The following is a 72,089-nucleotide window of genomic DNA, read 5'->3' on the forward strand; positions in this document are numbered from 1 at the left end:
CTAACAGGAATTAGTGAGAACTGGTGGTTTAGGATTAAATTCTGCTTCTAAAAAAATTAAGAGTAAAGGCACTGAAGACCAGCTTTTGGCCTCTACAGTACACATTCACATACAGGTGCATGTACGCCCATCAAAACACAAACACACACACACACACACACACACACACACACACACACACACGTGAATTAGAATTTTATATATATATATATACAAATTAGAATTTTATACACACACACACGTGAATTAGAATTTTATATATATATATATATACACACAAATTAGAATTTTATACACACACACACACATATATATAATTTTAAAAGCTAGACATGGTGATATTACTTTGTTCTTACTGTAATATGTATGAGCAAAATCAGTATGACATGTTTCTCTTGCTTTTACTGTTGTCAATCTTGATGGATTAATATATAGGCAATAGTATACAATTGTAAAGTTTGACTAATAACTCTAGAACTGGGAGTAATTTTGTCCCTCAGGGAATATTTGCTGATATCTGGAGACAAATTTTGGTTATTATAACTTGGAGAGGAGGGTGCAGATTGAGACCAGAAATAAGTATCCAGCATCAAATGCCTAGCACCATCTTAGAAACCTTTACCCAGCGATAAAATGTGTGGATCTATTAGAACCATGCAGCACTCCTCTTGCCTCTGTCTCCTAAGTGCTAAGTTTCTAGGTCTGTGACAGCACACATGACCATATTGCTTATGTTTAAATATTTTTCATCTGGTCTTCTGATCTTTATGACTCAAATATTTATTAAGAGTTTTAGATATTGCTCTAATCAATTTACCAGATAAAATAGTAAGAAACATGTGAATGACTTTGATAGAGTTCTAATTGGAGAATTAGTCTAGGATAAAGAATTGTATAGTCATAACAAGTATTAAAGAAATTAATTAACTATAGGTAAATGTACAGATTCAATGCCTACTAAAATGGAATATAAGAATTCGAGACAGTTTTTTAAAAGAGCTATCTTTTCCTTACTTTGTCTTCATCCACACTTCTCAAAAAAATCTCCTTTTACTTCTCCACTTAACAATTTTCTTCAAACAGTGCCTGTATGATAAAATAATAAAGAAAAGAGTTTATTTAATAATGGGTTTCTCTGCACATTTATTCTCATATTGAAGAATTTTTCAATCATGCAATTTCCAAAATTAATGTGGAATCATTCTAAAGTATAAAGTATCTCTAATAACAGCAAATGCTTTATTCTTCCTTATCATATCATCTTTTAAGAATCAATCAAATCTTTTAGTAGTAAAGTGTAATTTTATTTTGATTATTCAAGTATTCAAAAGGTCTTCTGACAGAGGGAAATTTTTAAGTCTTGATTGCTCTGCGAGAATCAGAGGTTACTAAAAATATTCTTCTGATAATATATAGATATAACCATCAACTATCACCCTTTATTATTTAATAAGAATGAAATCTTAACACAAAGAATAAATATCTATATATTATTAATGATCAAATGTTTATTTTTCTCTTTAAAGTCATGTGAATCTTGCAATCAACTTTTCATCTGGTTTCCTGGATCCATTTCTCATTTTCTAAACATAAACTGAATGATTTTAGGTCACCTATGTCAACCAATCAGACCTACTCCTTTTGCTTGTCTTAGTTTTGTTAATTTTATTTATTTCAGGGGAATACTTTTAAATCACCATGCTATGTGCCTCTGGCAGACATAGACCTTCTTTTGTAGACCAAGATGACCTCAATAGCAACACCTCTCTTACCTCTGACTGCTGAGTGCTAGGTTTCTAGGCCTGTGACACCACATCTGACCATATTGCTTCTGTTTAAACTATTTTTCATCTGGACCTCTATTTGCCTTAGCAAATGAGCTTTATCTCTTCAGTAGCTCTAATCTTTTTCATCAGCTACTTGAATAGTTCTTTGCTAGTACAATTTGCAAATGAAATCTGAAATGGCAGAACAAAACGTTTTTCTATTATGAACTAGAAAGCTTCTCACTTTATACTTCTCTAGCATTTTTAGAACTGAACTTATTTCTCTACAGAGAAACTGGAAAGGCTGTACACCAGTTAAGACAATTTGTTTCTCTTATAAAATGAGTACCTAACATAGAAAAGGCAAGCAACAGAAGAGATCTCACTTGTGATTACTCCTGAACAGCCAACCTGTTGTACATTTTAAAAAAAATGCATTAGAAACCTAGGAGACCAATTTGTTCAAAACTTGCTTAAGCAAATCATCTTTTAAAAGCTTTGGTTGTTGTTCTTGCTATTTTTAATCATTATTTTCTTATTGGTAAAGATGTCAACAATACCTGTCCAGGTTACTACAGAATACGAACTGTCAAATGAAGTAATTATGAGATCCTTTATAAACCGTTAAATTCCATCTAAACTAAAGTATTAATTCAATAAAGAATTTATGATTATACATTTGAATATTCATTTCCACTATGTGACTATAGGTAAAATGTTGACTTTTCGGTTCATCTCCAAATTTATTCTATCATAATTTATAGAAGTTCAGATTATCCACCTGATATAACAACAACAGGAAAATCTGAGAAAAATTATACACTATTCCCATTCTTAGTGCATTCCTATTCTTTCCTGCAATGGGGCTTAGTTGCAATGAACCATTACAATTTCTAGTCACTTCAGTAAATTTTGCTAAAAAGTCTCAAAAACATTGTCACAAAGCAGTCAAATCAAATATTAATATTTTAGTGTTTAGGAAACAAAGATTATTTTATAAATATTTTCATTTAAAATTCTTATTCATGTAACTGATTCAATTATAAAACTGACCATGATTAATGTAGAAAACACCTCAACTTGCATAGGAATTATTATTACAACTTCCCATATTATCTTTGTTTATGCCAAGTTTGCACACATGTAATAGGTACTAAATTATGTTGACATAAATTAACTCATTCTATCTCCATTATTTCAGCAAAAAGTCATAGAAATTACAGTGCCTCCTTTCAAGTACAAGCAGATGAAATTAAACATATTTACTTATCTACATGTAACTTATGATGCTATATGTCATAGTTAGCCTGACACCTAAACAAGCTATGCGTGACCATAGTAAAAGGAAACATTGTACTTTTGATGAGATAGGGTAGTAAGTTTTGCTACCCCAGTAGCAATGCAGAAACATAAGCAAAAACAAACAAACAAAAAAAACAAGATCATTCAAAACAAAATGAAATATGAATACAATAAAAATGAGTAAGTAAATTTTCCTAAGTTTACAAAGTTATTTCTTACATACACCACTGGGCATTTTGAAAGGTACCTTTTATCAAACTATCAAAATATATGTGGAATGAACAATCATGAAATTATATCAACATAGAAACAACCTAAATAGCCATCATCAGGAAGATGGATAAATTAGTATAAATGCATACAGTAAAATACTTAGAGCAGAAAAATAAATCCATCACTACTACATATTAGAACATAATTGAGGAACTTTATGATGGCTTACAAAATAAGACAGGAGCACAAAGCAGTATGATTTAATTTATGTAAGAAATGTCAAAAGCAGGCTACCCTAAGTAATATATTGATTGAGAATGCAAGGGATAAAAACCCCTATAGCAAGGGAAAAGTAGGACTGAACGGAGAGGACAGAGGATGTAAAGTGAATAAAAAATAAATTATTGGAAAAAAGTTAAAAATAAAAAAAAAACAGGGAAATTATACATGAACTCAAACAAGGGAATGCTTTTGAAAAGAGGATTGAAGGATTGGAATTAGAAAAGTGTAGTAATTACACAGTGGTGAACTTATAGAACATGCTGTTTTGGTCCTTGAGTTGGGTGACAGGTAACAAATGAATTATTTTATATATCATACACAGAAAATTGTTGGTGCATGTATTTTACAAATACCTTTTTAATATGTATCAAACACAATACAGTTCAAGCTATAGTCTATTTTCTATATTTTTTCTAATAAGCTTTATGAGCCTAACAACCATTTATTTCAACAGCAGCTGTTCTAAATAAATACTCATAAACTTTAAGCAGTTTAATTTCTGTGGCCAAGTTAAATTTCTTTCTAACACTCACTTTAAAAACAGATATCATGAGGGTAACTTTGGGAATTAAAACATCAAAGACCTCATAAAGTAAAAAAAAAAAAAAAAAAACTATGTGTTTAGTACAGACTATAAGTTTTTTTTTTTTACTCCAGACAGACAGCAACAGCAAATACTCTCTACAAACAAATATTTCTTTTTACAAAATGATCTTATACCAAGAAGATGCTTCTTGAAAAATTCTATAGTTTGAAAAATATTTTTAAAATGTAAGTTTTTTTATAGATTGCATACATATAACTCTAACAATAGCTTTTTAAAACTCATATATGTTTAAGTTTTGGTAGATTGTTCTAGTATTTATGGTTTTGCTGAAGGAATGATATTAAAAATAGTATGCTAAGGGAAAGTCTTTCAAATCTTTATTTTTAACACCCAAAGTTAAGTTTTCCAGCAATGAACTGTTTAAAGCACACAGAGAACTGATGAAATTTCCAAAGCTTTCAGTTTCATAAGTCTTTTCTCCAACTATAAAGAGAGATGCAAACCTAAAAATAACCTTTAAACGGTTCTGCCTATTGAAATGATTTCTAGACTGTACTTTCCCAGAACTTTGTATTGAGACAGGGTTCTCCTTTTTTTTTTTTTTTAAAAAGAAGCACGGACAGTTCGAAAACAATCTAAAGCTTATGACCAACTATCATTAACAAAAAATAGTAAAATATTCACTTTTAGAGCCAGTTTTGTTTAAAAGGAAATAATCCTAAGGATACAAAGTGGATGGCACTGTACATATATTTCAACAGGTTGAATTTAAAAAATGAGGTAAATGACAAAAGTTTTGAGTTTAGCAATTATGATAATTAAACTAACTTTCAGAGTACTATCATGGTACATATATTTTCTAGGACACTGAAATTGACAAGCCACAAATATCCTTAAAATTCCCTCTTTTCCGAAGTCCAGAGAATGCATCTAATAAATTCACCTCTGGACATTACCGAAAGTCGAAGGAACGTAAAACACGCCAAGCACTATCTACTGCCACCCCCACGATCCGCTCCTACCCATTATAGAGATTTTACATTAATTTTATACCATACATCACCTATGCTTAAGGAAAATAAAAATAACCCAACTAATATGAGAAGGAACTTCATAGCAACATTATCTCTCAAGTAAAGCCTGACTTTTCCCCTCTTCCCCTTCAACCCTACAACTCTAAGGCTCAAGATCCTTTCAAAAAACTCAACATTACCACCCACACTCACTCGAGCCGTTCTTTTACACTGTCAGAATTTTTAAAAAGTACTTTAAAAGTCCTATACCTTTGTCTTCATCCTTTAAGACTTAAGCTCTGAGAGAAAGGGATGAGGGACGCCCAGGACAGAGTGAAATCTGAGGGACGAGGTGGGGCGGAAGGCTAAGCGGCGTCCGGGTTGACAAAAGAAAGAACTAGAAGTCTGGTGGGATGCCGGACCAGGTTGAGCGCAGTTATCCTGAGCGCACGTGAAGCATCTGAGGGGGAGGGACCTAAGCTTCAGCTCTCGGACTCCACCGCCCCCAAGCGACCAGAGCCTTCCTAACCAAAGCTACTCACTGCAGCCATGTTAGCGTCGTCCCAGTCCCGCCTCTCAAGCTCGTGGGACTCCACCCACCACGGGGTTCCAAACCGAAACAGGAAGTGGGCTAGGATCCCTTGAAACCGGCATCAACCGCTATCTTCTGCGCGTCCGAGCGACCCACGACCCGCGATTCGCGGGTGCCCGACCCCTGTCCTGAGTGTTACCGGCCCCTCCCCTTCCTCCCACCCGGTGAACTGGAGAGATCATGTCGAACATGGAGAGTATCCTTTCCGTCGGTCAAGGTGCTACCCGGGCCTTGGGGGCCGGGGGAGGGCGAAGGCAGGGGGCCGGGGACACGCCCAGGAGCTTGACCTTTTGGTCCCGCACGTGGGGCGAGGGCGCTGTGGCACCGATGGATAGGCTCCAGCCGCCTGGGGTTGGCTTTTTTTTTTTTTTTTTTTTTTTTTCTCCTCCTCCCCTCCCCCCCCCCCGCCCCCCCCGCCGCCGCCGCCGCCGCCGCCGCCATCCTCGAATGTGGGGAGGGGCAGAGCAGCCTGTGGACAGACGGAGATAATTGAACCCGTACCGCCTCTTGCTGAGAATTTCTGACACCTGCCATATCAGTCAATTTTGGCCTCTTTGAAATTGACAGGGAATGGTGTCAGAACCGAGGGGAGGCGACTGGAGTTTGCCTATGGTTCAGGGAGATGTAGGTTCTCAATGCGTACGTGGCCAAACAGCTTTTGGCAAACTGCCCTTTAATGACTGCAGGTGACTGGTGATGAGGTTGAGCGATTGCGAGGAACCCTCTGAACTAACTGTGCTTTCTATCTGTTCCCGCTGTATGTTAATTTAACACTTGAGGAAACTCAGGTTATTCTTGAAGCCGTGAAGTCCAACCAAACCTGTGTGGCCACTTAGGCAGTTAGTAGGGGCTAAGAATAAAGCTGCCTGGTGACGTCATGAACAGTTTTTTTTTTTCACTACTATAATTCCATCACAGCAGCTCCAAGTTGTTGTAATTTTTACTTCTTCCAGAGGTTGGCTTTAGAGAAAAGAGAATAAATGGATTTTTTTTCTTCCACTCCAAGCTAGCAAAAAGATAAACCGGGGGTAATGGTAATTGTTCTGTTAGAAGCTCGTTTGGCACTATTAGTTTATAAGCCTGAAATTCAGGTAAATTTTTTGATGGGTTAAATGTTATGTCATACAGAAAATCTTGCTAATGTAACTTATATGGCACTAGCCAAGATAAGCTGAAAATTAAAATGCTAGCATCGGGGAAGGGTGCAACTCATGAAAAGATGACCAAGAAAAGACCCAAGTTTCTACTACATGTAAAAGAATAGTCAATAGTTTAGTGAGTGAGAGAGAGAGAGAGAGAGAGAGAGAGAGAGAGAGAGAGAGAGAGAGAGAGTGTGTATAATGGATTATAGTAGCATAAAGTGAAGAGCACTGAACTCTGAGTCAAAAGATCAGTTTTATTTCCCAAGTTCCTTAAAACAACAGTCTTCTGAATTAAGGCATAACATTCATCCCCTGCCATCCACTTGGCTCATTTGGGAGGCATGATTATCTAACCTTTCAACCCTAGAAAAGTATTTTTAACGTAAAAGGAAATGGTAGTGCCTTCCAAACTTTTGAACATACTCTGAAGTATGAGACATTTGAATACCTTAAAACTTAATTAGCTCCTTTCCTAGAAATTTTGAAAGGATTAGAAGCAGTAGCTCTGGAAGTTTTTATTTCTTGTTCTGAAAATATAGAGGCAGGTTACTTTTACTTTGTCTAGCCTGCCTTGTATTCCCAATAGGAAAATATGTGGTTACTATTTTTTCAATAAAAAGTATAAACATGTTCATTTTTTTAACTCACAGAGTCCAATTAATGCTGCTCCTATTTATATGGCTGTGGCCTCAACCACTCAGGCATGGGCAACCTAGCAGTAACAACCATTGGAAGAAAAGTGATTCCCCCAACTCCAATAGCCTCAACTACCAGTACCTCCTAGAGGTGGGGCCTCAGTAGTTCCTCTCCTATCAGTACCTGTTTTTTAATGGGCTTGAACTTGTGTAGATATTGTACAGGCTTCTGGGTGCTCTTGTGTATGTACAACAGTCAAGTCAGGTCTAGAAAACTGTTGTATAATACTTCTAAAAAATCAGTATAAGTAACTTCTGTACCTAATAACAGTGAACTGCTCTTTAGTCTGTTATGTACAGTAGTAAGGTTTAATTTGATCCAAACCATATGAATACTCATCTTGGTTCATTTATGTGTAAACTAGGCCTCCCCTACACACACACAAAATATAGAGGTAGGAAATAATATGAACTCAGACTACCTTCCATAAATAACCTGAAGTAAAATTTGAAGAACACCTTACCCTTTTATAAAATGTAAAATTCTCATTGTACTGTAGGAAGATTGGCTGTGATTAAATAATTTAGTTGCCCTTGTAACTTTTCCGTCTTTGTTAAGTATATTAATCTACTCTTTGTACAATGGTAAAGCTCACTTTAAATTTTTAATTAAAGCCAGATTTAATTACTGTGACATGCATGCATAGGTTTTAGTGTTAGGTTAAAAAGGAATGAAAAAATTAGTAGATAGATAATTAAGGGGGCTACCACTGTGGCTCCATTCTGCTGTGCCTCCCTTTATTGCGGCACGCATAAAGTCCCCATTTTACTAATGGAGATTCAAATTGATTCATTAACAGGAACTTTGTTTTGAATTTAAACTGATAAGCCTTCCTTCTGTAGTCTAGGGAATCTTAGGACTAGTGTTAGTGTTTTCTACCAGTTACTCCTGTTCCTTTCTGCATCCTTTTACCCTTTCTTTAAGTATCTCTGCCCTTGGAAGGACCATTACTTAACTCTTTCCTTAGACTATGAATTCGTGGGGAATGGGACCATTTATCCTCAAATGCTCATTTGCATACACAGCACTGGTCCCATTGTAGACAAAGAATGAACAAATGACTTTCTGTTAGTAGTTAATTATTAGTATACTTGAATTGGCATCTTTATTATAGACCAAATCGTGTAGTAGATACATGAAATTAAACACACTACGTCCATCTTTTAGCAGCTTTTGATCTGGGACCAGAGGTCACACATAATGAGAACCTAAATACCAATGCAAAGTAACTCCTAATTCAGATGAATGCTAATGTGTGGACTTAGTAAAGGCTTTAAGATTGTTGTTTTAAGATTCACAGTTTTGAATTTTACTATGTGTATTTTTCTGGACACATTACCTGTTGCTATAATATTTTTAGGCATTCTGACTTGAGGGAGGTTACAGACCAATGAAGTAGATAATAAGTACTGAACATACTCTTAAGTTCAAAAAGGGAATGAAGGACTGGTATCACCTGGGGCTGTATTGCACACAGAAATAGCTAGCTCCTTAACAATAGCTGTTAGTCATTGCAGATCTTATGAATCACTTTAAATCTTAAAGCAAGACAACTCATATTATCAGGATCAGACTTGCCAGCATTGATATACAATGTTGTATTTTTATCAAGACACCGTCAACATAAACAACTACCCTCACTCCAAAGCAGATGACATAATTTAATTCTGAAGCCAAGTATGATTAACCATGGCTTAGGAACATAGATTCACATTACCCCAAACTGCTAATACTTTAGTGGATTTTTTATAGCAACAGAAGAAAGTTATACATCAGGGCTCTTTTGCTCATTGGAGACATCAGATAGGAGGGTACAGCAGAGTAGAAAAATCTCAGCTATAACCCTCATGTCTATCTGAGAACACCTTTAGCTTTTTGGTTGGTGAAAGCTGCTGGTATGTTAATACATTTCAAAAGGGTTTATCTGTTAGTCACAGGATGTTAGGCCAGACAGAGGTGGGCAAGGAATGGCTGTTAAGGGGACTAAAGATAGCCCAAGACATATTGTAGTTAGGCCCTGGACCTGTAAAATTCCAAGCTCTCCAGTCATGGAAAGTCTAATCAGTTAAGTCAGCCTTGCTGAAGTTCAGTAAATGGTGTAGTCTCTTTACTGCTTTAGTTCCCAGTGTTTACAGTATTTCACATTTGCCCATTACGTTGGTCCCCTGCCAGTGCATATGTAATTTATGGCTTGTAAAATCAACAGAATGCTGTCTTTTACAAGAAGTATGAAATGTAGTTTTGAGGTCATTCTTTCCGTACCATATGAAGACCAATTCTGAGATTCCCTGACCTAAGAGATAAGCTGCATTTGAGTACCTCTTTGTTTCTGTATTCCTTTGTTACTACATACATATCCGGCCCTAGCAGTTCTCAACCTGTGGGTCGTGAACCCTTTCAGTGGTGTTGAAGGAACCTTTCACAGGGGTCACATATCAGATATCCTGCTTGTCGATATAGTTCAAAACAGTAGCACAATTACAGTTCTGAAGTAGCAACAAAAATAATTTTATGGTTGGGAGTCACCACTCCATGAGCTATATATTAAAGGGTCACAGCATTAGGAAGGATGAGAACCAATGATCAATAGGTTTATGTTTTAAATTAGTAAACTTATCTCTAAAGTTGCTTTTAGTTTAGATGATCTTGAGTCTGATTCTTTTGCTCTCAAATTTACCTCCCTACAATACACACAGTATTAACTAAGGTACTGGAAGCTTATAAAGCCAGAAAGTTGGAAGCATAATGCCGCTTATCAAATACATAGACAGTCTCTGATACTGGTACCACTGTTTTATGCTAGAACAGCTATTAGTGGAGCACTTTCTTAAAAAGATTTATTTGTAATGACGTGAATATGTTTGTATGTGTATTTGTGTCTGGGTATGGTCACATCAATGCAGGTACTCACAGAGGCCAAAGGAAAGTCAGGGAGTTAGCGTGGTTGTGAGCTAGCTGACAGAGGTGCTGGGAACTGAACTTTGGTCTGCTGCAGGACAGGCAAAATGCTAATAACCACTGAGCCATCTCTAAAGAGTGCCCAGCCCCTCTGCCTGAAACTCTTGTTTTCTTCCTCTTCTTACCTGTATGTTTTCAACCTCTACTCTTGTTCATCAAGAGAATTATATAATCTGGTTGGTAGCATTTGTAATAGAATAGCTTCTGAACTTCTGTATTTAGAAAACTTACTATAAGTTTTAAATAATAAACTCTCACAAATTTTTCATAGCAAGTCGAATTCTACTTTAAACTAAAGCTTCTTTATTCATATACAGTGAATTCTTTCAATCTTAGTGATTTTTGAAAAGCTATAAAACGGAAATGCAATATAATAGAATATGATTGTTTTATGTAATATTTTCGAGACAAACTTCTGTGTTGATATAGATTTCTCAATTAAAATAGGTGCCTTAGTAAATAATAATTTATAAAATAAATACTCTATGCCAAAAAATCACTAACTTTTAATTCTAAATTTTTTTAAGTCCTATAATGTCCTGTTTAAAGTCTTTCCCTCTTGAGAAAGTTTAGAAAAAGAGTAGAACATTCCTGAGAGCCTTCTATTTGGCTTAAGAAAGACTGTAAAACATTATCAATTAAATTCTTCTTTTCCTTTACTATGGATGCTACTATTTAAAAGTTGACAGTTATGACTTAAGTGCATTCTTTATATATTATACCAGACATGTATACTCTTAAAGCATATTGATATCTTTCATGTTTTCAGTGGTATATATAGTTCTATTACTGTTTTAAAAATATTAGTTATCACTGTATAAATATACATCTTCATTCCCATATAGCTATCCACTATATTAACACACCAACAATTTATTTTTCATTATTTTAGTGATGGCATTAAGATTAGCTCTCATATCATTATTTAAGAAATAGAACTACAATCAGGTTTTGAACATACGTTCTGTGCGTATTGGCAAAAATTGTGTGATACATTACTAGGAATAGGAATGTTGTATTGAAGAATACATGCATTTAAATTTTCTTTGAATACATTTGTATTATCTGAAAATCATGTTGATTTGATTATTTCTTTTGTAACCAGTACGTTTCATTCCTTTCTTGTTGTATACATACAAATACTCCAGAATAGTGTTATAATTTAAGAACAAATAGAACAAGGTCACTTTTTCCCCCTGATTTTAATAATTCTAACTATTCATGATAAGTCTGATGATTGTAATAGATTTTTTGTTAGATGCATTTTATTTTTCTGATTTCATTAGGAGTATTCATCTTAGTGTGATTGGATTGCCAGTTGAATGTTGGGTCTTCATGGTCCTTCTTCGCATATGCAGATTTTTACTCAAGATTTTCTTAATACATGAATGTGAATAAAATGTATATATAATAGATTTAGTGTTTTATAATGTTAAGCCGTCTTTGGATTCTGAAGGTAAACTTACCACGATTATAAAGCATCGATAATAAATTGCCCATCTATAATGATTTTCAGTTTTATTTTTAATATTTTTACATCTTTGCTAATGAGTAAATATGGCCTTTAATTAAAGTTTTGTTTCCAAGTTTAAAAAGTGTTCTTTCTTTTCTTTAATTCTTCAGAAAGTTTGTGTATGGTAAGAACTACCATTTTCTTAAATTCTTGACAAAATTCACCAATAATATGATCAAGTCTGTTCTTGTGACTCTATTAAATGTTAAAATATTTTAATGCTTTGCATCAGAAATTCTGAATTATTTGGGCCTTTTTTAGTTAATTTCTGCCATTAATTTAGTACCCTTTTTATGTAATGCTTAATCCCCTAATGTAATATTTTAAAGTATCGTCATCCATAGTTCTATTTCTCTTTTTATTCTATTCATGGCTCTTTTTGCTCGATCAGTTACTACACAACAATACCATGTCAGATTTAACAGAGTTCAGCTTGGGACATTTTGATCACCTTGCCTATTATATTCTTGGTTTTTGTTATTATTTTCCCCACTTATTTTTTTGCCCTATTTATGGAGTTTAGGAACTTATCTTTTTCCTGATTTTATGTGGTAAATATTTACATCATTTTTAGTCTTTCTCTAAAATGTGAGGCAGGAAGGCTGGAAAGTCCCAATTAGCCAAGTACCACAAGATTCCTTTCAGTTACTCCATTCACACTCAGTGCTAAACAGAGAAGACAGCTTTCCTCATTTTTTTTTCTTTAATTAGACATAGACACCTTTTAAAGATTTCAAACACAAATTCTTAATTTTTTATCTTACCTTTAGTTTCTTTGAGAAAAGTATGAAGAAAGCAAATCTATTAACTACTGAGTTGTGTTCAACTGACAAATTTTTTGAAATGTATTTCAGTTTATGGCCTAATGAATAAGTTTTGTTATGTCTAATTAATATGCTTGCAGATGTATAGTCTCACATTATTGGAGCAAGATTAGCTCTGTTCTCCATGCCTTTTTCTAAAAGTTCTTTTTTTAAAAACAAAGATTAGTGTAAAAAGTAATGTATTTCATTTTACTATATTAATTTATCATTGTATATTACTTTCCCATTAGTCTCTCTTGTCTCCTTCCTCTTCCTCCTCCTGGCTTCCTTTCCTCCCCTTCTGTTTTCATTTATTATTTTTATATGGTTAAAGACAGATTACATATATACAATATTTACCTTTTAAATTCTCCTTTTTAGTTCCTTTTCTCCCCATAAATATTTCCTTTTTACCTTTCATGTAATCTGTTTATGTGTGTACTTGTGTGTGTATTAGATGTATATGTATACATGTGTATATATGTATGTGTATATATATATGTATATGTATGTATATATATATATATATATATATATATACACACACACATTTCACACACATATATCTGGAGTCTACATAGGACAGAAAATATGTCCTAATCTGGTTTATTTTATTTTTAACAAACTCTTAATTGACTTTTTCATTTTATTTTATGCTGCATGTTTTGCCTGGAGTATGTCCATGCATCAGATATATTCGGTACTTGCAGAAGCCAGAATGGGACATCAGATCCCCTAGAAATGATGTTACAAGTGATTTTGAGCTGCCATGAGAATGTTGGGATTGAACCCAGGTTCCCTGGAAGAGCAGCCGGGACTGTTAACCCCACTGAACCATCTCTCCAGGACCTTAACTAAACATTTTTATTGGGATCTTTTATAACTTATATATTTTTACTTTGTCTTGCCAGTTAATTGAGTTCTGTTAATACTTTTCAGTATTTCAGTATTTCAGTATTTGTTAGTTACACACACACACACACACACACACACACACACACACACACACAAAGATAGATCGCTTTTGAAGCTATGGTGTAGGGATATGGAATGCTTTAATATTAGGGCTCAACTGTGAATTTTTGCGAGATGGTCCCTCTTTCTTGAATTCCTAATACTATGTGCTGACTTCTGATACTGTTTTGGTTTGTAGTAAAAACTCATGGCCCTTTTTAAAAACAGTAGCATTTGATTATTTTTTTTTATCTCTTGACATCCTCATCACTCCTCCTACAATTTATTTCATTGTTGTAAATCACAATATTTTAAAATTATATCTTAATTTCCTTTTATGGTACGAATGTTTTGCCTTGTACGATGAACATCTGTTTGTCACGTGGGTGCCTGGTTCCTGTGGAGGTCAGAAGAGGTTATCAGATTCTCTGGAATAGGAGCTGCAGGCAGCTGTGAGGTACTCTATAGGAACTGGGAATCATATCCAGGTCCTGTGCCAAAACAGCCAGTGCTCTTAACCACTGAGCCATCATTTCAACCCTATGCTGATACTTTGAAAATGATTTTTTTTTGTTGAACTTTCTTTTTCTTTTATTATTGCATGTGTACTACAGTACACATGTAGAAGTCAAAAGCCAATGTTTGGGAGTCAATTCTCTCTTTGAGCCAAGGTAGAGGCAAGGTCTGGCTTACTGTTTCTTTTGTACTGTATATTCTAGAATAGCTGTCCCAAGAACTTCTGGGCAGTTCTTTAGTCTTCTCTTCCCACCTTTCAGTGAGATCAGTGAGAATTCTGGGATTATAGATGCAGGCCACCACATGCAGCTTTTTTTAGGTAGGCTCTGAAACTCATTTATTTATTATTTTATTTGTTTGTTTATTTATTTATTTTTGTCAACTTGTCACAAGACTGGTCATCTGGGAAGAAAGTACACCTGTAGGCAAGTCTCTGAGGCATTTTATTGATTGATTGATGTGGGAGGGCCCAGGTGTTATAAGAAAGCAAGCTGAGCAAGCCATGGGGAACAAGCTAGTAAAGGGTGTTCCTCCGTGGTCTCTGCTTCAGTTCTGCTTTGCCTTGGTTTCCTTCAGTAAGGGGTATTGGTAGTTTCTGGGAGCCTTTCAGTAATGATTCACTTAGTCACATTATCTCTGCAGTCTGTTACTTGCTTCAGTTATTCAGTTGTTCCTCAATCTTGGTGAATTTGACACTTGAAAATCTATACTGCTCATTTATAAAAATGAGACTGGTTTTAACAACAGTACTATGATACTAATGATTATATATTATTCTCAAGATATCACTTCAGAAAGTAAATAATATTGGCATAACTTATTACTGATGACATTGAACTTGACTAAGCCTACCTTTTTCAGAGTAGTTATTTTTCTTTTATAATTAATGTTGTATCTTCTACTAACTTGACTTTGGGGTGAAAGCAAGTTTTAAAGAAATAATTTGGGTTGGGGATTTAGCTCAGTGGTAGAGCGCTTGCCTAGGAAGCGCAAGGCCCTGGGTTCGATCCCCAGCTCCGGAAAAAAAAAAAAAAAGAACCAAGAAATAATTTGTTCTCTTTCCTCAGAAATTTTATGATTAGTTGCCTTAAATTATAATATTATCTGATCATTTTAATTATTTTAAAATCAAATGGCAGGTCTTTATGCTGGACAAATGACTTTTTGACTAGATAGCCTTAACCTATATTTTCAGAACACTTATTTAACTTGAAGTTTGCTGCAAAAGAACTGAATAGGAATGCCAAGAAGTGTGATAAAGAAGAAAAAGCTGAAAAGGCCAAGATAAAAAAGGTAGACCACTTTTAATACTTTTAATTTTCTAATTCACAAAAGAAGTGCAAATAGATATAGAAGGGTAAGTTAATTATATAGTGTCTCTTTAGCTAAATCATTATCCTATGTCGTTGATAATGCCTTCTTTGTTATGCTTAAATTTCTTTGCTATTTATATGTGTAAACATAGCTTACAAAACTGTGTACTTTTGAGTTACCGCAAATAAAATCTGTCCTTAGCTAATTTAATTCTTTCTGAGAAGCCCACTTCTGATTCTAACACCCATGCATTCTAAGGTTTTATATCTAAACATTGCAGATAACTGATGTATATTTTGCTTTGGTTATTTACTAGCAAGAGTTACAGAACACAGTAAGTAGTTTTCCTCAGGGATAGAGTAAAAGGTTTCAATGTAAACCCAGCAAAGAAAACCACTGCAAGGGGCAGTCTATGAGATTTCGGCTCACCTTCTTTCTAAGAGTACTTTTTCAATGGAGTCACATTGAGATAAGCTTAAGTTCTCCAACAAATAGCATGTGAAACATTGCCTCACAGAGAAACTCTGAACATAGATTTCTGAAGGTTTTATTGGTATCAATTGTGTTTGGACTTTTTACCTAGAACATGCTAGAATTCCAGATCTCTGGAATGAAATTAGTTGTTGACACAAAGTACTACTGTTTGCACAAACAATTCAGCCATAGTGAAACATTTTTATCTATATAATCATTGTGAATAGTGATGGGTTTCACAGCCATTTTCAAACAGGTATATCGTGATGATATCCATGCCACGCCCTTTGCCTTATTCCCCCTCCAACCAATGTTCATCACCTCATACAGTCTCACTTCTGCTTTCATGCCCTATAGCCATATTTGTGTCTGTATAAGAGCATGGATCTACAAATGAGAGAAAGTAGACTTACACTGAGTTTGAGTTATTTCACACACTCTTATGTTCCTCGCTTGCATACATTTTCAGCAAACAAAATTTCATTCTCCCTCTGGTGGCTACTGAAACTGCGTTAGGTGTGGACATATGTATAAATTACTATTTTTTTCTCTCAGCTATTGGTGGATACCTAACCTGGTTCAATAACATGGTAATTATAAATACTTCTGCAATAAATATGGCTATATAAGTTACTGTGTTACATGTTAGAGTCCTAGGGGTGTCATGGCTAGGTGGTATGGATAATCTATTTTTAGTTTTATGGCAGGCATCAATGTTTATTTCCATAGTGACTCAACTAATTTACATTTCTGCTAGCAGTATATAAAGGTTGCATTTTCTCCACATCCTCATTAGAATTTTTTCTCCATCTTTATTAAATTGGGTATTTCTAATTTACATTTCAAATGTTATTCCCTTTCCCAGTTTCCAGGCCAACATCCCCTAACCCCCCTCCTTCTATATGGTTGTTCCCCTCCCCCATCCTCCCCCCCACCTCCCCCCAACAATCCTGTTCACTGGGGGTTCAGCCCTGGCAGGACCAAGGGCTTCCCCTTCCACTGGTGCTTTTACTAGGCTATTCATTGCTACCTATGAGGTCAGAGTCCAGGGTCAGTCCATGTATAGTCTTTGGGTAGTGGCTTAGTCCCTGGAAGCTCTGGTTGGTTGGCATTGTTGTTCATATAGGGTCTCGAGCCCCTTCAAGCTCTTCCAGTCCTTTCTCTGATTCCTTTAATGGGGATCCCATTCTCAGTTCAGTGGTTTGCTGCTGGCATTCGCCTATGTATTTGCCTTATTCTGGCTGTGTCTCTCAGGAGAGATCTACATCCGGTTCCTGTCAGCCTGCACTTCTTTGCTTCATCCATTTTACCTAGTTTGGTGGCTGTATATGTCCTCATTAGCATTTAATGTTGTTTACTGAATGATAGCAATTCTGAGCAGCTAAAGTGAAATCTTCATTTTGTTTTAATTGTCATTTCTGTACTGGCTAAGGATAGTAAACATTTTTCTTAAGCTCCTTTTAAAAATGTATCTTTGAAACCTTTTTGCTGATTTTATTATGCCATTTACAGCTTAGATTATAAGCCGTTTTTGGCAGTTTTGGGTGTTATCCCAAAATCTAGGTTACTAAGGCAAGTGCCAGACTTAGAAGTAAAACCTTTGAAGGATAACATCTTCAAGCATGCTTTGTTAATTAGGTTGTGTACATGCAGATTTACATGGTTTTCTCTCATATTTTCTTTTTATTGTTGGAGAATTCTATGAACACATCTGATACGTTTCTGTTAAATTCACTCCCACTCCTTCCCCATTAGTCCCTCCCCTAGCCCTTCCACTACTCCCTACCGATTTCTTGTTCTTTCACTTGAAACACCTTGGTGAGACCAATATGTGCATAGGTGTAGGGCTGCTACTGGCACATGGGTAGCCTCTTGGGTCACATCCCTGAAGAAAACTTACTCTTCTTTTACCAGCAGCCATCAGTCCCAACTAATGGTAGGACTCTGATCTGCTCCCCCATCCTGGCTGGGATTTTATTTTTTGACTTGATTTTGTACAGGTCCTATGAACATGGTCAGTAGCTGCTGGGAGTTCATGTGGGCCTGTCATATGTAGACAGTTCTGTTTCCTAGTACTCATCTACTCCCTTGAGTTCTTACTCTTTTTGCTTACTCTTTTCAGAATAATCCTTGAAGTAGGGGTGATTGATATAGATATGTCATCTAGAGCTGAGCACTCCATGGTCTCTTATTCTGTTCACATTAACTAGTGGTGATCTTTGCATTAATCTCTCTTCTGAAAAGAGAATCCTCTCTGATGAAAGTTGAGAGCTGCACTGGTCTATGGTTAGAAAGGAAGGTATTTAAGAATAAGTTTAATACTGTGTCCATTTAGCAAAATAATAGTAGTAGGTTTGCCCAGCTATGAACTCTTGGCTCCATTAAAGGTACCTGGCATGAGTTCCATCTTGTAGAACAATCTTAAATCTAATAAAAAAAGTTATTGCTACTCCATGCACTACTGGGCATATTTTTACTAGGCCACTCACTACTGTTGCCTGAAGGGCTCAGAGCTGGGTAAAACTATTACTTTATTCCCTCCATAGCATGCATAGCACCTTGCTACTGTGAAAGCTAGCCAGTAGGGATGGAGCGTCAAGCTCAAATGTCACTTGATTTCCTGCATGTTCTATGACATGAGTGTGTGCTATCTTCAGCAATAAGGTCTTATCTTCAAGATTGGAAAGGAGTGATCCAGAGCAGTGATGATAGCTTGGAATTTGGGGGGATAGGGATGTATCTATTGGACTCTAATGGCAAACAAATCTAAAAGGGGTAACTTATATCTGACACTGGATTTTTTTGTTTGTTTGTTTCATAGCATATTAGGTATTTGAGAGAGATATTGTCTTCCCTCCTTGACCCCATTATAGGGTATGAGAATTAAATTTTTTTGTACATGCACATATTTTAGGATGCTTCTACAGTAGTGGGTTTCCATATGTTTGTTTTTCCACGTGTCTTAGGGTTTCTATTGTTGTAGTGAAACACAATGAGTAAAAAGGAAGTTGGGAGGAAAATGTTTATTTAGCTTACACTTCCTTATTTTGGTCCTTCTCTGAAGAGAGCTATGACAGAATCTCAAGAAAGGGCAGGGAGCTGGAGGCCAGAGCCAATGCAGAGACCATGGAGACCATGGAGGGCTGCCGATTACTGGCTTATCCCCATGGCTTGCTTAGCCTGCTTTCTTGTAGAATCCAGAACTACCAGCCCAGCAGTGGCACTACCACCCAGTGGGTTGTGCCCTCCCCATTAAGCTCTACAGGCTGCACAGCCCAATCTCATGGAGACATTTTCTCAATCAAGGTTTCTTCTTCTCAGATGATTGTAGGGAGTGGCACATATAGATAAAAGATGGCGCTGACATCTGGTGGTTGTTTGTGGTTAACGCCACAAAGCGCGTGTCCTTGGCATTCCTCCAGCATCTACAAGGCCAGGGTGATATTCATGCTAATAAGGTATTTCATGCTCCACCAATCCCTAGAGGACAAGTTTACAGCCACAGCCTGTCTTGTATATAAGGCGAGTGCCTTTGTTCCTCGGGGTCCCCATATCAACAATGAGGTGTTCCTGCAATAAAGGCTGTTGAGAAGAATCCAACGGTGTTGCGTCTTCCTTGCTGGATGAGGTGGGCGTTGCAGATGATTATAGTTTGTGTCAAGTTGTCTTAGATTTCCCCAACACACCAAAGGTCTTTTGTGTTCCTTGGCCCCTAACTCCCTCCTGTACTCACTCCTTTCTTATTTCCCCTTGCACTCCTACTCCATTCTTCTTGCTCCATTGTTCCCTATCCTTCATACCTCCTACATTTTATCAATGTTTTCTTAGAAGCCTGCTCCAATGGCCTCTGCCTATAAGTTTCTTAATGTCTCTGTGTATTTTACTTGAAAGAAATGTATCTAAAATATGAGACAGAACTGGTCAGGTGGCTTTTGTCCTTCTGGATCTGGCCTCCCTCAGTATGGATGATTTTTTTTTCATGCTCTGTCCATTTACCTGTAATTTTATATTTCTTTATGGATGAATAGTATTACATATTTTCATTATGTGTTTGTTAGTTGATAGGTATCTAGGCTATTTTCATTTCCTGGCCATGTTCATGCTGTGAATAGAGCAGCAATTGAACATGGATGAGCAAGGATCTTAGTAGTAGGATGTGGATCCTTTGGGAGTATGCCTAAGAGTAGCTGAACGATGTGATATATGTATTGCTAGCTTTTTGAAAAACCTCCAAACTGATTTCCATATTGACTATCCTACTTTGCACTGTCACCTATAGTTAAAAGCATCATTTGTTGTTATGTGCTTTTTGTTCTTGTTGTGTTGTTGTTGATTTTTTTTGTTTGTTTTTATCATTTGACTGGGTTAAGATGAAATCTCAAAATAGTTTTAATTTGCACTTCCCTAATAGCTAAGGTTACTGAATGTTTAAAGAAATGTTTCTTCGCCAATTTTTTCTTTGTGGTGGGGGGTGTATATAGTTCCATTCCCAATTTCTTATTTATTTTATTTGTACTAAAATTAATTTTTTATGTAATAAGTTATGATCATGGTTTCTCTTCTACCAATGTTTCCCAGATTTTTCCCATCCATCCATTTCTATGCCTTCATTTTTCATAGTCTTAGAAAATAGACAAATTAAATAAACATAATAATTAAAAAGAGTAGCACAAGAACTATATACACCCAATACATACAATCAATTTAAAAAAAATCAGAAACTATATGCACAAGTAAGGGAAATGCCCAAAGAAAACAATATTAGACAAAAATACTATAAAAATAACAGTGAGTTTGTTTTCTGTTGGCCATGTACTGCTAGAGCATCGGACCTACTCTTAAGTGTGGCTTATACACCCAGTGAGATTCTGTTCAAGCAATTTTTTCCTTTGCAAGCTGTTGTCATTTGAAGATATCTTCTTGGTTAGGGATGAGAGGTAATGTCTACTTCAGCCTCTCAGTGCTTGGACCTGTACAGATCTTGTGCATGCTGCTCTAGCCTTTGTTAGTTCCTATGTGCTACATCAGTTCTGTTGTGTCTGAAAGGCCATGTTTCCTTGGTGTATGCCATCCCCACTGGCTCTTACAGTCTTTCTGCTTCCTTGTTCACTGGGTTCCCTGAGCTATGTGTGGAGGGGTTGGATGGAGCCATCCCATTTAGGGCTGAGTAGTCTATGGTTTCTCACTCTCAGAACATTATCCAGTTGTGGGTTTCTGTATTTCTTCCCGTCTACTACAGGAGGAAGCTTCTCTAATGATGGATGAGTAAGGCACCAATTTATTAGTATAGTAAAATGTCATTAGGAGACATTTTATTGATTTTTTTTAGTAGAATAGTAGTACTTGGAATTCCCCTATGTCCCTGACTTATGAAGTCTCTAGTTCCTGGTCCCCTAGGTAGTGTATTCCATCTGACAGACTGGGCCTTAAATCCAATATGCTGATGGCTGGTTATTTCTGCAACTTTTGTACCACTATTGCATCAGTATATCTTACATGCAAGATCAAAGACTTTAAATCTAGGTTGGAGTTTACATTGCTCCTACTATTATAATATGCAGGGTACTTCTCAGTACCATGAACACTAGTCAGTAGGGGGTAAAGACTCTAGGTAGGGACCAGTTTGACTTCTCCATGTTCCATGAGTGATTTATTTAGGTGCTGTCTTCAGCAGTGGAGCATTACCATAAGTTTGTGGCAATAGTTTGTACCAGTATCCTTGGCAATAGTCTAGAATGTTTGGAGGTTTTCATGGGGTCCTTTTAGCCAACAACTTAATCGTATGTAACCCATTTCAGGCATTGGAGAGATGTCTACTTGGGGCTTTGGCTCCCCCTTTATTCATTTATTCCATTTAGATTTCTTTTGTATGTGTATGTATTTTAGGAAGCTTCTACTATACCAGATTTCCATGGGACCCCTCAAATGGTTTTTTCTTTTAGCTGTCCCTTACATTCCCTCTCTTACCCCTCCACTCCCCATCCCCATTTGATCATCCTGTTTCATTCCCCGACCCCCCGAACACACACTACCCATACATAAGGGTCTATTCTATTTATCCTTCCCAGGGAGATCCTTCTGTCTCCCCTAGACTCTTCTAATTTAACATTTGTGGTTATGGGGACTGTAGCCTGCCTATGGAAGATCTAATCTTATCTTGTGTGTGTGTGTGTGTGTGTGTGTGTGTGTGTGTGTGTGTGTGTTGTGTAAGTGGGGGGGGGAGGGAGGAGGAGGAGGAGAAAGAAAGAATACATACAGTATTTGTAGGTTACCTGATTCATGATTTTTTTTTATAGCTCTATTTACTTATGAATTTCATGATTTCTTTTTGTTTTTTTACAGGATAATTTTAAATTTATTTTATGGACAGAAAACTTAGCAGAATACATTTAACCCAGTTTAGTGGGTAGTTCATTGACCTTTGCCTTTTCTAGCCTATAGTAGGAGTCACTGTTTTAATACCTAGACTTAGGACCCAGGAAGGATGTTGCCTCCCCAGTGGCAGCGGATCTTACGTATCTGTCATTGTTATTGGACTTAACAGTTTCCACCAGCTTAGCCAGAGCACCTTTGTCTTCTGAGTTAACCTGTGATAAAACAATGATGCCTGTCTTCCTGTGGACTAGCGGCTCCAGCCTGATCTTTTCCTTGATGATGCAGTAGGGGACCCCATCTTGTGACACAGGACAAGCAGGAAGACTACCCTTTCAATGGGGTCTATATCTTGGGCAGTCACCACCAGCTGAGACTTATTGTTCTCCACCAATTGGTAACTATATTGACCTCTGCTCAAAGGACAAGCAGTCTCTTGGTTGGGATATCCCCTTTGCCAGCAGCTTTCTTCTTAGGTCAGCAGCCTTTGCTTGACTGCTTTGTCAGTGGCCTGCATTTGTGAGCAAGCTGGAACAGCTGGGGATCTGTTTGCCTGTCCAGGGCCTGAGAGAACTGGTTAATGGCAGGAAGTATTTTGAGCTCCTTACAGAGGATGGCCCTTTGCCTTCTGCAGCATAATGTAACAGGGTCATTTGGGGAAGCTAGTGAGATTTTCTTGGGCCAGGTGACATACCCAATGCTGACACTCTTGGGCCTTTTCTCAGAGGATTCATTACCTTTTTGGCCTCCAGCTTTTGCATGAGGCTGTGGGTGGGGTACTTTTTTCCCCGTGGCCTTGCCTGTCTTTTCTTTGAGTGTCTTCCTTGGTTGAAGGAGAATACTGTATGCATTTACTTTACATCCCAATTTCAACCCTCACTCTTGCCAGTACCCCCTTCACACAGATCCTCCTCAACCCTGTAAGCCTGGTGTGGTAGCACAGGCCTTTAAACCCAAGAGGTGGATCTAGGAGTTCCAGGCCAGCCAGGTTTACAAAGCAAGTTCCAGCACAACCAGGGCTATTACACAAGAGAAACTTGTCTCAAAAAACCTAAACAGAACAAAAATAACAAAAAGACAAAAACAAAGCAACAACAAAAATATTACATTATGTAAATATACCTCATTTTTATTTGTTGATAGGCATGTAGGTTATTTATAATTTCTAGTAATCATAATGGCTAATTTGATTCTTACATTAAAAGAATATTCAAACAGTCCTTCTTGTACCTGTATGTTCAAGTGTATTCCTACATTTTCCTCTCACATATTCAAGTTAGCATGCTGAGGTCACTATAGGGGTTGAGGTCGGGGAAGTATGTCAGGATGGGACAATAGGAGTTCTTCAGGCATCAGGGCTGAGGTTAGAGTGTTGCTTTGGATATTCAGGTACTTCTTCATAATTGCACATGTCTGTTGTTAAATTGAGTTCTTTTTGATTTTTGAGCATTTCGTTTTTCTTACTTGAAAGAATTATAATAGAAAAAACTTAAAGAGGGATGGAGGCACCTATGTGGAATTGCATTTAAAGTAAAGAGTGAGGATGAAGGGAAAGGCAAGGCATGTCAAAATGCATGATAGAATTGCTGGAAAATATCTTGCGACCCATCATTACGTATGATGAATGTATGCCAGTTACTGTCCCTGAACTTTGTGCACACAGTGGCATTTTTACATCAAACTCTATGTAAAAATATATGTTCAACTCTAAGAAAAGAGAAACAAACCCCCAATAGATTTTTTGATCAAGTGCTTTTATATACTGAGGATGGTAATAATAATAATTTTTAAAGGTATCAAGTCTCAGGAAAGCAGAACCATACTGTTTGTGTAAAATATCCTACCATTATATCATCATAATTAATGTTTCATGCCATCAATTGACTGACAGGGGACGTATTCCTTGTGCTTCTATTTAGTCCATTGTGCTTATGTTTTCCTTCAGAAATGTCTTCACAATTTACCTTTTCATGTAACTTCTAGTTCCTTCCTTAGTTTTCTCTCCCTTATCCTTTCTCATTTATATTGCACGTCTGTCCCAACCCATTGCTTATATTTTATTGTCAGTTAAAATGTGTTAAACTAATTTTCCATGCAAACTTAAGCATAAGTTTTTTTTATGAAAATCTATATGCTAAAAGTGTTTTATGTAGTTTAAAAGTGGGAACTTTTTTCTTTCTCCATTTCTTTTTGTATATGGTATGTGTGTATGCTTTTGCATGTGTGTAGGTATGTGTGTGTGTGTGTGTGTGTGTGTATGTGTGCATGTGCACGCGTGCTTGAGCACACACAGTTATGAGTATATATGGAAAAATAAAATTGAATCAGGAAACAGCCTAGATCTCTTTTCCACTTTGTTCATTGTGGCATGAATCTGTTATAGCAAAAGGGAGCCTACTCTGCCCTGCAGGTTGGATCCTTCTTGTAATCTTTTTTGTAAATGAAATTTTATAGAAAATGTTTGATAAAGGAATAATAATAATAATAATAATTGTTGGTTGAGAAAAGGAGCTGACATATAATTGCCCTTCAGGAATTAGCTTTATTAAGAATGAGGGTCTTCGAGCCATGATTAGAGTTTAAAGGAGGAGAACATGAAAAGGGAACAGTACAACATATTAAAAACAGGGCCCTAAAGAAAAGAAAGCTTTCCTTTAAAGCCTATGGAGAAATTTCCTGTAAGAGGATAGCCGAAAGTAGAAGAGGAAGCCTTCACAGACAGGATGATAGGTGGGAAGATGTTCAGAAAAGAAAGCTCTCGGGGAAGACAACAAATGGAATGTCTGACTCTTATAAGAATACCACTCGATTCAGCATTAATCTGGGATAGTTTACATGGTAAGGATATTGTACAACTCAGGTCCTGGGGAGGACTATAAAAATTAGGTGTAAGCTCATCCCACAGAACCATAGAAGAATGTCTTTACTCCCTGTCTCAGAGAGAAATATGCAGGGCTAGATGGCCTGGCCTCATCTCTTTAGACTGTGGGAACTGGCCTGTAGAGTGACCAGTATCATAAAAGGGGATGTATATCACCCAACTAGAAGGTGTAACTTTAATTCCTGCAGAAGTCTGTAGCATGTTCCTGCTGTAGTTAGAGCTGAGTAGTTATTGGGAAGGTCATATTACTACAGAACTGTGAAGTCACCTGTGTCTTTAAGGAAACCAACGTAAGTTTAGGGAAACGTTCCCTAAAGTAACTTCCCACATTACTACTAGAGATCAGAAGTCAGGGAAAGGTTTCCATGCCTTGTAAAATGGAGCAAATTGTGCAAGCTGACTGAGAAAGGAAGAGAAAACCCAGTATTTGTTAATGCATTTATTACAATGGCTATGAAAATTGTGTCCTGCCTAGAATGACAGAGTGTTAAATCTAAAAGCTGTTTACTACTGGGCCAACTAAGGAAGAAATAATTAACTACACTTCAAAAATTTAACTTTGTACTGAATTGATGACTATCTTCTGTTGTCTAAAACCCAGAATAGATATTTGAGATAGGAAATGGCTAACCAGATTTCACACTGTGAGATTATCTTTCAGCTTTTGGTATCTTCACAACAGAAATAGCATCTGTTAATGTTTGTCTTTTCGTTTTGTGGCCACGGCTGCTTGTTTTGTTCATTTTTACCAAAAAGTGACAAATACAGTTTGAGGCTTGCTTTTTTGAAAGGGTTTTTGTTTTGTTATTTATTGATTTATTTATTATTACCTTAAAATATAATATTTCCTTATGCCATTTTCATATGTTTAGTTTTGCTTGATTCTCTCTCCCCCCTGTTCCTCCTTCATCTCCCACTCTATGGTAAGTTTTCTATATTCTGTATTATTACGCACTTCCCTCATAGCCTCATGGAGCCCTATCTGGTTTTCTGACCTGTATCCATACTTACCCCAACCTAAATAAACATATCTAGCTATTAGACGCTAATACATACAGGACAACATTAGGTGTTTCTCTTTCTGAACCTTAATACATTAGAGTTCTAACTATACTTTAAGACATTTGAATACTTTAAGTTGTTTTTTGAGAACTTTCCTTCTCTTCAAATTCTGATTCGTTTTCTATCCTGGCATAGTTTAATTCCTTACTGTTTGGCTTTCTACAAAAAAGGTCAAAAGTGTTCAGACCTCTAGGTTATAGGGTTCTTGAAACTAAAAGTAGGAAAGCTGCAACGACCAACTCTCAACAATTCCATACCTAAAGCAAGACCTGGACAAGGGCAGTACCAGTTTACAGGCCAGTGTGGCCAAGGGAAACCTTACAAGGCCTCACTTCAAGCAAATACTTACTGCTGAGAAAGAGAATCAAAGACACTAGTACCCTTATTGGTTATTTTCTCATACTAAATGGTCAAGCCTGAAATATACACACATAGACAACGCTAAATGGACTGAGCATATTGTATTTATAAATTTATTCATTTACATATATAACACTAATAATGAGTGAAAAAGGGCATGAATTTGAGGGAATGGGGAAGGCATAGGAGGAGCTGGAGGGAGAAAGGATGCTATAAATATAGTATTCGTGTATGAAAGTTTTAAAATAAATTATTAAAAAGCTTTCAGAAACAATGTAGACAGATAAGGGAAAATTTTTAGATTAACATTTTCCCTCTTTGAAATATGGGTGGTGATTGTTAAAAGAAGAAACAGTGAGTTGTTTTTGTTAGGGAAGTATTAGGAAACAGGGACTGAGTGAAGAATTTAAAAGCTCTTGAGGGACTGAAGAAATTTTTCAGCGGTTATCTTAGGTTTTTACTGCTGTGAAGAGACACCATGACAAAGGCAGCTCTTATAAAGGACATTTGATTGTTAGGGCTGGCTGCTGGTTCTGAGGTGCCGTCCATTATCATCATGGCATAAAGCGTAGCAGCATCCAGGCCGACAGGCACTTGAAGAGCTGAGAGTTGTACATGGTGTTCAGAAGGCAAACTGGAGAAGACTTGCCTTCCAGGCAGCTAGAAAGAGGGTCTCTCAAAGCCCACCCCCACAGTGACATACTCCCTACGTACAAGGCCACAAGTCCTAATACTGCCACTCCCAGCCTGGTCTACAGAGTGAGTCCTAGGACTACACAGAGAAACCTGTCTCAGAAAGCTACAGGGGGGGAGGGGGAGGGAGAGAGAGAGAGAACGAGAGAACTCGATGCTCTTCCAAAAGATTCAGGTTCAATTCTCAGCACCCACATGATGACTCACAGCTGTGTGACCCCACTTCTTGAAGATCTAGTATCTTCTGGCCCTGTAGGTAGCTGACATGTATGCAGACAAAGCACTCGTAAAAAATGAAAGCTTTACAAAACTAAAAGCTATTGATGTGGTAGAATCTGAATTTAATGACTGATAAGGGAGGGGAAAGAAGAAAGTATCAAGAGGAACTTTTGAGTTCTGGCTTGAACAAATGGTTAGGTGAAGGTGTTGGCTTTTGTTTCAATGTAGAAATACCAACAATTTATCAGGTTGTTTGAGGGGGAATGTTGAGCTTTGATATGCTGAGTGATATATGCTACCTGATGCAGTAGCCTAATAAGAAATTAATTTTCTCAGGAATCTAATTGGTAGATTTCATCAAGAGATAACAGACAGACTAAGATTAGTGCTAGAACTATGGGCATGTGTGGGAGAGAGTAAGCAGCGAGGAGCACACCAGTCTAACTAAACCAGTCTGGGAAATGCACTAGGATAGGGGACAGGAGATGAACAATGGAAAAGCAGCAAAGATCAGAAAGGAACAATTGGGGGAGATGCAGGCCTGAAAGAGACAGAAGCAATTCATGGCAAGAAGGGTTGACAGACAGAATACAGAAGATAATTCAAAATGACCAGCAGAAAGAGAGTAATGACTTTAAAGAACAAAATTTTACTGGAGTAGAGGTTAAGTCCTGGCTACACTGAGCTGAGCTATGAATTCAATGGTAAGAATTTGAAGATGTATGTGTTCCTTGCTTAATGATCTGACTTCTGCTGCAGACTTGAGTATTTGCTCATGATTGTATCGTTTCTACTTTATCCACTTCTCAGATCTGCCATTCTCCCCAATGAAATGCTTAAGTTCAGCTTTCTGTATACACAAAATATTTACCTGGTTCTGATCCATTATTTTTGTTTTAGTAAAGAACTCATGCTCTTGTACAAGCCAGAAGCCAAGAGTCTTTGTTACTTTTGATATTTAATGTTTTAGCTCACTTGTTGTCATTCATATATGTGTATATATGAATATATTATTATTATTATTATATTTAAAATATACCTTATGTCTTGCCACATCTGCCACCAGTACCCTAAACCAGACTCCATTTCTTGTTGGCCCTCTCAGCTGCTGCCCTGCCTTCTCACTCTACCTCTCAGTTGGTTTATCTGGATCTACCATTGTCCTCTGGCTGTTTCTGCCCTGAGTATCCATAGTGGTCATTTTAAATGTATATCGTGGATGTATTAGTCATTTGTTGAAGGCAGCAGTAGTTCTTGTCCTCTCTAACACTGTGACCATTTAATACAGTACAGTTCTTCATGCTGGGGTGACCCCCAATCATAAAATTATTTTTGTTGCTGCTTCATAACTGTAGTTTTTCCACTGTAGTGGATCATATGTAAATATCTGATGTGTAGGATATCTGATATGCAAACCCTGTGAAATAATCATTTATCTCCCAAAGGGATTGCAACCCACAGGTTGAGAACTACTCGTTTAAGAGGGCCCTATCTGATCCACTCTACCTACATTCCAAACCTCCTCTCTTTAATGTGGTCCAGAATGCAATGGATTTCTCAGCACATATATAGCTCAGCCTTGTTTTTTTGGTTTTCTTTAGCTGTGTCCTTTTCCTGCAAAAACTTCTTTTCCTCCTATGTATTTATAGGGCTGGTTCCTTATGGTCATTCACTTTAAGTGTCATCTATTTTCAAGTGATGGCCCCTAAGTACATACCTGAAAGTACACCCATTATATCACTCATTTCCACTAAAGCACTTATTACATTTATGTAATAAGTATTATTACATATGGGATATGCTCTATTTACTCGTTTCCTTCTACCTGTACGAGCATATCTTGTTAAATATTTTAGCATTAGTACCTAATACACAATAAATATTCAGCAGTTAGTATTCAGAGGATATGGAAAATGGCTTATGCATCCTACTGTTGTTACTAAATCATGAGGTTCCCCTCCCATGCTATTAGCTAATTATCTGATATATGTAGCCCTTTTATATTAGTAAGATGCCATTTTTGATGTGGTTATATTATAATTTACTCAATCATTCCTCTATTTTTGGATATCTAAGTAATGTCTGTTTTGGTGTTTTCTTTGTTTGCAGTACTGGAAATTGAGCCTAGGTCCTTATACATGCTACGCAGGTACTCAGCAACTGAACTGTGCCTCCATTTTTGATACTGGAAGTACCTTATTCTTACATATAAATTGTTGTAGAGTTTTGTGATTATGTCCTTCGGATTTATTTTAGCAATAAAAATGGCTGCATAAGAATATTTCAGTGTTCTTTTATACATCTTTCTAAATTATTAGATGTAAAGAGACTTAGGAGAATCACCATGATATGGTGATGTGTTATAATGTATTTCCTTAATCCATGTATTCTTCCATTCACTTCAGTGACCACAACATGGCTTCTTTATAAACTTCAATATTCCCCTTACTCAAATTGACCAGAGCTCTTGCTTTCTACTTCATTGAGAACTATGTAATCCCAGTAGATAGCTGCCTCAGTTGACGTAGACTGTCCTTCCTTACTCTACAAATAGATGATCTGGCCATGGTTCTAAGAATTGAACAGAGTAAGATCCTCTTCTGTGCTGAGGCCTGTTCATCCAATCATCCTTACTCATGTAATAATCTATTTGACATTAACAGTTTTCTCCTGTGTGCTGAATAAATTGTGTTATCACATACTCATCCTTAACTTTTTAAAAGCTCTTATGCAAGAGCCTTTTTTACCTCTTGATGTTTTCATGGTTTTTGCTGTTGTATGAGGTTTAATAGGGGAGGGGTTGTTTGTTTATTTGGTTTTGGTACTAGGGAAACAACTAACCATTAGCTTCTGTGCCTAGTACCTTTCCTGCCCCCTCTTTCATTATTTGCAAACTCCTTTGAGAAGCTCATATTTTTATTAACTCTAATTCCGGCCTTCTTTAATTTTTTGTTGATTTTTTGTTTTGTTTGATTATACTTTACATCTCTCCCAACAGGGAAAAACCAAAAATGTTTGTACTGCTCATTTCCATCATCATTTCTTAACTCATATTTTATTAAAAACAACCAATAGTATTTGATAGAGTTCATTACCCCTTCCTTCAAATACTTTTTTGATCTAGCTTTTTGGAAATCACGTTCACCACTGTTCAAGCTGTTGTTTCCTTTTGTATGTCCAGCCTACATTGACTCCAGAAGTGAGTTCATCTAGTCTTCTAGCTTTATTTGCATGATGATAGATAAATCTAGCCTAGCCAGTCTACCTAAACTGAAGACTCCTGTTTTCAACTGTTCATTGATTCTGCTTGGGTGACCAAGGGGAAAAAATCAAACTTGAAACAGAGCGCCTTACATGCTATCCTCCAGTGCTGTGTTCCTGTGTTCCTGTAAGGCATTTTCTGTCATTCAGATAAAACAGCATTAAAATGGCATTATGTTTAACTTTCTTTCATACACATATCTTTCAAAAAATCTTTCAAAAGCACTTTTCAAAGGCACTTCAAGTCTTTAAAAGTTACTTAGAATCTGATCATTTCTTACCAAGTTCAGTGTACTTATCTCCCCGAAGGGCACCTTTATCTTATATTACTTACAGCAGACAATTTCAAATGGGCCTCTTTGTTTTGACTCTGTTCCCATAATGGTTTAGTTTTAGTTTAATTTTCTTTTCTTCCCCTGGGTGCTGGGAATCAAGGCCAACATCATTGCTCCTGTTAGACAAGCACTCCACCGCTGAACTACTGAGCTATATCCCTCAGTTCCATAAAAGTAATCCTAACACAGCAGCCAGGGAAGGCTTTTAAAGACAGAAGTCATAACTTGGCAGTGTTCTGCTCAGAACTGTCTTAATCTCTTCTCTCCAAATAAAAGCCGGAGTTTTAAAATGGCTCCAAAGCCATTTCTGATTTATTACTGGATTTCATTTCTGACTTCCCATTTTGTAGACTTTCTTCATTGTGTTGACCCCCACTCTGCCTCTACCTGAGTTTCTTCTCACTGGCATTTTTCTGCTTGCTGTGCTAAGTATCCATGACTTGATAGGCTTGCTCCCTTCCTCTATTAAGATAAAGAAGCCTTTTTATATTTCCATGTTTCCTCACATCTCACTACATTAAAAGTCTTTTCCAGGGTATGAAAATTTAAGAATTGGAATCTTAACTTTTTCTTTTTATCATTTTTAAATGTTTTAATTTTTGAGATTTATAATTGCATTATTCTCCCCTTCCCATTCTTCAAGTCATCTCATATACCTCTTACTCTCTTTCAAATTCATAGCCTTTCTTTTTTACTGTCATATATATTTTGTTTCTCTACCTGATACCTACTACTACCTCCCCCTCCTTCCCCCTAACACTTACTACTACCTCTCCCTCCCTCCCACTCCCCCCTCTCTGAGGCAGGATCGCACTATAGAAGCCTTAGTATGCCTTGAACTCAGAGATTACCCTGCCCTGCCTGCCTGCCTCTGCCTCCAAAGTGTTGAAAATAAAGGCATGTGCCACCCACCTCTTTATATATCTGCCACCTTTACCATTTTTTAATTGTCTTGCGTATTATCAGACTATGCTTGGAGTGTATGTTCCATTAGAACCCAAGGATTTCTTTGAGTTTACTACTAAATTCCCAGTGCCTAAAATGCTGCCTTACATTTGCTAGATGCTAGGCTTTTGAGTGACTGTGTTGAAAACCGTGTGTGTGTGTGTGTGTGTGTGTGTGTGTGTGTGTGTGTGTGTGTGTGTGTGTGTCTCACACCTTTAATCCCATGAGTTCCAAAATAGTCAGGGCTATCTGGGGGGAGGGGGAGCACTTACTGCTCTTGCAGAGAATGTAGGTTCAGTTTGCAGCCCCATTTGGCGGTTCACATGACTTTAGTTCCAGGGGATCTGATGACCTCTTGTGGTTCACACAGGTACCAGGCATGCATGCAGTGTACATGCATAGATGCAAGCACTCAGAAACATGCAGAATTTAAATGTTTAAGGAAGAAGAAAGATAGAGGCTGGTAAGATGGGTAAAAGGGCTTGCCCTAAGACCCACCGGGTAGAAGGAAGTGGTCCTCCACCCTTTAAGTGCAAAAAGGCACATGCACACCTATACTCATTCACATGCAAAATGTAATAAAGAAAAAAGGAAGAGGCCGGGGAGAGACAAGCAGACCCAGGATATGCCTCACTGCTAGAACAGGTGAGGCTCCTGGAAAAGCGACCTAGGTTCATATTTTACATATCAAAGGAGACTGATTTAGCCTCCAGGTTCTCCCAGCATCCTTCAGTCCATACCTGGCACACCCTGCCCTAACCCTGAACTATCTAACCCTGAACTATCCAACCCAGGGGCTGGGCTGAGAGAAAGCCTTTTTTATATAAGTTATTATTTTCCACTTTAATTCTGTATTCACATACAGGTGTTTCTTGTATAAGAATTTTTAATTAGTTAAAATGAAGAAAACGGGCATCAAACCAACAAAATCCCTTGAATATATTACAGGAGAAAATGCTTCAATCAAGGAGGCAATTATTTTGGGACAGCAATAGATATATATATGAGTGAGAGGCAAACCTGTAGTATATGCCTGCTCCCAACTATTCAGCTATTCAGGAGGCTCGGGCAGATGAATTGAGAGTTCAAGGCCACCCTGGGTAACTTAAGAAGAACCCATGTCAAAATAAAAATTCTAATCAAGTAGGAATATAGATCAATAATTTAAACAACTAAACTACAAATTTAATCGATATTGAAATACCCGAAATGAAACCATTAAAAATCACAAGAAATTAGCTTGAGATAAGGTGATGTTTAAAGCACAGTAAAATAGACATTTTTTAAAAGCTATAAGCACATATAAAATAGTAATCAACAATATAGAAACATTTATATTACATGTAATAAATACATAGCCATTTCATAAGAAAAAGTCCAAAAAGGTAGAATACATGCAAAATACTCAGAAAAATTGTAAAAGTACCTTATGTAATGTAAAAGCTAATAGGGTTAATTATAATTTTCCTTTTTATTAAATATTTTTTCTGTTATGTATTTTATCATATTTTCCTCTTCCCCAACTACTGAGATACCTCCCCACCCAACTACCTGCCCAAATTATGTTCTCTCTATCTTAAAAAGAAACATGAGACAAAGAAATCCATAAAAGCATTATTTTTCTGCATGTAAATAATATACTTCAATTATTTCCACTCCCTGTTGCCCTAGCTTTTCTTTCTCAGTCCTTCTGCTGGTCCCTCCACCAAAACGCCTTTCTTTTACTTTTATGTCTTTAAATACAAATCTAGATTCTACTTTTGAAAGAAAATATATGTTATTTATCTTTCTGAGTCTGGCTTATTAAAATTACCATGATGATTCACACTTCTGTCCACTTTTGTGCAAATGTCACAATTATATCCTTTATGACTGAACTGTACTGTGTATGTGAGAAATATAACATTTTCTTTGTCCATGTATCTATGGTTGGGTATCTAAAGTGATTCCATAATTTGGCTGTTGTAAATGGTGCCATCGTAAACAGTCTTGCATGTTGGTTTTGAATATATACCCAGAAGAAGTAAAATCAGATCATATGCTAATTCTATTTTTAACTTTTCAGGAACTTTTATATTGATTCCTAAAAGGCTAGGGTACCTTAGTCCCACCAACAGTATATAAGAGTTCCTTTTTCCCATATACATACCAGAATATTCAGTCTCCCTTTTAGTCAAAAAAATTCAATGAAGTATTATTTTTATTTTATTGAAAGTATTTTATATAATCTATATCCTGATTATGGATTCCCCTCACCCAACCCATCCCAGTCCCTTCCTTCTTCAATCTGGATCTACTCCCTTTCTGTCTCATTAGAAAACAAGCAAGCATCTAAGGAATACTAGTAAAATAAGATAAACCTAAAAACAGGCAATTTGGAATAGAACTAACCAAGAGAAAAAAAAAAACAAGAAAAAGAAAAAGCACAACAACTCATACAGTCACACATACAGATACATTAAAAACAAAACTGGAAGCTATAATATATATGCAAAGAACCAGTAAAGGATTAAAAATTAAATTATGAGACAGGGAACCGCTAAAGATACCATCTAGTTCTTTTTGTGTTGGCAAGTGGTTATCAATTGGAAGCAGCTTCTGGTTGGGGATAGAGGCATGTGTCCACGTCTCTCAGCTTTAGAAACTCTTCTGGTATAGATCCGTGCCAGCCTTATGTTTGCTGTCACAGTCTCTGTGAGTTCATATATACATTAGTCCTGTTCTGTTCAGAGGACCTTGTTTTCTTGCTGTCCTCAGTCCTCCCCTGCTCTTGTATTCTTTCTGCCTCCCCTTCAGGCAGAGTTCCCTGAACTAAGGAAAGGGATTTGATAGAGACATCACATTTAGCACTGAGTGGTCAAGGTCTTTCCCATTCCCTGCACATTGTCTGGCTTAGTTTTCCTCTATTTGTTCCCATCTCTTGCAGGAGGAAGCTTCTTTGATGATGACTGAGCAACACATTGATCCATGAATATGGCAGAATGTCATTTTGAGACATTTTATTGTCCCAAAATTCCTGAGACATTCCTTTAGTACAGTGGTTCTCAATGTGTGAGTTGAGATCCCTTCAGGGGTTGCATATCAGATACCCAGTATATCAGATATTTACACTACAACTCATTACAATAGGAAAATTACAGTTATGAAGACTCAATAAAATAATTGGGGTTACCATACAATGAGGAACTGTATTAAAGGGTTGCAGTATTAGAAAGGTTGGGAACTACTGCTTTAGTAAAACAGTAGTATTTAATTTAATTAATTTATTTATTTACTTACTTACTTACTTTTCCACTCCATATTTTATTCCTATCCCAGTCCATTCTCTGACTGTTCTACATCCCATGCCTCTTCCCATCATTCCCCATCTCCATGATGATGTCCCCAGTAGTATTTCATTTTCTGCTAGGTCTCTGGTCTACTCTCAGGTTCTTAGCCACCCAAACACTGCCAGCTATAGATTTTATCCATGGAAAAGTACTACATTTTACTTCTTAGATCATGATGAACTATAATAACAATATCTTATGTTGATTACTTTACCTGTGAGTAAAATAAGAGCACTATTCTATAAATAACATCGGTATGACGCAGCCCTTACAAATGATGATGTAGCTTTGTTTTCAACTTCAAGGGATATTTGTTACATGAGAGCGAACAAGACAGAAAACAGTGCATTCTTGACACTTTTTGTTATAAACTATGTAGTAATAAATGTGTTTATATTCTGGGATAGTGTGTATAAAAAATTACAGTGAAATTGGCATGGAGATATGATTAGGATCAATTTTTAACTTTTACTTTCTTTCTATTATATTTTTTAGTCAAGGTCTCATTAAGTAGCAGGGGTATTTGCTATGTAGACAAGGCCGGCCTCAAATTCAGACTCAGCTTGTCTCTGCCTTTGATTGCTGGAATTAAAAGTATGTGCCATATGCAGAATATTCTAATATCTTAAACTTAATACATGCATATTTTCTAATTGTGAGATTAAAAGAAAATAGGATTGTACATTATGCCTTTACTATTTTAATCATAATTAGCTCTCAAAAGGCTAATTAAAAACTTTTACAAATTATAGTTAATTTGGTGTCATTTATGTTTTTAAAATACCCGTTCTTTTGCTCTTTGTCTTCACTGATGTCTTAGTTTGTTATTTTTTTCCAACACTATTTTACTTCTGTTTAAAACAGGCCATTCAGAAGGGCAATACAGAAGTTGCCAGAATACATGCTGAAAATGCAATCCGTCAGAAAAACCAGGCAATCAATTTCTTGAGAATGAGTGCTAGGGTTGATGCTGTGGCAGCCAGAGTTCAAACTGCTGTAACAATGGGCAAGGTAAGACTAACACTGTCAAAGTAACGCTTGATGGGATTTAAGGAGAGTAAGACGACTTACACAAACCACAAGTCTGTGTCCATTACAAGGTATTAGAGGGTGGAAATGAAGGACTTTGTGGAAAAAGTGTCCTTAATGAGGAAAATGAATTTGGCAGTGGACTTTTCAACCATGTCATTAGCTGTTTACTAAGGAAATGTCAATAATATAAAATATTACCTAGACTAACATGCATAATGTGGTTTTACTGTGAAAGAAGTTAGTTATAGACAAGCTTCCTAAGTTGGTATAGAATGGTATGTTTAGAAAATTACCAGTTTACATGTTGCTCAATCAGTTTTGTATTCCACATAGGTGACAAAATCCATGGCAGGTGTAGTTAAATCTATGGATGCTACACTGAGGAGTATGAACCTGGAGAAGGTAAACTATAAAGAAGTGCTATTTTCACTTGATGTTCAGCTAGCATCTGTTCGGGATACATTTTTCTTACGACCATATCTTTATAGATTTCTGCCTTGATGGACAAATTCGAACATCAGTTTGAAACATTGGATGTTCAGACCCAGCAAATGGAAGATACAATGAGTAGCACTACTACCCTCACAACGCCACAGGTAAGACTGACAGGTTGACTTCCAGCAGTTTCTTAAAGATGAATCGATCTGGCCATAGTTACACATGCTTGCTATCATAGTACTTGGGAGCTGAGGCAAGATTTCTAAGAGGTTGTGACCAGCCTGTGCCATGGAGTAAATTCCAGGCCAGCCTGGGTTATATAGTGGCAACCACTCTCAAAACACAAATCACCCACATTAAAATAGAATGGCTTTATGAATATAAATCATCTCCTTACCTTATACAAGCAAAACGTATCCCAAGTACGGGTAGGAAGCTTGCTAGTGCTCTGCCCTCAGATTGTTAAGAATGTTTTGGAGGATAATGTTACCTAGCACCTAGTATGGTTTGGAATTCTGGTAATTTTATTAGATCACACATGTAGAATCTAGAGCCTGTTTCCACATGCTGGCTAATGCTCTTACCTTATTAATAAAATTTAACAGGTATATAATATTTGGGTAGTATGAGATTTTGATACATATATTGTTTAATGTTTAAATCAGTATCCATATATCTACTCAAACATTTGATATTTTGAATGATTTAAAAATGGAAAATACTTTCCTCTAGTGTTTAGAAATATACATTATCATTTCCATAGTTACTCTTTTGCCCAGCAGCACACCAGAACTTGTTGCTCCCATCCAACTGTTATTTATTACTAATTTATCAACCTTTCTATAACCCAATCTTCATTACCCTCTGATAACCACAGTCATACCCTCAGTTTGTATATATAATTGATATTACAGAGTACCTGTCTTTTTTCTGCCTAGATAATTCCACTTAGCATTTTGTTTCACCTATATTGTCACAAATGGTAGACTTTTGTTCTTTAGGGGGAGTAAAGAGTATTCTGTATGTAGTGTATGCTCTTTTTCTGTATTCATTGGTTGATAGACATCTAAGATATTTCTATTCCATGGCTCTTGTGAATGTTATTGCAATGAATGTGAGAGTACACCTATGTCTCTTTAACATATTTTCATTTCCTTGGAATGTATAATTTATTGTGAGATTACTCAGTCAAATTGTAGTTTAATATTTTAAGGAATGATTATACAGTTTTCCATTTTAGCCATACATTTCACCAGTGGTGTATATAAGTCTCCTTTTCTCTACATTTTCCTTATTAAGGTATAGTATATCATGTCAAGATGATTTTATAATTAGCCATATTTCAGAAACACAAGTAAATTGAAAAGATGACTTGGATTAATAAATAAAGGTATTTGAATTTCCAGTCCTGCTCTGCTGCTAACCAACTTTGAGAACTAGATTAAAATACTACCCTGAGAGGATAAGTCTAATCCTGTAGAGACCTGATGCCCCCCCCGGGGGGGGGCGTGATCTCTCAGAGGTGAAGGGGAGGGTGAAGGGAAGGAACTCTACGAGGGGCAGCATTTAGGAATATAAATAAATAAATAAATAAATAAATAAATAAATAAATCTTTTAAAAATCACTACTCTAAAGTTCTGAGGATATAGGTAAGTTGGTAAAATGCAGGTATAGCCTATACAATTTCTGAACATTATTCTTTGATAGTCAGTTATCTGTTAGGAAGTGTTTTATTGCATTAGAGAGTTGAGATGTCAACTTGGTTTGGTGGTTTCATGCACTTTGTGTATGTGCTCAAATGTGGATTGCTGAAGCATGAAGTTCATCTACATTAGCTTTTTATTTAATTTAATATCATCTATTTATTTATTCTTCTTTTATACCTTACATCCTGACCAGAGTTTCCCCTCCCTCCACTTCACCTAGATGCTCCACCCTCCCTCCCCTCTCCCCTAGTTCCACTCTTCCTCTGTTTCCCTTCAGAAAGGAATAGGTCAAGGGATATCAATCTAATACAGCATAACAAATTACAATAAGACTAGGAACCTCCCCTCATACCAAGACTGGACAAGGCACTCCAGTAAGAAGAAAAGGATCCCAAGAGCAGGCAAAAGAGACAGCCCCTACTCCCACTGTTTAGGAGTCCCACATGAGCACCAAGCTTCACAACCATAACATATATGCAGTATACTTGTATTCATTGTATAAAATGAATGTCATTATGACATTTTCATTCATATTTCTCTCATAGTTGCCCCTGTTTACCCCTTCTGCTAAACCTCTAGTTAAATACATCTTCCTTCCAATTTCTTCTTTTTTATAACTTTTAAATTCTAAATTCTTTATAGAAGGAAAATGGCATATGTATCTTTTTTAGTCTTCCATCTAACAGAGTGATATCCATTTCCATTGATTTCCCTGAGAATTAGAATAATTTTCTTTTTTATGTTTGAAAATTCTCTATTGTGTATATTTACTGTATTTCCATTGTTCACCCATCTGTTGGCGAAAATAGAGGCACAGCTATTTTGGATGATGCTGAAATGGATATTCCAGTATTTATGTTGTATGCTGACTTAAATACCTTGAAGTTACCCAGAGTGGTATAACTGTGCTAATTGTATTTTAGGGTTATTGTTTCCATTTTTAAGGACTCTCCACAATGGACTCTATTATTATAGTGCTAAAAGCTATAATAAATAATCAAAAGTTTGGTAAGGTGAAACATGTCCAGTCAAAGCACCATGAGACAAAATATATATATAAATAAATAATATGTAAAATATAATAAAACCATTAATTTAATTTAAAGTTGGCCATCTACTGCTAGGTATCTGTTAGAGAAAACTAATTTTTCCTTTGCAAACTGTTGTCAATTGGAGATAGCTTCTTGATTAGGGGATGGGAGATCATGTCCACTTCCTCCTTTCAGTGCTCGAACCCTATCTGGCTTGGACCTTGCGCATGCTGCTACCGTCTCTGTGAGTTCAAATGTGTCAGTCATTTTATATTTGGAAGGCATTGTTTTCTTGGTGTCCTTCATCCCCTCTGGCTCTTATAGTCTTTCAGCCTCCTCGTCTACATAGTTCCTTGATCCTTGCTTTGAGAGTTTGACAAAACATCCCATTTATCACTGGGTATTCCAAAGTTTCTCACTCTCTGCACATTGTCCAGTTTTGAGTGTTTATATTTGTTCCCATCTGCTGTGAGTGGAAGCTTCTATAATGATGGCTGAGCAAGGCACTGATCTATGGATATAGCAGAATAGTATTAGGAGTCATATTACTATGTTCCTTTACAAGAATAATAGATTTTCTTTTCCCCTATGCCCATGGCCTATCTGAGCAGTGTCAGGCATTAGTTGCATCAAGAATGGGTCTTAAATAACATTGTAGATCAAATATTTTATAGCTGAGTTGGTGTTTATTTGTCTCCTCTGGGATAATTCACAGAACCTTCCAGTACGATGAACCCTAGTCAGTAGAGGTGAAGGCTCTAGGTAGGTACCTGCTCAGCTTCTCCATGTTCCATGAGGTATATAGGTATGGTCTTCTGCTAAAGGGCCTTATCATAAGGTCATAGAAAGCAATCAGTAGCCTTATCAATAGCCTGGGATATTGGGGGTTTCCATGGAAGCCCTTTAGCCAGCAACTCTATTATATGTAACCCATTTCTGACACTGGAGGTTTCATTTGGTCCTGATAGATGTCTAGTTGGTTTTATGTCGCTTAGTTTGTGATTTCATTTAGATTTCTTTCATATATGTATATACAAGACGCTTCTGTATAGTAGATTTCCATATGACCCCCAAAATGGCCATTACTGTTAGTTGGTCCTCATGCTAGTCCCTCCCTTACCCCTCTCTTCCCTTTTTAGTCCTGGTATCTTTGGAATTTTTATCATGAATCAGTGCTGAACTTTGTCAAGGCATTTTCTGTATCTCTGTTGGTTTTCATGTAATTTATTTTAAATCTTTTTATTAGTTATATTTCTTTACTTACATTTCAAATGTTATTCCTTTTCCCAGTTTCCTGTCCATAAGCCTCCCATCCCCACCCCCTCCCCCATACGGGTGTTCCCCACATCCACCCCCTGACTGCCCCCCACACACACACACACATTCCTCTCCACTGGGGTCCAACCTTGTCAGAATTTTATAGTCCATAATTTGTGTGTTGTTACATTTGTTGATTTGTATATGTTGAGCTATCCGTGTCATCTCTGGAATGAACCTCACTTGTTTATGGTATCCAGTCTCTTTAATATGTTACTGAGTTTCATGAGTCATTGACCACATTTAGCTTTCTGTGTATGTCCTTGGTAGGTTCTTCCTCACCTGAGAGCTCCACCGAGATTTTTTTCATCCTGGGGTAGTTAATGTCTAGGCCACAAGTTGGCCCCAAGTACACAGGAAATGGGAAAAGCAAACAACACAGAAGTCTATACTGGACGGGGAGAACCAAGGGAGCCGAGCAGTTTGCCTGCATGTCTCAGTGCGTCATAGCCATGCAGGGGTTAATTATCCTGTGACAGATGAGTCTGGAAGTCAAGATTTACTGAACTTCCCCAGAGCTCTGATTCCTTTATGGTAGCAAAAAAAAAAAAAACACAGAAGAGAACTAGTCTGAGTTCCTTAGCCATGGACTCAGGCCTATCAGTGTCCACTGTTACCTTGTTACCTTGAAGGCGTTTACCCACAGCATAAAGGTGGGCCTGCAGCCACTGTGCCCTTCATAGGCCATGCCTTTTACACAGTGTTTCAAGTATTCCTGAATTGTGATTTTCCCATTTTCAGATCTCCCTAGAATAGCTCAGTCTCAAGCAATAGCCTCTTACTCATTTTTAAGAGGCCTTCTTTTTACAATGCCTGTGGTAATTTACAATCTCACCAACCGTTTCTTCACCCACAACAGTATTTAGAATTTTGTATATGAGCCATTCTTACTTGGTTATGCTAATACCCTATTCTCATTTTGATTTGCTTTTTTACTCTGGTGATGTTGAGGGGTTTTTTTTTTTTTTTCATATACCTATTAGAGAATTGTGTCTTCTATTGAAAAATGTCTGTTTAGATCTATTCCCCATTTTATTTGATTTATTTGGGGTTATTGTATTTTAGGAGTTTCTGGCATCTTCTAGTAGGGATTAGCAAGCAGCTAACATACTTTATGCTATACTTCATATTGTCTTCACTTTGCCAATTGTTTCCTGTAGACATTTTCAGTATGGTAGGATTCTCTATGTCCTTTTTTCTGTGCTTTGGATATCATCCAAAAATATTCAATTATTGTCCCTGTGTTTTCAAGTATTCTCAGGGCTTCATGTCTTATGTTTATGTTTTTGTTCTTCCTTGAGTTACCTTCATATGACGTGAAAGTAGACCACATTTTAGTATTATGAATGGAGCTTTCTTAGCATCATAGATGGAAATGGCTGACAATTCTCCAGCACATCTGTCCAAAAACTCTTTTATCTATAGTAGTGGCATGGGTTTATTTCTGTATACCTACTCTGTCCCATTGGTCTGTCTTTCGTTAGGCCAGTACCTTATGCTACTTTGGTTACTAGGTTTCTGTAGTATATCTTGCAGTCAGATGCTGCTTTCATTCTAGCTCTGATCTTTTTATACATTACATCTTTGACTATATGTGTTGTTTTGCATATTGGTTTGGATTTCAGGATCTTCTACCTAGTTCTATGAATACAGCCACTCCAATTTTGATGAGAATTGCTACAGAATGATTGTTCCTCCCCCTCTATGTAAAATCCCTCTCTATCTTTACTTTTTAATGATGTATATATTAGAATAATTATAGCATTGCAATTAAACCATACAGCAGTGCTTAAATTTTTTCCTTGGCTTAGGCGATGGCTCAGTGCCTAAGAGCACTTTATATACAAGCATGAGGACTTGCATTTAGACCTCCTGAACAAGTGTAAAAATTTGGCCATGGCACAGAGCATACCTATAATCGTAGGTATGTTATAACCCCAGTAGACAGAGACAAGAAAGATTGCTGGGGTTTGCTGACCACCAGTCCAATTCTAGGTTCAGTGAGAAACCCTGGTTCAAGTGAATAAGCAGGAGAGTTGCACAGTAGAGCATATGGTACCCTTCTCTGCTTTGTAACTGTGTGCAAGTACACGTGTGCCTCCCCCATGTTCCTAGCAAGTATCAGCACAGGTAACACACAAAGTGCTTTCCTTCTTTTATCTCCTTCCTGTCCTCTCCTAGAACTTATCTGTTTCTCCTCAGTGACTCAGTAACATTCAAAACAATATAAGCAGGTGTTGACTTTTGCAATATTATTGATCAGAATTGGGTAAATGAAAATATACATATCCTATAACCAAGGAGTTACCCTTCTAAGCTCATGGACCAAGAAGTTCCTTCATGTTCCAAGAAGACCAGTGAAGCAAACATCTGCACATACACGTGGATATTTATTTAATCATTGAATGTGATAGAAATTAAGAAAAAAAGAAGTGTTCAGAAATTGAGAATATATACTAAATTTAGTATATTTATATATTACAAGTGTCCATCAAAGAGTTATATTGAATAAACTCAATTCTAGATACCAATTAAATTAAATTTCTAAGGTTAAGGAATGTAAGTTGTAGAGTAATACAATACTCAAAATCTCAGGACACAGTACTTCTTTAGTACTATGTTTATATGTTTTTATTATTTTCTGAATATTTTCTACATTTTATAAAACATTTTTGAATGAGTTCAAAAAAACCAAAGAAAGTTTCCAACAGTAAGATTAGTCGTTTCCTTTAAACCATACACTTTATTCCTGGTAGAACTATTACCACACTTTAGAATTTCTTATTGAATGCTCAACACATTTTTAATAATTGCTTAAAAATGAGAAGCAATTTTTGATTAAACAGACTATATTTCTTGAGAACACTTCTAATGTAGTAAATGTGTCAGTATAAGAAGAGTTGTGATGGTATGCACCTGAAAGCCCAGGACTCAGAAGCTTGAAGCCAGTGAACTTCAAGTTTCAGGAACTCCAGAGTACACTAAGTTACATAGTGAAGCCCTGTGTCAAGAAAGCAACAGTAACAAAGAAACCAGAAATCTACCTGAGATTGATACCAAGATCCCTAGTAGACATCAAAGGCCAATGACGCTCTCTTTCCCTATTTTATAGTTCTAGCATCTGCATATATCATAAATAAATCTCATATAATTTTGATTGCCTCTTAATTACAAGGAATGCCTAGCACAATGTAAGTTCTGAATTGTAAGAAATCGTTCCCATCAGTAAAGAAATTTATATTTGCACCTCAGCCTCAGCCACTAGGAACCCTAGAGAAGCTCATCCCAGACCTTTTACCTCTGACCCTCAGGAGAAAAGTGGTTTTAACCCAGAATTGAACTGTAAACTACAAAAGGTTTTTTTGGGGAAACAGACCATGACAGGCCTGGTCGATTATGTTACTAAATTAAAGTGAAAGACAGTAAACTGCTTTTCTTTCAGTTTTATTTTATCTTTGCTGTTTTTGCTATTTATTTGTGGCTTAGAAATGTAAAATCAATTGTTAAGATTTGTTCTGCATAAATATTTATCTCCTGTAAAAATAAAATAAAAAGTTTAACATTTAGTAAGTTGCTCTCTGAAATGGTGTAGCGCCCTCTTGTGGCAAAAATATTTTTTAAGATTTGTTTTAAAAGTTTTGTACCGCAAGGAGTTTGTGTACGTGTGTGTGTGTGTGTGTGTGTGTGTGTGTGTGTGTGTTGTTTGTTTTATTTTACAAAAGATTTATTATTTTAATTATGTGTCGGTGAGGAAACTGTACTAGTGACATGTTCCTATGGAAGACAGAGGCATTATATTCCCCAGGTTTGGGAGTTAAAGGTAGTTGTGAGCCTCTGGACATGGTTACTAGGAACTGAACTGATGAACCTTCTCTCTAGCTCCGATTTTAAACATTGAAGATCAGTTTCTCAAGCCAAGCCAAACTCTAGAAAGCCATCTCAAAACTGATACTACAAAAGTATTCACTTTTTTTTTTCATTTTAGAACCAAGTGGATATGCTGCTTCAGGAAATGGCAGATGAAGCTGGGTAAGATGTTGCTATTCAAGTCTTTTTGTTAAAGTCTTGATTTGATATTTAGAGGTTCTAAATGTTGATAATAGGAGTTAGGGTGGTGCTGAGTTTCTACATAGTATATGTGAGGCCCTGGACTGAAGAAGCATAAGCATTCCTAAAAATTTGCTATGGATTGAAAAATTTGTCTTTAAACCCATTTGTTCAACTTAGAGTTTTGATTTTTATAGAGGTAGTGTTTCAAGGGCTTTTAATAGTTACCCCTTTTCTAGCCATTCATATACACACAAATGTGTTTTCAAACCATAATGACATCATCTCCAGCAAGTCTCTTGAGATAGATCTATTCAGAGTGTGATGGCATCAATGGGAAGGGAAGCCCTTAGTCCTGTGAAGGCTTGATGTCCCAGTGTAGGGGAATGGTAGGGTGGGGAGGTGGGAGGGAGTGGGTGGGTAGGAGAGCACCCTCAGAGAAGCACTATAAAAGGTTATAGTGCTCAAATTTGCAGTGCCTATATTATTATTATAAAATGCTATATTAATATTCATTTATTCTGATTATTTTAATTTTATCTTTAGCCTTTGATCTCAATATGGAGCTACCAGGGTCAAATAGGGTCTGTTGGTGCAAGTGTTGCTTCTACAGAGCAGGTAGAGGTCAAATTTTATTTTAATTCGTGTACTTGGTTTATATTTAAATTTAGGAAATGTACATTTATATGTAACATTTATTTTCATATAAGAAAAAATATTCACCTTTTTTATAAGGAGTATTTACTATGACACATCATTATAAATGAAGAAAATATGCGAAGCCCTTAGCACTGTAATGGTGGGCATTTTCAAATTGCATGCATATTTAATTTTTTATATTGTTTTGCTAACCTTCATACTGCTCTAAGTTCAGGTTTTTTTTGAGCCATTCAAAAAAACTAAATGCCTAACATTTATATAAGGTTTATAAGGCTTTAAATTGTATTTAAAATGGAAAGGGATTAAAATTTTATAGATAATATTTGCTACAGCCTTCGATAATTTGTAAATTTTGCTTCCTCTAGGATGAACTGTCACAGAGGCTTGCTCGTCTTCGTGATCAAGTGTAACTCAAATAACTGGTGCTTCTGTTTCCTCCACATATTTCAGAAACATCATTTGTGTGTGTATAGATAGATAGGTTGTATTCTAGTTATAAAAACATCATCCATGACAGGATGTTTGAACATCATTTACATATGATGCTTTCTTTTGCCTTGTGGATTTCACAGTGCATTGAGAAATTCTAGGGAATTTCCATATTGGCAGATTTTATAGTTCTATATATTATGTGTAAAACTGTGAGGGACATATTTTTGTAGATGTCTTTGGCAAAGCTAGCATTAGTTTTCTGTATATTATACATCTTCCTCAAATATTAGAGCAAACATCTAGCACCAAAGTACTTCTAAGTAAAGTAATTTTGTCCGAATAACATATAGAATAAAAGCCTTGTTTTTGCTTATTGAAAGTAACTTTCAGTTATTGTCTGTGATGAAATATGATTTTGTAAAAATAAAAACGGGGAAAGCATGTTCATTTAATGTTTACATAACCCAGACCATCTTATTTTAAGTATCCAAAAATGGACTGTATCAATTTCTATGGGATTTTTGAAATTTTTTTTAGTTTGTAAGTATGGTTGTTTTGCCTGCACGTTTAACTGTGTATTTACTTGTGTATCTGGTTCCCACAGAGGCCAGAAGAGGATATTGGATTCCCTTAGAACTAGAGTTACAGATAGCTGTGAGCCAACATGTGGATACTGGAATTCAGACCCGTCTCTTCTAGAAGACCAGCCAGTGCTCGTAACTCCTGAGCCATGCGTCTAGCCTCTGTTTTAGTTTGTTGGGTTTTTTTTTGTTTTTGTTTTTGTTTTTTTTGCTTGTTTATTTTAGAAACAGGGAAGAAATATACAGCCCAGAGTAGGCTGAAACTCAGTGAGCCTCCAGCCTTGCTCTCTAGGTATATGGTCATTTTCTATGATTTGGAGGGGTTTGGGGTTGTTACACACATTAGTTATTTTCTCTGTTTCTGTGATAAGCAACATGTCCAAAAGTGGCTTATGGAAGAAAGAAGGTATTTTTGGTTATGGTTCCAGGGGAGTTGGGGGCCTATCATGGTGGAGAGGCGTGGCAGCAAGAACAGGAAGCTGAGCTGTTACATGTTCAATGGTGCACACAAAGCAGAAAGAACAGATTGCAAATGTAAAGGCCTAGAAGCTCTCAAAGCCCACCCTAGTGATACACTTCATTTAGTAACATCGCATATCCCCAGACTTCCCCAAAAGGCACCACCAACTGGGTAACAATTACACAAATGCATGAGCCTATGGAAAACAGTTCTCGGTCAGACCACCATGTTTCTCTCCCTGGCTTCCATAGGCTCACAGCCTTATCATAATGGAAAGTGTATTTAATCTAACTTTAAAGGTGCCCATTGCCTTTCTCTGTTTCACTAGTGTTTGAAATTTCAACGTCTGGCATCTCTTGTGAGGTTCAAGGCAATCTCTTAACTGTAACCACTGATAAAATCTAAAAGCAAATAATATACTTCGAACATACAGTGGCACAAAATATACATTACCATTTTTAAAGGGAGGAATGGGGGTATAGTGAGGAAATACCGGACTACAGAAAGACTGAAAGCTCACAGGACATACAAATAAGCAAATCCTGTAGCTCTGCATTGGCTATCAAGAACTACTTTCAAAGAGCCTAGAGGGCTTAATCCCGCCAGCCTTGCTGTCTGATACAACAGCTCACTCGCTAGTACCAACTTCTACAGTAGTTACTTTTCTGTTGCTTGAATTAAGCACCGTGACCAGAAGCAGTTTATAAATGAGAGAGTTTATTTTGGCCTACAGTTCCAGGGGGAGAAGAAAGTCTGCCATGGCAGGGAGGCATGACAGCAGGAGCAAGAAGCCTAGAGGTCATGCTGTTCTTGGTACACGTGAAGCAGAGAGAGCCAACTGGAAGTGTGGCAAGACAATACACTCTCAATGCCTGTTGCTGGAGAGAGAATCCTCCAGCAGAGTTGTACAGTAACCTGTACATTAACCTTCCCAACTGGTGACCAAAGTTTCAAATATGTGAGCCTATAGAAGACATTTCTCATTCAAGCCACCACATTATGTAAAAAGAAATGCAGTAAATATTTACTGCTTTCATCCTCTGTAAAGTTTTAATTATTACAGTTCTTAGCCAATGATTTAATGCTGACTATTCATTAATATTTAAGACCGTTGATTGACAATGTAGTACATACCTAGGAAAATTCTGCAACATTAATCTAAAGTTTGTACTGGGACACCCTAGATACCCATAGAAGAGATTTGATGGACTAAAGTATGACATAATGTGTTCTCTGTTGGTATGAATTAAATAGTTTCTATTCTTTTAACATGAGTTAAAATTGTTAGATTTGTTACTACCACTTAGCTCCACAAGTAACTGTTCATTCTTTTATGTTGCGACCATGTCATCCTTACCTTTTAAAATTAATAATTTCAGGGCTGTAGAGTTAAGAACACAAACTACTCTTGCAAGAGACCTGCCTTTGTGTCTCAACAACATCCTGTAAATCTGCCTCCAGGGAATTCAGTGACCTTTCCTGGTCTCCACAGCATACCTGAACTCACGTGTATAGATGCACACACACACACACACACACACACACACACACATACACACACACACAATTTTAAAATAAAAATATACTGGACATGGTCACACATACCTTTTATCACAGCACTTGGGAGACAGAGGCTGTGAGTTCCAGGCCTCATACATAATGAGACCACATCTCAGAAAATATTTTTGAAACATTGACAAGGCAGGTAAGATAGTTGAGTAGGTATAGATACTTGCCACCAAGCCTGGCGACCTGAGTTCAGTTCCTGGGATCATGGTGGATGTAGAGATACAGCTCTTGCAAAATTTCCTCTGACCTCTACACACATTCCATAGCGTGCACACAATTTTTAAAATTAAAAATACATTGATGGACACTTTTTTCCTTTCATTTATTCATTCTTTTTTCAATGTAAATAAAATGTATCTCTTAGATATTATTCCTAAACCAATAACCTAAGCATATGATGGAGTGTCTGAATGAACATATATTCTTGGGTGTTTAAAACATCTTGTTGCACTTTCCCCTATTGGATAAAAAGGCTGATGGTAATTCTCCATTTCTTCATGTGTCTCAATGCTTAAAGCCATCTAGTTGCTCAGAACCGCTTTTAGGTAACATTATGACCAGGTTATTTCACCTGGTTAATTGATCACTCTGCAAATGCCACATGGGCAAGAAGGAATAAGAGATGGAAAAGGTAACTTTGCAAAGAGATAGGGATTTTAGGAAATTCTCAGGAAGGAGCATCTGTATTATTGGGAGAAAGCAAAACAAAATGATAGACTAACAGAAGTAAACTCACCAGATTCCTATGGATTAATATGTTTGTTGCTAATGACTTCAAGATAAACTGAAGAAGAGTCCAATTTAAAAATTCTAATAGGACCTAAAGAGATGGCTGAGCAATTAAGAGTAGTGGCTGCTCTTGCAGAGAACCTGGGTTCGGTTTCCAGCACCCACATGGTGGCTCACAACTGTCTGTAACTCTAGTCCCGGGGCATTCAACCCTCCCCCCTTTTTTAAATGTCTGCGAGTTTCTGTGTACATATGGTGCATGAACATGAACGTGTACACTCAGACACATATGAATAAATATCTTTGAAGTTATATTAACTCATGCTATTTTTTATGGAAGAATTTTGTAGTCTAATTTTTTTCACAGTCATAATCATTATTTGGTTATTCAAAACTCATTCCTCTAATACTAATTAAGAGTGTATTTGCTATGTGCTATGACAATTTGTATTTTGAGACTAAAGAGAGGCAGGGCGAGATATTCTTATGTTCTAGATAACTGCAGTTGAAGATACTAAGTGATCTCTACAAAATCAGGCCCAACTCACCCGTAGAGCTGAACTCCAGGATTTTCCTACTTTCTCTGAGCCTTCTTCCTTCTCCTTCTCCCTCCCTTATGGTCTCTTGCTTCAGACCACCAGCCTGGGAACCGAAGCCCCTGTTACCACTCTTGCCCAGCTATAGGCTGTAGGCATCTTTATTTAACCAATAATTTTAAATTAAGGAGCAAGGTTTCCACAACAAAAGCTATGTGTAGGTAAAAATTCACTTCAGTCAATTAGACCTTGGGATACAGAATTTAGCATTGCAATGTATAGCAATAGACCAAACCTCAATAATTTACTATTTTTCTTGTTTCTCACTATTCAGTAATCCTTCCTTAGAGGTGCTTTACATGAAAATTCCTTGAAAAACATACACTATTAATAGTATCACCAACTCTTCCAGTATGGCTTTTCCTAAACTCAGTAACTCAGATGCATCATTCTAGCAAAATCTCTGAAATATAACAAGCCTAAGTAAATTTTGACTCAAGTACAGATTAACATGGATAAAATTAACCTCCCTGAAATAGGGATGGGGTGTAATTGGGAATCTAAGGCTGGGTATTATGAAGGGAGTGCTTGTATGGACTTTGGAAAGACACGGAAAGAATCTGCTGCAGATATATTTTGTCAGTCTCTACTCTAGAGTCTGTCTTAGCCCTACCTATGAGCTACATCCACAGCTCTATTTTTCTTTTTAATAAGAAGGAAGTATATTTAGGATTTTGTAAATTCTCATTGTTACTTAGAATATATAGTAAAGTGCAAAGGACATCTTAGTTATAAGTATATTCAGGATTCTCCATCACGAATTAACAGTAACATCACTTGAGGCCATTAACCCCAGCATTTCGGAGTTCAAGGCTGGCATAGTCTAGATAGCAAGTTCCAGGGCAACTAAGGCTATATAGCAAGACTTGATCTCAAAGAAATGTAAATGTATTTATTCAGGAAAGTCTAGATTATACACAACACCAATTCCTACTAAATTTTCTGGAAGTTGGATACTTTGCTAATTTCTTAGAAGTCCTCCAGTGATTTCAGGGTCAGTCAAGACTGAGAACATTTGTTCTGAACCTTGGCTACACTTGCAAAGATTAAATTTCAATCAATCTCTCTCTCTCTCTCTCTGTGTGTGTGTGTGTGTGTGTGTGTGTGTGTGTGTGTACTTGTGTGTGCCTAAAAGCACAAGTCCAGCCTGTCGAGTCTGTATAATGTCGCTTGTATGTATCTTTTCAGGACTGCCCACTTGGTATTGCTCTGACCTAAGGAAGACTGTTTTCCTGCTCTCAGCATTCCTTAGTTGCCTATAGTTCTTTGTGTAGGCTAACAACAATTAATAGAAAAAGAAGCCATGAATTTGAAAGAGAGCAAGGAGGGGTAGGTATGTGTGAGTGTTTGGAGGAAAAACAAATTTTATTTATAACCTATAGAATAATTTAAAACAAAATCCTGAATTGAAAATACACCAGTTAAGTGTAATTCTCTAGGACAACACCTTTTTTAAATGTTCACCTGTGACAAATAGGGATTAGAAAGTTCTGCCCTGGACACTACTTTTCTATGTCAGGTTCCTGCTCTATTCAAGTTGCTGTACTGACTTCTTTCAGTGATGAACAGTGAGGCAAATAAACCCTTCCCTCTCTAATTGACTTTTTGGTCATAGAGTTTCATCCCAGCAATAGAAACCCTAATTAAGACAACAAGCAAAAAAAAACCCACAACAGGCAAGTAAGTTAATTTCCTTCTTCCTCACCATCTTCATCATTACTGTTAAATGTAAATTATTCTGTTACCCAGTATGAAAGTTCTAAAAGGAATACTGTAAGGACATACTTTCAGTGAGCATTGAGACATCAAAGCCTTAATTGATCAGTGTCAGTCTCTGAACCGCAATTTTCTTCACCTGTCAACTCAGAACATAGATACTCACTCTGCCATCTATGAATACTGTTTTTTAATCAAATAATATAAAATATGAGTTTACACTTTGAAGTGTAAACTAAACCATACTGCTAAAAGGGGTTACGAAGTCTTATTCTCCTGAAGGTAGAGATAAAGTGTCAGTGTCAGAAATCAAGGCTTTCCTAGAATTGTTGAATCTTTGCACTAGAAATAGAAAGGTCTTTAGCTGCCATTTATATAGCACCTTCATTGTTCAGACAGTACAAATGAAAGTTATAGGGAAAATGACATAGAGAAGTTAACAGAAACAGTGACATAGCTAAGTGGTGATTTGAATGTAACAACTTATCTTGGATCCCAGGCTTTGGCTGCCATTTCACAGTCTGTACCCTTCTTTGTCCCTGTATCATCCATTATCTGAACTCCTTGTGTCCCACACTGTAAACAAAGTGCTTGATTTGGCATGAGCCATTAAACAGCAGGGCTGCTTTTTAGAAGACATGGGATCAGTTAAGATTTCCTTATGCATGTACAGATCATGTGCATCAGAAGCAAGGGCATCCTGAACCAAGAAGTGAGTGGGGGCATGTTTCTTACACTTCGTGCTTTGGGATGTTTGTCAGTTAGTTCAAACTGCTATTCATTTCCTAACACCAAATAAAGTTCACATCTCAGAACAAGATTTACTTCGATTATTTCTGTGTGTGTGTGTGTGTGTGTGTGTGTGTGTGTGTGTGTGTGTGTCTGTGTGTGTGTGTCTGTGTGTGTGTGTGTGTCTGTGTGTGTGTGTGTGTGTTCTTGTTTGAAAGGATTCCAAGTTTGGGAATTAATAAGCAGGGGTGAGCAATGAAGTTGCTCAGCAGGTAAAGGGCACTGATAGGGCAAGTGTGATGACCTGAATTTGATCACTGAAACCCACACAAGGGAAGGAAAAAACTGACAGCTTGAGAGTTGTCACCTCTATAAACACGTGCGCGCGCATGCGCGCGCGCGCACACACACACACACACACGCACACTTTGATGCTAAAAATAATGTAATTAGAAGAATGGACTAAAGCAGGGATGGTGCATTTAGTCTTAAAATTAAGGCAAGCATTACAGCAAAGCAGCAGATAAAGTAACTGCCCATAGAGAGGTTGTGTGTGGACACTTAAAAGTTTTGTTTATGAGAAATGATCTTGATTTTTAAGATATGGTTCTAGAAATACATTATCTTCAAGGGTCATCACTTTATCTCACACATGAAATTAGTAATTTCACCAGCAAAAAATCCGCCTACATCTTTCACTCTGCCCTACATACTCAAAATTGAAAAGTAATTGATAAATAATTGAAGAGTCAACAACTATCAAGATTTCCTTTAAGACATATCATGGGAAACTTTAATTTGCCCTCCATCAGTGTTATACATTAGTTCCAGTGTGTTACAAAAGACTGAGACGAATTGATATGACCTTCAAACATTTAACAAAAAAGTACTTTGAGCATCCCAAAAGACCTATATACTTCTGCAAACATACTTTGTTTCCATGATTAAATGTTAATGTCCTATCACATTTCAATTGTTCAGACAACAAATACTAATATTTATTATATTAATGCCAAAAGCTAAATTATTTAGTACATCTAAGGAGATTATAGAATGCTGCTAGAAATTTTGTTTCAAACTTAGAACATACTGTTTTCTCCCCTGGATCCTCTGACCTTTAATTTTTCAATATTTAAATTCTACACTGCTGTTTTCTTTTTTTTACACTGCTGTATTAACTGTGTTTGCATGCAAAGAGCCACTTAGCTGAAATATAATGAATAATATGACCACATGGCATCAGTGGGAGGCAGAACTGGCCTGGAAGATCCTGCTGATTAAATTATCCGAAAATTTGTGACCTGCTTGAATTTAAGTAACTTGTAATTGGCCATGCAAAGAACACATGCAAGAATATACTGACACTTTTAATTTAATTTGCTTTCAGTAAATTGCTAGAACTTTGTAAGCCTTGGCAACTGCCTACTTTCAAAACTGCCCTCTGGCTTATTGACATATTAAGTGATTGTTGTGAAGACAGTACGTCTGATCCACTTTTAAACATTAAGAACTTCAGTTTTTATTGGATTGATGGTATTAATGTGTTCCTATTTCCATCATTTTAGAGATTAAGTTATTTATTATTGCTATATGTGAGATGAACATTTTATAAGTAGTATCAACTTATGTCTTGCTTTTCTTTATCCAGCCTTGACTGACTCCCTTTTACTTGGATCATTTAGACTGTTCTTACTTGGTGTGGTTAATGCCAATAAACAAGTGGATGATTTTGAAAGAAAATAGTATACTTAGCCTTAAATTGATCCTTTTGTTTTCCTTTTATTTTGATTTTTGTTTGCATTCGTTTAGATTAACCAAGCATTTTTGCAATGTTTTAGCTACTTTGTTGATTTATTAGCTCTAATTAATTAGAATCTACCTGAATCTATTTCACTTCATGTATAGTATAACTTCTGTTTCTCCTTCCAGCTTGCATTTTGTTCCTATCTTAAAAGCATATTGTGTTTTAACTATTTTCTAAATGTTCTACCATATAAGGAGATTTAAACAATTTTAATGATAATTGTAATTGTTGATTTAGTGTATATGCTCATACATGTGTGCATATATCACCTTAGCGTGACTAATATTATTGTTTTACTAATTAAGTCATTTATCTATTTGTGATTATATTCAGGTTTTCTTCTAGTACTATTTCCCTTCTACTTCAAGTTCTTCCTTTAGCATTGCTTAGATCATCAATTTTCTGATGGTGGGTGTTTTTATTTTTCATGGCTTAAGTCTGTTTTTAATTTTGAGAAATATTTTCAGTTGGCACATTACAGATTGACAATGTTTTTGTTTTTTCACACTAAAGATTTTACTGCAATGTGATTCTTTGTGTATTGCTTCTGAGAAAAATCATTGTTATCCTCCCGTTTTTGCTTCTGTATATAGACTTTTTATACCTCTGTCTGATTTTAAAATTTACAACCTTTATCATGTATGTTTAATATTCAGCATTACTTTTTCAATATTTCTGGAGGTTTGGTTTCTTGAAATTCTTACGTGGATTTCTAAATTTATAATTTCATCAGATTTAGACAATATTCCAGCCAGTATGGCTCCACATATACAGGAGAAAATTCTGGAACTGAGTATCTGACATCCACAGTGTGTCTCTATCCATATAGAGACTTGCTACTCTCATATATCTTCCTATATCTTTGGTTTGTTAAGATTGACATAGCTATCTCAAGGAATTTCACAACCTAACTAGGATTTAATAATATATGGCTGGCCCGCAATCTGATCCTACCCTACTCAGATCCTAGTCACACTGACTCTAGTCACACTGAATAGAATTGAGCAGTGTTGATTTCTGGAGACTTTGGTATTTTAGGAAGTGTGATTATTGTGTAAATATTCTTCTCAACTATATTTTTTCCTTTCTAGTCAGTTACATTTATGAAGGACTGGTGGCTATTGAATTTGAAGCATTTATTCTTAGCTGTGTAACAAAAAAGGGATGTGTGTTGTCCATGTTTATTAACTGACTGTTACAGTTGGACTCTGGATGGGTGCTGTGGCAGTTACAAGTACATGTGTGCCATGGTATGAGTGTGACAGATAGAAGGAGACCTTAGGTTTTGGCCTCATCTTACATAGTATTTGAAATAGAGTCACTTTCTCCTTCCTTGTTCTTTGCCTCTGCATAGGTCAGACTAGCTAGCCTGTGATGTCGCTGGCACTCTCTTGTTTCAGTCTATTATCTTCTTTTTCCTTCTTTGTGTACTTTCCTCCTTTCAAACTCTACTACATACCTGCTTGCTGCTCTCCTTCAAATTCACAGCCTCTTCGTTTTCACTAACTGTTATTATATGCATATATATGTGTGTATGTATACACATATGCCAGACTATAACCTGCTCAGTCCATGTAATGTTGCTTACATGTATGTTATCAGTGCTGATCATTAGGGACTGAACTGTGCCTAACGATCAGTTGATGCTCTCTTCCCTGGGGAGGACCACCTCTCCTGCTCCCAACTTTACTGAGTTGCCTGTAGTTCTTTGTGTAGGGTTGAGGCTATTGGGCTTCTCTACATCCAGTTTCATTGGTGCCATCTTTGTTCCGCTTACATTTATGCAGCCATTTTGTTCTGTATTAATAATGTCATATTGTATTTTGGTAGTTTTTCCAGCATATTTTCACTTAAGTGTGTATTTCATGTTTTCTAATTTGAAAGATGTCACTTTTATTAACTTCACTGGCTTTCTCCATTTTCTCACCTACTCCCATGCCTTTAAATACCACTTATATCCATTCTCCAGAACTCCTGAATGTGCCTAGGACGTCTCTTCTGTTTTTGTATTCCTTGTACTCAGCTTGCTGTTACTCTTCAAAATACATTTTTGGTGAACTTGCTTCTTCCTAGCTTTATTATTACCATCCGCATCCAGTCATTATCATCACTTCCTGCTAGGATAGCCTTTACTTTCTAACCAGTTTCCATGACTCCATCCTATTTTAAAGTAAACCTTACTTTTATTGATAGTTATTTTTATAAAATGAACATATTCATGTTGTAATGGTATTAGATGCCTGAGTCCTAGCCAGAGTACCTTCTTCATTCAGCAAACAATAATTTAGTCCTTCTAGATGCAAATATTTCAACTAAATAAGCCATTCTTCCCGAGGAAGGCCAGTGTTCCCTGAGACCAGCAGAATCCCTGATAAGGAAAAGAAGAGAGGGTACATAAGTTTAAAAAAAAAAAAAAAAACACTTTCTGCTCCCAGCTTTCCTAGGTGACCTATAGTTACCTGAGTAGGGTTGAGGTTTCATGATCATTTCCTCATCCACTTTGGGAAAGTCATTCCTGTTCAGCTCACATTTAGGCAGTCATGATAGCAAATCTTTGCACATGTAGCTTCTGATATTTCTAGAAAACACAAATTCCCAGCAAACTCCTCTGATCCTCTGGCTCATACAGTGTTTTCACCTCCACTTCTGCAATGTCCCTGAGCCTTAGTTATGTTTTGTAGATGTAACCATGGACTGGGCTCCAAGACTCTGCATTTTGCTTGGTTGTGGTTTTGGGTGGTGGCCTCCATCTGTTGCAGAGACAAGTTTCCTTGATGAGGAGTGATGACTACTCTTCTCTGAATATAAGAACAAGTGTCTATACATGGCTGTTGGGGATTATGCTAGCTTAGTAATTGAGTGGTTGTAGATCCTCTTCCAATAACTTTTACTTCACTAGCACTAAGTAGTTTGTTCAGTTTCTAGTATTTGACATGATTTTCCTTTTGTTAAGAGTCGAATCAGAGAGGTATTGGTTACCACAAAGGTATGAATACCACTACTACACCCTTTAGGGTTATTATGCTGTGCTAATCATTGATGTGGTTCGAGGTGTCATAGCTTGATAGACAGTTGCCCTCCCCCAGTCTTTGGTAACTTATATGGTACCATCTTATTATACACAGCAGTAGGATATGTTGATGAGGCAGAGTCAGGAGGATTGTGGATTTGAAGACAGTTTGATGTACTATCAGTTTAAAACAGTATTTTTTATCCCTGTAGTATAAGTGCAAGAGCTGTAGCCACGTCCTACCAAGACCAATTGTTACATGGATTCTGGAACTTTATACACACACACACACACACACACACACACACACACACACACGCATATAATGTTTGATTCTTTGAAAATTTCATACCATGTATTTTAAGCATATCCACCTCCCTCAATTTCCCCATTTACAACCACCATTCCAACAATTCCTTCCTAATCAACTCTGGGATTATTTTGTTTTTTCTTTTCTTCCCCCATTGAATTTAATTTGTGTTTTCCAGCCCAACTCGGTAATTGGAGCCTGCCCTGGTGTGTGGTCATCCCAGCAAGGGTCACACAATTTAAATAATAAAAAGCACTGCACTTCCAGCTGCTATCAAATGCTAATGTAGCTTCTAAGCTAAAGACCATTCTACTTTAAGTTTTCAGCAATAACAGTTTAATCTGCTAAGTTTATTTTATAAACCATTGTTCCTTCTTAGAAAACCTTGCTCCAGTTGTCGAGGAAAGGGGAGAAAGGTATAAAAAGAGAGAGTGAACAACAGCTGTCCAGATCATCACATAGAGGGAACGTTTGAACTGAGGATTAACCGAGACAAAACGGAAGACCCTGAAACTCACTAAATCCTCACAATGCTTATTATCCCTTCCTCTAACCTAAACAAGTTCCACTTTCAGTTTATTTTGGTAATCTAAAGAAGTTGTCCTTCTTAGCATCTGCCCGTTTTGAAAATGAATTGTGAAGTAATAGAATGCTGTCAGTGGTGGGCATTTTGAGTTTGGTAACTGCACCACTGTTTTATAAGATTCTGAAATACACACTGAAATATTTAGAGGCAAAGAGTCAAAATTTGAAACCTTGCTCAAGTGTTTCAGTAAGTAAAACAGAAAGTTAATTGATCTTTTTAAGTTATTTATCTGAAAGAGAAAAAGTGTCAGATTTCCATCTTTATCTTCAGGGCCTGGCTATAGCAACAAATCATATTTCCTTGCCCCAGGGCCATACAGCTGGAAACTGAGAGGACTGAGACAGAAACCTATGCTTCAGACAGTTTGTTCTCTCTTTGGAAAATGTGTATTATGGCATCTAAACTTACATTTCTTTAAGTTTATGACCTATGGAGCAACTAATCTTATGATGTAAGTGAAAATATTGACGGTGTGTTTCTCTTTAAACTCATATTTTGCTGACAAAATAACTCAGGTGAAAGCTTTGCTAAGTGCCCCAGACAAATGCAGCAAATGTGAATTCCACCTTCAGCTCATTCCCAGTGCATCTTACTATTGAGAATATATGGTAGTCCATATGTTGGCTAACAGAAACTGATAAACACGATGATCTGCATTAGTGAATCCAGTGAGTCACAGTTTTCAATCTTCACTTTCTCACAAGTTTTATTACTATTATATTTGTCTGCTCAGAAAATGCACAGGCTGCTGTTGGAACAGTGTTCTGTCACTTTCTCTTTGAAGGAAGTATTGAGAATTTCAAATGTGGTACTCAAAGTATGTAGGTTTTCCAATGCAATTTTGTTTCCAAATATAATTGGATGCATTACAAATACATACATACATATATATATATATATATATTCACACAATACATATATATTACCTTAATTTTTTGTAAGAAACCTTGGAAATAGGAAACAGTTTTATAAAGTTCTTTTGACAGCAACCTGAAAACATGGACTCTGAATCAGTGATCAGACACACATGGCAGTAATGTAGCAGTGATTTTTAGAGTTTTGTTTTACTTTCTATAGAAAGGAACTCAGTATTCCCCAATTAATAGATCAATTAATAGATATGTCTCTGATGTACACATTGAAATTTTTCTATAAGATGGATGAAGAAGAGCAGAATTGAGAGAAAAAGAAAAATGAGTTTTCCCAGCATCTGAGAGCTGAGTAGCCAGGGTCAGAAGAGTCTAGAGGCTTCGAGACAGCTGGTAACTATATTGGGCAGTGCAGAGTTCGTCACGCGGGTGGTGTGTTAATTGAAATTTCTTCAATGGAAGTAGAAACATTAGTAGGTGATCTAAACACAAGTGAAAATAGTGCTCCTACAAATCAATTATCATCTTCATGTGGGTGAGCAGAAGTAATCCTGCAGGGCTGTGAGGACCAACAACCAAGGACTGACAGCAACAAATGGAAACCGGAGTGACTACTACTCCTAGCTCCTGAGGTTACTGACCTCTGCAACCCCATGGGAAACACAAACAAAAGGAAAACAAGAGCTGAAAGAATCAGGCAGTAAATCACCAAACTGAGTTATGCAGTACTGATACAGGGTGCTTCCAAACATTGATTAATGTCAGGGAGTAGATTAACGGGAGACACACAGAAGTAAGAACCATCATGAAATCCATCTAGTTCAGACCTGTGGAGGTCAACATCTGCTTGCTGTCTTTCCTTTGGGACTGGGAAACACACACAGACACACACACAGACACACACAGACACACACAGACACACACAGACACACACAGACACACACAGACACACAGACACACACAACACACACACACACACACACACACATGATTGTATGCTTTCTTTTGCTGTCCCAGTAGATAATTGATTATTTAAAAGTTTTCTCTCTTTAACCTGGCTATTTTCTATGAGAATTATCTATCACCACCACCTTGATTTCACCCACCTTTTTAAAAGAACACAAGGGGAAAATAAAATACCCGCTTTGACCTCTGTTTCGTTGCAATGTAATTCCACATGCCTAAGAGAAAACCATATAATGAGGCCCATATGCCATTAATAGAAAAGGTGGTTACCCCAAATCTTGTCTAATATTGATTAAGAACTTTAAGGTTGTTTTTTAACTGACAAGTCAGGAAACGCAAAGTTTAAAACCACTGGTATTTTGGAAAGTAAGAGGGGTGGGGTGAGTTGGTAGGATATAAAAGACCAAGCAGACAATGGCAAACTGTTACTTACTTTCTACCAAAAATTTACCTACTGGGGGTCATTTTCTTTCAGGATAGCCTGCTTATTTTCACTATACTGAAAGATACTTCGTCTTTTATTAATATATATTAATTATATAAACTAATGCATTTCATTGTGACCTTTTCATATTTGTAGGTACTATATTCCAATAATATTTATCCCATTTGTTGCCCTCTCTTATATTCTCCCCCTCTGGACTGCTTCTTAGGAGCAATTTGTATGCGTATAGGGGTATCACTTCTCAAGAACTTGATCTGATCAATATATGGATATTGAAGTTCCCGCATATTTTGTTAAAGGACCAAAGAAGAAAGTCGTTTATTTCTAAAAAGCATTTATGATTAAAAAATTTCATGAAGGTCAAAACAGTAAGCAGGATATTTGACAACTGTGAGAATTCCCATCTCACTCTTTTATTGTTAATTTGGTGGGGAGGGAAAAATATAAGGATGGAGACTCATTAGTCATTGAAAGTGTAATCAGGACTACGTCTAAGTCTTTTGTAAGTGTCTTCAGTATACAGACAGCAGGTATACAGGTATTCATCACCAGGCACGTACTTCCTCTCCCACTGAGGCCAAACAGGGCAGCCTAGCTAAAGGAACATTCCACTGACAGGCAACAGCTTTCAGGATAGCCCACTGCTCCAGTTGTTGGGGACCCACATGAAGACCACGCTACACATCTGCTACATATGTACAGAAGAGTTCCAACCCTTATATGTTCTTTGGTTGGTGGTTCAGACTCCCAGAGCCCCAAGGATCCAGGTTAGTTGACTCTGTTGGTCTTCCTGTGGAATTCCTATATTTTTAATTGAAATAGAAATGCATGATGTTTTCCCTCCTAGCTACCCTTCCTCTAACTCTTCCTGAGGTCCTCCCATATCAAATTGATAGCCTTTTAAAAAACTATTATTGTTACATATGTGTATGCATAAATACATATAAAGTGCTGGGTTTGTTTTGTTTGTTTGTGTAAGTATATATGGTTTTAAGGCTGACCATTCTACATTGGACAACCAATAAGGAGGTTCATCCATGGAAGAGGCTAAGTCTCCTCCCAGCAGTCAATAGTTGCCTGTAATTCTTTGTCCAGGGTTAAGATACCATGGCATTTCTCGACTTGTGCGTTACATTTTCTGTTGATACGCCGTTGTTCTGCTCTCAGTTTTACAGCCATTTTTAGGAGAGGCTGGCGTTCGAGCCCCATCTTCCACCATATTCCCTCAGTTGTAGATGCAGGAGCTGTGCTATAGAGATATCCATTGAGCCTTGGGTCCCCGTGATTTACAGACGTTCTTCACTCTCCAGATTCCTAGTGTGCCCTGTGTATGCATAGATTTAAACTTTACTCTGGCCTTACTAGCTGTGTAACTTAAAAATACTAACTTGCTTGAACTTTTGTCTTCCTGTTAGCAAAACAAACAAAATAATAATTCTTACTTCATACAGGTTTTTGTTTTGCTTCTTTTTTTTTGTTTTTTTGTTTGTTTGTTTCTGGGGGGGGAGTAGAACAAGAAACTGTATTTCAATGCCTATAAATAATTACAGCCACCAGATTTATGTTTACTACTTCAGATCTTGTTTTATGTATTTACATTAATTTAGATCATCACAAAGACTCTGTGAAACAGATATAAATCTGCTCCATGTAGATGAGGAAACTGAAGAAGACACAGACTAATATGCCCCAAATCACATAGCTGCCAAGTGGCACAACCAGAATTTTCACAATGGCTGATTTTTACCTTCTTCCAATTGTTTTTCCCCCAAGAGAATATAATTACATAAAATAAAATTTGAAAATCATTAGGTGAAGGAATGAATTGGACAATAGGACTTCTAAAACTAATTTTTGAAACAAGACTGCATATTTGAGAGTATTTTAAATGAGCAGAAACAACAATAGAAGTAGTATCTTTATACTAACTTATAGCAAACTATCCTTATCCAAGCACTACTGCATAGTTGACCCTATATTGCTCTGGAAAAAAATCTCTGATTTGCTACTACAGTGCAATAAATATTCGTATTTGCTGTTGTAATTATAAAGTTCATAATATGATAGAAGTAACAGTGTATGTGCACAAATAAGATATAAAAGTAGAAAACATGGGAAAAGCCTCTGGAAGTGGGAACTGGCAGGGGGCAACATTTGGAATGTAAATAAATAATTTAAAGAAAAAAGAACTATTAATAGAAAGTAGGAGAATAAGGGCTTCAAGGCTAAGGATTTATATGTTGCTGACAAACCAGGCATATGAGGAAAGGCAGTCAATTCATAAGCATGAAAAAAAGACCAACTTTGAAAGATACAGAAGAGAGAATGGAACTCAATTCTGACATCAGAGGTACAAAGATAATCAGTAATTTCTTGTGATTGTGTAAGTTACACATAAGACATTGAGCAAATTAGGGAATGTTCAGATTTAAGAAGGAAGAGGTGCGAAAGTCAATGAAAGAAATTGAACTTTATCCTAGGAGTTCAGTGGAGACTTTTTAAAATACTTTAATATCAACAATGAACTTTAGGATAATGAACCTAGCAGCCAATTGGAAAATGAATTGGAGAGCAGGAAATCACAGCCATGCATGGCTTTGCACAGTTATCTGGACAGCTAGTCGATACTGATGAAAGCCAAAAGAGTCAAAAATCATTCACTCAAACACACCCATTAAATTCTTTATGTGGGAAAATCAGTTTAGTCAAGTGACCTTAATTCCCTCACCTCTCAAAGAGGCTTACTAAAATTGTAACTTGATGGCTGTAGTTAAAACCCCCACAGTTGAACATGCTATGCAAAGAAACCTCGACAAGCAGCAAGTCTACCTTTTTCGGGAAACACTTTGAGCTAGGAAATCAAAAGATAGAATCAGTTCACAGGGGTGGACAATAAACATGCTTTCTAGTAATGCTCATTCATAGTCATAGCCTGTACTAAAATCCTCTGACCAGTAGATGGCGATTATAAGCTTTTGCCTATGCATCAAGTAGCTGTTAAACCTTGGAGGAAATTGGGAGAGGTCTAAACAAGGGGAGATTGCGATGGCCAGTGAAGGGAAGAAGAGACTCTTGCACAGTGAGATGTCAAGGTGAGGAAAGTTCAACAGACTTCTAGAGAAGTCACCCAATTTGGAGCTTTCTCTCTCATTCTGTACCTATACTTGATGGTGAGGAAAGAATTTGTACTGGGATGCAGGCAAATATTGAAGACAAATAATTTTCCTCTTCCACGATCCTTCGAATGTAGTTTACAATAGGGGTTGTATATGTGTTTCAACAAGGCTGAACAGACCTTTTTGCTCAGGTAGCAACAGAGGCAACTTGAACATCTTAAGCAATCTTCTCCTTAGTGTCTCTTTCTAGTACCGGAAATTCTTAAGAGCAAATTTTTCTAATAAATTATGAAGGCATGTACTTAAGACAAGACAGAGATTCTAGTGAAGCTGACCTTTAGAAATGGAAAGGAAAGAAAATCCTCTATTTAACAGCTTGGCTATGCTTAATGAATGTGCCATGAATAACATTTATAGCTGAACAAGGGAAGGCAAGAGAAGGCTGAAGACCACCCTGTTTCTTTAAGAATATGAATAGCTTTGTACTCACTTTTGCTGTAGTCAGAATATTTCAAAGTACAAATATTCTGTTTTGATAGGAATTCAAAGGGTTGAGAAAAATTTTCCTAATATAGGTTCCCCTTAAAACTGTCAATTTCTGTGGGACAGAAATCTGGCACGGGCCACATAAGGCCAAAATCAAGATCAGTGTTCCCTGGAAGTTCTAGGTGATAGTTTGTTTCTTGTTTTCCCAAACTTCTAGATTAATTGCTTTGCCCAGAGCTCCATCTATTACCTTCAAATTCAACCATATTGTATCTTTTGCTATTATTCTTTAATTATATCTCATTCTGACAGCATCTCAGAAAATGTAGCTTTGAAGGAAACATGAATTAATTGGGATTACCCAGATAATTATAGAAATATATTATATGAAGATCTGTAATATTTTATAACTAAAACAGTGGCATTTTGCTATTTAGAACCATATAGTCATACGAGAGAGATGGATTGTGAGAATATGAATCTAGAATGATTCAACTGAACTCCATAAAATGGACATAATGAGGGCAAACAAGATGGTTCATGAGGTAATGGACCTAGGCTCCAAGCCTGACAACTGAGTATGATCCTTTAGAACCCACAGGGTATAAGAGGAGATATGACTCCAGAAAATTGTTCTCTGCCCTACATACATATGTGTATGGATACATATGAACACACACAATAAATATGTATGTATGTAGATGGGTAGGTAAGAAGGTAGATAGATATTAGATCAATAGATAGATAGATAGATAGATAGATAGATAGATAGATAGATAGATAGGTAGATAGATAGATATGCTATTAAAAGAGAAATGAACATAATGGGTCACTGAGTCTACAGGACAAGTACTTCTTTGAATGTCTGTTATATAAGGGACACCCGCCTCCCCGAGGCTTTAAAAATCTTTCCATCTCCCTAACAGTGTAATATGGCAGTTCATATTGATATATAATATATTTTGATCATATTCATCCTCAACGCCTTTACCCAAATTCTTCTTCAGGAAACCCATAAAACAACCCCTTTGCAAAAACTTTCATATCCCTGGCCCCTCCCCCCACTGTTCCATGATATACTGAGTCCAATCAGGGCTTCCTGCTCTAATGTTGACTTGATTCTGTGCACGTAAGTCTAGTTTTGTGTATTCATGAGTGAATGCGCTTGTCATGTTCAAAGACAGTGTTTCATAGCAGTCATCCTTGTCATCTGGTTCTTACATTCATTCCACCTTCTCTTCTGTGATGTTCCCTCAGTCTTTGGGTATATATATATATATATATATATATATATATACACAACACTTGGACTACATATGAGACTCAATTTATTGTTACCCACTATAGAGGAAGCTTCTCTGGGCAAGGCTAAGAGCAGCACTAATATATGGATATAAACATAAATATTTAGAAACTAGCTTGATAATGTGTCCATTTAGCAAAACAACAGTTAGTAGGTTCCCAACTAGGGCCCATGACCTCCAGAACCATGAGGTTTTGATCAGCTTTATTGTACCAAGCATATCCTCTCTCATAGATGAGGACTCAAATTCCATCAGAAATGTTGGTAATCCCTATTATCTTGAAGCCATTATTACAACAATGGACAGATCTTGCCCTGAAGATCAGAGTTCCAGCACTCAGGGTTCACCACAAGGTGATTGTGCTGATTCTTTCCCACTCTTAGTGGTCTGCAAAGCATTGGTCAGCATTATGAAACTGGTAAGAGAAACTTTCCAAGTCAGTTTGATCTCTCTCTCTCTCTCTCTCTCTCTCTCTCTCTCTCTCTCTCTCTCTCTTCTCTCTCTCTCTCTCTCTCTCTCTCTCTCTCTCTCTCTCTCTCTCTCTCTCTCTCTCTCTCTCTCTCTCCCTGCCTCCACCCCTCCTCCCTCTCTCCCTTCCTCCTTACCTCCTTCCCCCTCTCCCCTTCCCTCACTCTGTCCTGAGCCCAATAGGTTCTTATCATGTAGGTTTTTTGTTTCAAAAGGAAAAAATACTGTTTTTTTAACTACCACACTGTTACTAATACACTTTAAACATACAATAAATAGCCTTTAAGTCTGAGGTGGTCTTAAAGATAACAAATGAACAAAATCCAACTTCTTGAAATAGATGAACGGCTGTAGTTACAGGTGTATGTAGGGAAATTGTAGAGCTGCTACAAGACCAGCAATGTAACTTTATTTTGTACATTTTTAATTGGAAATATAAACAATAATTAAAAAGAAAAAGAAAATACAACATATTAAAAAACATACACTTCTCAATTAAATATATTGAATACATATAAATTTTAAAGGAAGGTAAAAAGGAAAATGGTTGATAATTAAGTGGAGACTGACTAACTAGGTTTAAAAAATCTTTAAAAAATCATTAAGCCTCTAATTTCTGTGACTAATATCAATATGGTTGGAGTATTATCACTGTGAAAGCGATTTTGGTATGTTTGCATATGTTATACTTTATTGGTAATTTACAACGATGGCTTTTAAGGCCCTGGAAGTTATCTTTTTTTGGAAACAAGATTGGATTTTAAAAAATATCTCTGCTAAGATGCAATACACCTTATTGGTTTTTTTGGTCCTCCACATTTCAGGAAAAGGGATAATTCACTAGAACATTTTGCCACCCAAATGCTTCAACCTACACATTTTAAACTTTTTTAAAAAAACATCAATTATATTGCCCAACTTCATTATTGAAAGAATATTAACAAGGCATTACTTTGGCAAATTATTTATTTTTATTTTTTATTAGTTATTTTATTCATTTATATTTCAAATGTTATCCCTCTTCCCAGTTTCCCCTCCACAAGCCCCCATGCCTTTCCCCCTCCCACTCACTCTATGAGGGTGCGCCCCCACCCTCCCAGCTACTCCTGCCACCCCGCCTTAGCACTCCCCTACACTAGTTCATTGAGCCTCCACAGGACCAAAGGGCTCCCCTCCCAGTGATGCCAGCTAAGGCCATCCTCTGCTACATATACAGCTGAAGCCATGGGTCTCCCCATGTGTACTCTTTGGTTGGTAGTTTAGTTCCTGGGAGCTTTGGGGAGTCTACTTGGTTGATATTGTTCTTCTTGTGGGGTTGCAAACTCCTTCAGCTCCCACAGTCTTTGCACTGGCTGTTCCATTAGGGTCCCCTGGCTCAGCCCAGTGGTTGGCTGTGAGTGTCTGCATCAGTATTAAGTGCTGTCAGAGCCTCTCAGAGGATAGCTATACTAGGCTCCTGTCAGTAAGCACATCTTGGCATCAGCAATAGTGTCTGGGTTGGTGTCTGCTGATGGGATGGATCCCTAGGTGGGGCAGTCTCTAGATGGCCTTTCCTTCAGTCTCTGTTCCTCTTTGTCCCTGCATTTTTTTTTTTTTTTTTTTTTTTTTTTTTTTTTTGATGTGGACCTCAGACTGCATTTCCTTTTGACAAGAAGAATTCTTGATTAATATTTTTGAGATGGGTGAGTGGACCCATCCCTCTATTGGGCTGTGCCTATCCACTGGTGGATATGGTCTCTACAGGTTCTCTCTTGCCTTTATTGGGAACTTTGGTTAATGTCCTCCCCTGTTGAGTCCTGGGAACCTCTTGGGTCCCTGGCATCTGGGACTTTCTAGTGGCTACCATCAGGTCCCCATACCCCACTGCTTTCAAATTCCTGACCCTCTGTTCTTCTCCCCCATCTCCTCCAATATCTAACCCAGCTCCTCTTTTTCCTCCCCCTCCTCTCTCCCTCCCAGATACCTCGCTCCCTCTACTTCCCGGAGTTAATTTTCTTCCCTCTCCTGAGTAGGACTGTAGCATCCACACTTTGGTGTAATCTTTCTTCTTGGGTTTCATATGGTCTCTGAGTTGTATCCTGGGTATTCCGAGCTAATATCCACTTATCAGTGAGTAAATACCATGTATGTTCTTTTGTGACTGGGTTACCTCACTCAGGATGATATTTTCAAGTTCCATCCATTTGCTGGCAAATTTCATGCAGTCATTTTTTTAATAGCTGAGTAGTCTTCCATTGTGTAGATGTACCACAGTTTCTGTATCCATTCCTCTGTTGAAGGGCATCTGGTTTCTTTCCAGCTTCTGGCTATTATAAATAAGGCTGCTATGAACATAGTGGAGCACGTGTCTTTGTTATATGTTGGGGCATCTTTTGGGTATATGCCTAGAAGAAGTATAGCTGGGTCCTCAGGTATTACTATGTCCCAATTTTTTGAGGAACCTGATTTCCAGAATGGTTGTACCAGTCTGCAATCCCACCAACAATGGAGGAGTGTTCCTGTTTTTCTGCATCCTTGCCAGCATCTGCTGTCACCTGAGTTTTTGATCTAGCCATTCTGTCTGGTGTGAGGTGGAATATCAGGGTTGTTTCGATTTGCATTTCCCAGATAACTAAGGACTTTGAACATTTCTTTAAGTGCTTCTCAGACATTCGAGATTCCTCAGTTGAGAATTTTCTGTTTTCCTCTATAGTCCATTTTTAATAGGGTTATTAAGTTCTCTGGGGTCTAACTTCTTGAGTTCTTTGTATATTTTGGATGTTAGTTCTCTATCAGATGTAGGGGTTCTACAGATCTTTTACTGATCTGGGGATTGCCATTTTGTCCTATTGACAGTGTCCTTTGCCTTACAGAAGCTTTGCAGTTTTATATGATACCATTTGTCAATTCTTGATCTTAGAACATAAACCATTGGAGTTCTGTACAGGAAAATTTCCCCTGTGACAATATGGTAGAGGTTCTCTTTCTCCCACTTTCTTTTCTATTAAATTCATCATATCTAGTTTTATATATAGGTCCTTAATCCACTTGGACTTGAGCTTTGTACAAGGAGATAAGAATGGGTCAGTTTGCTTTCTTCAACATGCTGACTGAAAGCCTTTTCTGCTTCTACTGAGGTGATCAGTCCATTGATATGATTTAATATATTTATGGACTTATATATGTTGAACGGTCTTCACATTTCCAGAGTAAAGTCAACTTGATGGTGGCGGATGATCTCTTTTGTACATGCCTGCACTACATTTCTAAGTATTTTGCTAAGAATTCGTTGTCTATATTCATCAGAATATTGACTTTTAGTTATGCTTTTTGTAGTGTAACTGGCTTCACTACTGAAATAATACTGGCTTTGTAGAGGAGTTTGGAAATTCTCCTTCTGCTTATACTTTTTAAATGATTCAAGAAGTATTGCTTGCAGTTCTTTGGAAGTCTGGTAAAATTCTGCTTAGAATCCATTTGTACCTTGCTTTTAATGTCAAATATCTTTGTTTCAGTCTCAGTATTTCTTATTGTCTGTTTAATTTGCTGATCTCTACTTTGTTTAACTTTTCTGATTTGATATACCTAAAAATCCATCCACTTCTTTTTGTTTTCCAGCTTAACGGAATCTAGTATTTAAGCAAATTACCTCATGATTGTCTGTACTTCTTTGGCATCTGATACAAATATTTCCATCTTCATCTCAAATTTTGTTAATTTTGGTTCTCTCTGTTTTGGCCAAAGTTCATTAATTTGGACAATGGATGACCAATCTTATTTATCTTTTTTCAAAAGAACTAGTTCATAGATTTATTAATTCTTTCTGTTGCTTTTTGTTTCTATTTATTACATGTTTATGTTTATTAGTTTATGTCTTGATTTTTATTATTACTTTGTATATACTGGATTTGGATCAGTTTTCTGATATTTTTCCAAATTCTTGGGGGTGTATAATTTAAATATTTATTTGTGCTCTTTATCATCTTTTAATATCTTAATTTAGAGTTGTATAAAATTTCCTCTTAGGACTGACATTAATATATCTCAGTGTGTTTTCATTTGTATTTATTCCAGCAATTTTTTCATATTTTCTTGATTTCTTTCTTGACCAATTCATCATTTGGTAGTGTCTTGCTTAATCTTCATGAGTATTTGGAATTTCTAGGTATTCTTTGGCTATTGATTCAAGCTTTATTATATTGTGATCAGATATAACACATTGAATATTTCAGTTCTCCTATATTGGTTGAGATTTACTTTTCTATTCATCTGTTAATTAATTTACTTCACATCTAGATCATAGCTTTCTCTCCATCCTCTCCCAGAACATTCTTCTTAGTGCCAATTGCCCTACCCCCTCTCCCTGTCTTCTTAGAGAAAGGGAGGCCTCCCACAAATATCAACCTGCCTCGGCACATCAAGTTGTAGCAAGACTGGGTCCATCCTCTCCTATTAAGGCCCTTGGCCCAGTAGATGATAGTCTATTTTAGATAAACGTTCGTAGGCTTCTAAAAAGAATGCATGTGCTTTAATGTTTGTGTAGTATAATCTACAGAGAGCAGTTATGTCCTTAAACATGAAAATATTTTGAACTAGGAAAGGTTAATCATGCCTATAATTTCAGAACTTACGATGGAGGAGGATTAGCTCCTAGCTGATCTAAACTACAGAGCAAGACTCTGTAGAATGAAGTTTTGGGATATAACTCAGTGGTAGATTGCTTTCTTGACATGAACAAGACAGTGGAGTTTTATCACTATGACTCAGAAGAAGAATAACTATAATTGATTTAGTACTGTCCAATAGAATGTTTTGAGAATTTTTTCTTTATTTTCCTTCTATCTTATTTTTAATTTTTTGGGTTGACTATGAGTAAATATTATGTATAATCACATAAGTTTCCAAATGAATTCTCTGTTCATACTTTCTTTTGCTCTTCTTAAATATCTGTGCCCATTCTCCCTTTTATGATGATACTGTAAAATGATGATGAAATGCAGGTGTTCAGGTGCTGTTAAGCCATAAATCAACACTCTGGAAGTTCAGTAATTTTTTTATTTATCTCTGGCATGAAGAATTTGAGGATTGATGCATTCTGTGCTCTTTTGTTCAATAATTTATTTAGTTTTTTACTCAGTTTGCATCCCAATCACGGCCCGAGCTCCCTTTGCTCCTCCCAGTCCCACTCTTACAAATGCCTTTCCCCATTGCCCCTTCCCTTCTCAGAGAAAAGGAGTCCCTTTTGGATACCACCCAACCCTGGCGTATCTAGTTCTAGCAGAGGCACATCCTCTGCCTTGGAGGCCTAACCATGCAGTCCAGGTAAGGGGAAGTGGATCCAATGACAGGGAACAGAGCCTGAGATATCTAGTGCTCCACTTGTTCAGGGTATCTACATAAAGTCCAAACTGCATATTTGCTAGAAATGTGTAAAGGGTCTAAGTCCAGCCCTATATGTTCTGCATTTGGTGGCACAGGCTCTGTTATGCCCCGATATTCCTAGGTTATTTGACTCTATGGGTCTTCTTGTGGTGTCCTTAACACCTCTAACTTGCTCACTTTTATCCCTTACTTTCCACAAGACTCCCTGAGTTCTACCTGATATTTGGATGTGAGTCTCTACCTCAGCTGCTAAATAAAGGCTCTCAAGAGACTGTTGTGCTGGCCTCCTGTCTACCAGTATAGCAGAGTACCATTAATAGTGTCAACGGTTGGCTCTCCCACATGAGGCGGGGCTTGAGTTGGGTCAGTCATTGGTTGGCTGTTCTCTCAGTCTCTGCTCCATCTTTATCCCTTCACATCTTGTAAGCAGGACAAATTTTGGGTTGAAGGTTTGGGGTGGATTATGTCCCCCTCTCTTCACTGGAAGTCCTGCCTAGCTACAGGATGTGGTCACTTCAATATCTATATCCCCTTCTGGTAGGACTCTGAGCTAGGGTCATCCCAATAGACTCCCCATATCCTTCCCTGTCCCAGACCTCCAGATAGTTACCAGAGGTGCACCCCCACCAATTTCCATTTTCACTCTGAGACCTCTCCCCACATCACAACACCATATCACCGTCTATGTTCCCATTTTATTCATTAGCCACATGCAGCTATTAAGTAACTGAATTGTGAATGATATGTCTAACTGAATTTTGTAAGTCATTTAGTTTTA

The 72,089-nt window shown here is 36.9% G+C and overlaps 1 protein-coding gene across 1 annotated transcript; it reads left to right on the forward strand.

The window, feature by feature from the left end:
- The first annotated feature begins 5,721 nt into the window (after nt 1–5,721).
- On the forward strand, nt 5,722–45,493 carry LOC116888445 (charged multivesicular body protein 1b-2). The gene is made up of 6 exons (XM_032889720.1): nt 5,722–5,911; nt 15,493–15,590; nt 36,407–36,553; nt 36,908–36,976; nt 37,063–37,170; nt 45,053–45,493. Exons 1-6 carry the CDS (start codon nt 5,896–5,898, stop codon nt 45,098–45,100), a joined length of 486 nt encoding a protein of 161 aa, XP_032745611.1. The 5' UTR covers nt 5,722–5,895; the 3' UTR covers nt 45,101–45,493.
- Nucleotides 45,494–72,089: the final 26,596 nt, after the last annotated feature.

Source organism: Rattus rattus, chromosome X (genome assembly GCF_011064425.1).
Source record: "Rattus rattus isolate New Zealand chromosome X, Rrattus_CSIRO_v1, whole genome shotgun sequence".
Classification (NCBI taxonomy): domain Eukaryota; kingdom Metazoa; phylum Chordata; class Mammalia; order Rodentia; family Muridae; genus Rattus; species Rattus rattus.

What these genes read in the sequence shown, in the direction of transcription:
- LOC116888445 (XM_032889720.1), top strand. An exon ending in GGAGTATGAACCTGGAGAAG is followed by an intron (nt 36,977 to 37,062) that starts GTAAACTATAAA and finishes ATATCTTTATAG; the next exon opens with ATTTCTGCCTTGATGGACAA. An exon ending in CTACCCTCACAACGCCACAG is followed by an intron (nt 37,171 to 45,052) that starts GTAAGACTGACA and finishes TTTTCATTTTAG; the next exon opens with AACCAAGTGGATATGCTGCT.